The following is a 60,948-nucleotide window of genomic DNA, read 5'->3' on the forward strand; positions in this document are numbered from 1 at the left end:
TGGAATGTTCTTAACATGTGCAGCTTAATGACTTTTCTTAATTACTAGGTCAACTGTGCTACTTTGTCATTCCATGGATATGTACAGGAAAGAGCGAGCAAGAAGGCAGAATGCAAAGTACTAAACAAACGTTGCCAGAAGTTTTTCAGTTAAGAATCTTCCCCACAAAACTTGAATTTCAAGCAAGGAACAATATAGGCAGTTAAGGTAAACAAAGCTGTTTGAACAATACTACTTCTTGTCCTCTTTTTCCCTTTTCTTTCTTTTTTTTTAATAGCAGCAACATTTAATCTGGCATTTAAAAGATGATCCTTGCAAATATGGTTAAGCCCTGTATTCAATTCTGTTCAACTACTGGTGTGAAATTTTAATCAAAAAACTAGAGAGCTCATTCAAAGAAGAAATTAGTGAAAAAACTTTGGTCGTCTCTCATCAGTGAAAACTGATTTAGTTATGCAAATTACTGCTATGAATATTAAACCACTGATGAAAGGTTTTTAATGAAGGGATCTTTTGTTTTGGAAATGCAAGGGTATATGCTTTAATTTCTTGCTAATTTACTGTTCTTTGATAATGTTCACATTTTCCCCAAAGTGACTTCACTGATGGGTTTAATACTGTGAATAGAACTACAGGCCAACAATACTGGTTTTGACAAGCCTTCCCCTGTGTAACTATAGATCATGATTTGCAGCCCCTTATGCACAATTCTATTAGGGTGAATTTTGTCTACAGGGCTTTCCCTGAAATGAATTCTCATTTTAATGTTAGCCTCCTGCAGTTTTTAATTTTTAATCTGTAATATGAAATTGCAAATTTTACAAACATCATTTGAAACAGCCACTAGGACAGAACCGAATGCCAAAGTTTACATATTGCCTAATTAGACTGTTATGAGAAGCAGCTTATCAATGTCAAGCCAAAGATCATCAAAAACTCCAATTACTAATTTGAAAAACACATATATTTATAGGTTCATTTTGTTTAATTTGCATCCGATTAGCTTAATAATTGTTTAAAAATTGTATTAAGGTTAATAATTTTGTTTCAGCTAGCAACACACCTGGGCTCTGAAAGTGGTTTAGCAAATTAATCTCTGCCTACAATAAAACTCAACTGTAATCTTTTCCATCATAAAGCACAGAAAATTCATTACTCAAATGACAAGGCAATTTTAAATATGAAAAGGCATTAAATCCATTTACCAGCGCGATCAATATTTTCTGTCTACAGCTGTATAGTTCGTCAGATAATTATAAAGGAAAAAGTCTACATTCAGATACGTAGCATCTTCTTAAAATGTTTCCGGATAATGCACCCGACTTTAAAAGGTTGCAAACAGAAGCCCATCTGCCTTACTGAATGCTGAGCCAAATTCTGCTTTGTTACATCAGTTTAATACAGTAGAATTTGGCCCAAACTTTTTAAAGGTTTTACAATGATCTGAGTGATTGGCCAGGCTCAATGTTAAGTATTTTTAAAGTACAAGCCACACAAATTAAAAAGTATTGATAGCTATTGTAATGAATAGTTGTATCTGAAGACGCTGTCCTAGGTTTATCAGGTAAGCAAGCTTTACAACACTAATTACATTAACTCTTATGCAAAAATGTGACACTTCTTAAATTGTATAAAATTCACTGTATAACTGAGAACAAAATTTGCTCCCTTAGATACTGTTCTTGCAAGCATCTGTGTGGCGCCAAATTGAAGGCAATTGGCCACTGAGTGGTCTGTCGACATGGATCTGCTTGCAGAATTGGGCCTGATTTAGAAGGGCATGCTACTGACTTCATCAGTACAGTGTCATCCTGTATATTGACCACTGAACAGTATACAGAATGAAAAAGAAAATCACAAAAGTGAAAAATTAGTCACAGCAACTATTATGATTTTGCTTTCCTTGATTCTACAGGTTCTGTAACATCAGCCACACATGTATTAAGGTTACTCTGTCTAGAAGACACTGTAGTATGTAATAGTTTTTAAAGAGCTAGATATTGTTATGATTAGATATGAGTGATACAGATTACATTTAAACTCCCAAATAGTTTTGAATTTCAGTAGCTAAAAGTTAAAAAAGTGGTCCCTCTAGTAAGCTGCAGACTGCTAGAAGATCTAAATGTCTGTATTTAAAAACCTCTTCCCCAGATGTAAATCTCTTTGGTCCAAAAAATGATTCCAGAAAAGTTGCTGATATTTTGTCATTTAAGTTCAATGGGACCAGGATTTGACCAGTAGTTTGTTTCAGAGTAGCAGCCATGTTAGTCTGTATTCGCAAAAAGAAAAGGAGTACTTGTGGCACCTTAGAGACTAACCAATTTATTTGAGCATAAGCTTTCGTGAGCTACAGTGAGCTCACGAAAGCTTATGCTCAAATAAATTGGTTAGCCTCTAAGGTGCCACAAGTACTCCTTTTCTTTTTGCCAGTAGTTTGTGTTAATCCTGATTTTTAACTAAATGTCCGTGCTGTCACTCCTTATTTTATTCATTTGTGCTTATTAAAAATGGGCTCAAACAAGGCTCTGAGAAAAAGTATAAAATATTAATTTAAGAAGCATATAACAAACATTAGGGCAGTGTCCAGAATTTCTTCCCAACTGAGCTGCCCTACCCTTGGGTCCCTCTTGTTTTAATCAGGGAGCTGTTAGGGCAAGTTTACTGTAATTGCCTTACTACTACACCAAGAGAGAGGCCATCAGGTTGTTAAGATCCAAAGCATTTAGGGTTTTATAGATTAATATCAGTACCTTCATCAATTAGAAATCAATTGGTAGTTATTGAAGATCACAGATCTGAGCTCCCAAAGAGAAACACCCTTTCAAAGACAGGCAGCTGTACTCTGCACTAGCTGCAGCTTTCAAATGATTTTTAAGTATAGTCCCATTTTGGGACATTCATTTCTGGTCCCATTCTCCTCGTGTTTACCAGTCACTTTTTCACAGTCTTTGGGTGGTATGAACAGACCTTTTTGTTTAGACTAAGTTTTTCAGTCTCCTTTTTGAACTCTATCAACATACATTGTGCCATTTTATGATCCTTTACTCACTTTCTAACAATTGAACTCCCAATTGGTGTAGACCTGCTAGACTGCAATTATCCCAGCTGTTTATCCACAATCCTCTTCTCCCCCCCCCCCCCCCCCGCCCCCATGTGGCACTCAGTGATACAAATTCAAAAACTAAGTTTAACTTCTGAGGGCTGGAAAATTTTCAGCTTTGTCCCAGTGAACATGTTAAAGGCTGTTTGTTATATTACAATATGAGCTACCACAGCTCACAAATTCAGAACCCATTTTTGCAATTCTGCACGCAGACACCATCTAGAAGTAATGTAACTTGCTCCAATAGACCTAAGAAGCCCAAGAAACCCAGCAGTGATACTACTGATCTGCACTATGCACTTATTGATTGTTCCTTTGTCATCCTCCTCTGAACAAACAGTTCAAGAACTGCTGTAGAGCCAAAAAAAAAAATTTTCAAAACCCTTGTTGCAGGTGGTACCTGTTGTGCCCAGCTAACTCAGGTATAATCTCCTCCTCAGAGATACCAGTTGTAGAAAATCTGTTAGCAATTCAAAGAAAGGGAAGGAAATGAATACTGGCTCTGGACCAGCTACAGAGGAGATTTACTATAATTATTGCCAAGCCTATCAAGCAAATAATCTAATTCCAATTGTAAATTATATTTGAAGGTTGGGTAATTTCTAGGAGCCTAGACAATGTTCCGCTACTGTCTCCTTAATTGTAGTAAAACTACTTAAGTACTTACGCTCAAAGTCACCAGGCTAAATCCCATTTATATGGGAACAGATGCAACTCTGCCTAAAGACAATGAAAGTTGAGTTGAATCCCAGTGCTGAATTTGGGACATAATGGACATGCTGTAGAGTAGCATATATGCACTTCATGTGTGTGATGAAGTTAAGGGAAATTGTCCTGGCATGACAAGCGTGGACATTTTGATAGCTACAACAACTTTGATACTGTTTTGTTATTTACCATATGAAACTGTAGCTCTTTCAGATGTGCTGACCACACAGATTCCACTCTTGGTGACTAGCAAGCTGCATTCTGTTCTTGAGGAAGGGTAAAAGGCTTTCTACTGGAATCATGACTGGAGGACTCTTCTATCAAAGTAGCCATATGCTCCAAGGAGTAGTAAACATGTGATAACGGAAGGATGAAAGACAGGTTACTGGAAACACAAGACAGAAAAAGGTATGTTAGCCAACCTTCTTCTGTTAAAATTATCTAGAAAATGGAAACCCCGTTCATAATAAATAACAATAATAATAAGACAAAGGAGAATCCCTATCACATGGGTAGAATTATCTTCACAATTAGAGAGAGAGAATTCTTCAAACTGACATCCTTGGGTATAGCCTCTTATATCTCACTAATCCATGGCAAAAATATTTAATTTTAGAATCACATGCAAGTTATTTGTTAGCATCAATGATTTGATTTCATTAGTGCAGCTTCATTATTAAGTTCTCACACAGAAACATGTGGGTGCAATCATAAGCAAATACAACAAAGGGTATGTGTCTGTTTAGGCATTCCAACTTGTTTAAACTTCTCTTTCGAAGTAATGCTGACCTACTTGGTCAATGAGTCCCTTCTGAAATTTCTCCTACCACCTGGACATAAGTGCTGAATTCATTTATAGCAGTCACATATTTAAGGATATTGTTCTGAAGTCAGAAAATGTTGTATTTTATTCTTAAATTAGGACTTTCAAGAGGAAGACTTTTTTCTCGGTTATTATTTGTTATATCCCTCACAAATAGCACATCTGGAAATGGTAAAGCATTTTACGGGTTGTTTCTCCCAAGATTATTATTCAGTTTTGATTTACTCACACAAAATACAGTAAACATCTAGAATCTTAAAATTTAAATCAGGGGATTATTATTACAACCTCTATTTTAACCACCTGCCTGCCCTCTTCACAGCTTAAAATCTATAAACACAGGAATGTCCATCTCAGAATTGGTAGATTAGGTCTTTGGCTCAACATGAATGTTTCTACTGCATTTAAAGTGAATTGGACAAGGAGATCATGAATTATGACACCCTAAAAATAGATTTCAGAGTAGCAGCCGTGTTAGTCTGTATTCGCAAAAAGAAAAGGAGTACTTGTGGCACCTTAGAGACTAACCAATTTATTTGAGCATAGACTTTCCTGAGCTACAACTCATTTCATCGGATGCATTCAGTGGAAAAACTGAAAAATCTAAAAATAGGTGATCAGACAAGTCTATTTTTATTTTTTGCATTTTTAGCAAAAGAACAGAGAAAAGAGAGGGAAATCTAAGAAAACTGGACCCACCTTGAAGAGACCCAGTGCTCAAGACCAAAGATTGGTGAATTACAATCTAGATTTGCAAATTAAAAATGTTATATAGCAATGTCAGAATGGCACAATGGCTCCATTAAGCTTAAAATAAGATATCAGGTGACTGCTAGTGGTCAAAGCTTTCATTTATATATATTTTTTCCATTACCCGTGTGTATGCACATGTATTTGTGCGTGCCTGTGGGTGGGTAGAGCTACATAGATATAAAAAAGCAAGTATCTAGCCTTTTCCCATAGACAGATCTCCCAATTTTTCCAACCAAAACTAAAGTTAAGACATTAAAAGAAGTTGGCAACCACAGTTAGAAATGTCAACAGTTTTGCCTTTGGCCAGACCCTTGCTTGACAATACAATGCAGGCAATTTAAAATTAAGTTTATTTGAGTAATCCACTCTATGAGGGAATAAGCCTCCACCCAACCACTGAAGACATTGACAAGCCTCCTAAGGCGTATAGGGGTGAAGGTTAGGAGAGACCCCAGTGAGCCTCCTATGGCTTGCTGGGTGGCTGATCCTCTTACCCAGGCAGATCTTCACTCCTATTCACATCCTAAAGTCTACAGGAGTGTCTCCCCTTCTTGTGCACCTCAGGAGACTCAGGGGAAGAAAGGGGGAATTGGTCTCCTGATATGCTGCTACTCCACAATCTCTTTGCTTTCCTCATTCCCCTTCCCCACTCCCTGCACAATTCATAAGGTTCTTAGAAAGGTATATGTTTTCCTATTCACGTCCCACATTCTGTAAGAGTGAGGTTCCCCTCTTGCAGTCTTATAAACATGTGCAACTCTAAGGCTTTTTTAACAATTGACCAGGTCTGCCCCTGTTTAGCATAAGATCTGAGATCACAGTCAAAGATGGTAGAATCCCAAGCTCTAGGAGTTGAGGATTATGTTAAAGGATCTGTGTAAATAATGAGATTCACAAAGTGATCTCACAAATATGCCAATCCTTCACCGGTCTGGCAAGAATCTATAGAACCCATATGGGACTTGTAAACGGCCCAGCTTGAAAGAGAGCTATATCCTAATTTCCACAGGACAGTTTCTGTTTTGACTGGAATGTCCCACTAGTTTGTAGAATGTGTTGTGATGCAACTCTACATTGGTGAAAGGACAGGCAACACTAAGACTATTTTACCATCCAGAACATTTTTAGGACTATTTATAAAGAAGAGTCCTTTATAATAGCTTGATACTATTTTAACATACTCCCAAGCACTTTTTGTATACTATTGTAAAAAAATGGTTGGATAATGAAACTTTCATACCTCATCTATTTAAAACAGGTTGACTAAGGAGCACTTGTTTAAACTCAGAAAAATGCATATTTATAATGCTGAAGGAGGGAGAAAAAGTGGTTACTCATCTCATAACTGTTCTTAGAGATGTGGTGTTCATGTCCATTTCAATCAGGTGTATGCACGCCACGTGCATACCAGCTGGAAGATTTTTGCCTTAGCAGCATCCATAGGGTTGGCCTGGGCACCCCCTGGAGTCGTGCCTTCATGGTGCCCAATATAGGGACCTGCCAACCCCAACCCGCTCAGTTCCTTCTTGCTGGTTGCTCCAACAGAGGGGTAGGAGGGTGGGTATTTGAATGGACATGAACACATCTTGAAGAACAGTTATGAGAAGGTGAGTAACCATTTTCTTCGAGTGCTTGTTCATATCTATTCCAATCAGGTGACTCACAAGCCAAAGTTCAGGAGAGTGGGGTCAGAGCCATCCACTGATTGGAGCACAGCTAGTCCGAAGGCTGCGTCGTCTCTGGCCTGTTGAGTGATTGCATACTGCATTGTGAAAGTGTGTATAGAGGACCACGTTGCCGCCATGCAGATTTCCTGTGTGGGGACCTCTGCCAGGAATGTTGCTGAAGAGGCCTGAGCCCTGGTGGAGCGTGCAGTGAGAGGGAGTTAGGGAGAAAGGCCGGGTGAGGTCTGAGCTGAACTTTGTTCCTTATGGAAAACTGTGTAAGGGAGCTCTAATGTAAGGGCCCTGAGCTCCACTCTCCTAGCTGAGGTTATCGCAACCAGAAACTCCACCTTGTATGAGAGATAAAGCAGGGAGCACGCAGTCAGTGGCTCAAATGGTGGACCCGTAAGTCTGGAAAGGACTAGATTAAGGTCCCAAGCCGGGATAGGCTGTCACACTTGCAGGTATAGTCTGTTGAGACCTTTAAGGAAATGGCTGACTATCGGGTTTGCGAAGACTGAGTAGCCATCTGTGCCCAGATGGAAGGTGGAGATGGCGGCCAAGTGGACCCTTATTGACGACATGGACAGTGCCTGTTGCTTAAAATGGAGGAGGTAGTCCAGCATAAATGGCAACGAGGCAAGCATCGGCGACTGATGGCACTGTTCTAACCAGATGGAGAACCTGTTCCACATGGCAAGGTATGTTGCCCTTGTGGAGGGCTTTCTACTGCTGAGGAGAACTTGCCTGACTTGATCAGAGCAGGAGAGCTCCACCGCGTTCAGCCATGGAGCTTCCACACTGTGAGGTGGAGCGACTTGAGGTTTGAGTGCCAGAGGTAGCCATGATCTTGCGTGATTAGGTCCAGGACAAGTGGTAGGGTGACCAGAGTTACCACGGACATTTCCAGGAGCAATGTGAACCAGTGCTGGCGTGGCCAGACTAGAGCTAGCAATATCACTAGGGCTTGGTCCTGTGGATCTTGAGGAGCACCTTGTGAACTAAAGGAACCAACGGGAACATGTATAGGAGATGGCGTCCCCATAGAAGTAGGAACGCATCCACAATGGAACCTGGGCTGTGATTCAGGAAGGAGCAGAATAGCTGACGCTTCCTGTTGCGTCGTATGGCCAACAGGTCTATTTGGGGAAAGCCCCAGTGTTGGAAGATTGAGTTCACCACGTCTGGCCGGAGGGACCACTCGTGGCTGTGGAAAGAGTGGCTGGGACTGTCCACCAGCTTATTCTGTATCCCAGGGAGATATGATGCTTGCAGGTGTATCAAGTGCTCTACACAAGTCCCACAGCACAAGGGCTTCCTGGCATAGGGGACAGGAGCGTGGACCCCGCTGTTTGTTGATATAAAACATTGCCTTGGTGTTGCCTGTGAGGACTAATACACATCTCCCTGATATATGGACTCTGAAAGCCCGGCACGCCAGGTGCACCACTTTCAGAGGCCTTGTGTCTGAGATCTCCCAAATGTGCCCCCCATCCCAGATCTGATGCATCTGTAACTAACCAGAGGGATGGCTGGGGGCTGGTGAAGGGTACTTTGCACAGACTACCTGTGGGTCAAGCCACCACAGGAGGGAGTCTAGTATTGGGCGAGGCAGGGATACGATACTGTCCAAAGCTTCTCAAGCTGGTGACTCTAACCACGACTGGAGCGGGCGAAGCCTGAGTCTGGCATGCTGTACTAAGTAGGTACAAGCGGCCATATGCCCCAGAAGTTTCAGGCAGTTCCTTGCTGTAGTAGTGGGTAACTGCCTGAGGCCCAGTATAATGTCACCCAGTGACCGAAACCTGGCTTCTGAGAGGTATGCCCTGGCTTGAGTCGAGTCTAGCACTGCAGCTATTAACTCTATCCTCTGCACCAGGGACAGTGTCGATTTGGCCTCGTTTAGGAGACCCAGTTCGACAAATGTCCTTATGAGGCTGACCTGCTCTTCCATTTGAGATCTGGAGTGGCCTTTGATCAACCAGTCGTCAAGGTATGGGAACACATGTACCTGCTGCTTGTGCAGGAATGCCGCGACGACTGCCATGCGCTTGGGGAACACCCGAGGTGCTGCTGACAGGCCAAATGGGAGGACAGTAAACTGATAGTGGCTGTTGTTCACCACAGACCTGAGTGAGGTGGAATTATCGCTATGTGAAAGTACGTGTCTTTCAAGTCGAAGGCGGCATACCAGTCTCTTGGATCCAATGAGGGGATAATGAAGGCCAAAGAGACCATGCGGAACCTGAGTTTCTTGACGAGCATCTTGAGTTCCCGCAGGTCCAGGTTGCTCCTGAGGAATCTCTTCCACTGCAACTACCAAGAGAAGTGAGTTCACTTCCTGTATGAGAAGTTGCTCATGAGAGGAGTTCCTGAAGGGGGTTGGGGAAGTGAGAGAGGGCACAGAATTGGATGGAATATCCCCTCTCTACTGTGCGGAGCACCCAGTGGTCTGAGGTGATATGGGACCATGCACGGTAGAAAGGGGACTTTGGGTATAAAGTCAGGACAAAAAGGTAAGAGTTGTAGTACTGGTGCGCCGTCCTCGACCGCACCTTCAAAAGGGTGGTCTGGGGCCAGGCGGTGGCCCAAATCCTGGGCTGAGGAGAGGTGCTGCCTCCTTCTACCGCTCCTATTCCTCCTACGAGAAGCTTCCTGGCGGTTCTGTTGGTAGAACCTGGAGGGAGGCTGTGGCCGGAAATGCCTACGTTGAGCGGCTGGCGTATGTTGGGGTGTGTGTGTCTAAATGTTCATATCTCTTAGGTGGGACAAAGTACTGTCTGTCATTCCTCTTAGCCATAGGAGCCACAGATGCAGGGGTCTGCCACAGGGTTTTTGTTGTCTCTGTAATTGTCTTTATTATGGGCAAGGCGATATGAAAAGGGACCAGAGGGTGTGAGGATGTCTATGACTGGGTTGGATTCCTCCACCACCTCCTTCGCGTGTATACCCAGGTTCTGGGCAGCATGACATAAGAGCTGCTGGAGTACCCTGTTATCCTCCAGAGCTGGGGCTGTCGATGTCCCACCACAGCTTCATCTGGGGAGGATGAAGAGGAAAGGCCTGGCAGCGGACCCTGCTCACTCCCTTTTGCGCCCCGTGGGTCTCGTGGCATGCGGTATTCCATAGCTTGCGGTGCCGGATCCACTGGGGGAGGAAACATTGGTGCCCAGGCAGACTGTGCTGAAGTTGTTGGTTCCGGCAGTGCCGATATTGTCGATGCCAGTGGTATTGATGCTGCAGCTGCCAGCAGAGCCGCTGATGGGAGAGTTGGTGCCGGACCTGTAGAGGACAACAGCGGTGTCAGCACTTCTGCCGGCGTTGCCTGCGGAGCGGCGAAGGACGCCGAGGACACCGACGCCGACCTGGACCTTGGCCCCTGGACCTGCCCCTGTCTCCGGTGATACTCCTAGGTGTCTAAAAGGGCAACTGCATTGAAGGCTGCCACTGCAGAGGCCATGGTGCTGGGTAGGGCTGGTGGTCGCGGCGGGATTTGGACCTTCTGCTCCTGGTCCTATTGGCGCGATAGGGCTCTGGGCTGCCAGAGGTCGGGGATTGGTGCTGAGAGGTTGGGGATACGGTGCGGCTCCCCTGCATGGGTAGGCCATGCCGGGGAGAGGTGCACCGGAGATGGGGATCGGTGCACCATCAGCATTGGTTTGCCCCTTGATTGCAACTGGAGCCATGTAGTCACTGGCAACTTGTCTCTCCTTTGTGGGGAAGATGGCGTCGTGAGGCATATAAGGTCTTTGGCTCCCTCAAATGCCTCCAGCGTTGAGGGGAGCTGGAGTTGATCACCTTGGCGCTCTGGGGACCATTGACAGTTTGGACTCAACTGAACCACAGATGGTGCAGGAGTCAACAAGACCCTAGAGGGCTGGAGAGACTAGGTGGCCTGGGTCGAGATGCTCATTGATGCCGCAGGTCCCTTGGTCTTTAGAGCGGGAGACCGACCCCTCTCCGGACTTTTCTTCTTTGGTGGCACTGGGGACTAAGAATGGTGTCGCGCCAAAGAGTTTTTTATGGGTGGAGCCATGGCGGTGCTGTGAGACCTTAGGGTCCTTGTTCGGTGCCGGCTCACGCACCGTCGGTGCCGGACCACTGCGAACTGACGAGGAAGTGCTCAGCATGGGTTCTGCAGACCCTGGGTTGGAATGTGGCCAGAGTGCTGCTTTCATTAGCAGGATCTTAAGTGTTTACTCCTGGTCTTTAAGGGTCCTAGGATGAAAACCCTTGCAGATCCTGCACTTGTCCTTTTGGTGGCTGTCCCCGAGGCACCGCAGACAAGAAGTGTGGGTCACTCTTGGGCATAAACTTGCCACAGTCCTCGCAGAGTTTGAACCCGGGGGACCCAGGCATACCCCAGAACTGGGGTAGATGATGATTTGGGGCCGGGGGGGGAGGACTACTAGCTATGACTACTAATTAACTATTTTACAATCAAAAGTGAAGAGGACACTGCCAAAAGTGCTTGCAAGCAAGAGCGAATGTTGTTCCAGCTAGTCATCACCAGGGGTAAGAAGGAACTGAAGGGGTGGGGAGCCGGCAGGGCCCTACATTTGGTGCCATGAAGGTGCAACTCCAGAGGGCACCCAGGCTGTCCCTCGGAGGCTGCTAAGGGAAAAATCTTCCGGCTTGCATGCACATGGCACGCATACACCTGACTGGAATGGACATGAACAAGCATTTGAAGAAGAACTCATTGTTCTTGAGACTTCTAATATCACAACAGACTTCCAATTCAGTGATGTTAATACTTATTCCAGTTTTCTTTATTTTGTGGATGATTTAATAAGGAAAGGTAATGATCTATGGTACAAAACAGAGACTGACAGGTACTTATGACTAAGTCACGGACTTTGTGACCTCTAACTTCTGCAGCTGCTGGTGCACCTAGCCTGGGGGCAGCTCAGGCAGCCTGTGCCAGTTGCACTGGCCACTGCTGTGGCAGTTTTGGGCCACTGCGCCCACCCTCCTGCCACCAGCAGCAGTTGAGTTTGGGTGTGGGAAGAGGCAGGGGGTTGGGGCACATGAGGGGGTGAGGCGGGCTCTGGGCAGCATTAACTGGGGAGGCTCTCCAGAAGCGGCGACATCTCCCACGCTCAGCTCCTAGGTGGAGACGTGGCTAGACAGCTCTATGTGCTGCCACCGTCTGCAGGCGCTGCCCCCGTAACTCCCATTGGCCATGGTTCCTGGCCAATGGGAGCTGCAAAGCCGGCGTTCTGGGTGGAGGCAGCAGGCAAAGCTGCCTGATCATGCCTCCACCTTGGAACTGAGCAAGGGGGATGTCACCACTTCTGGGGAGGCGCAGAGCCAGGTAGGGAGCCTGCTGGCCTTTCCAACCCTCCCCTCTCCAGCAGGGGTCCCAGGCCATGCGCCACTGCCCTGCCCCCCCAGCACCCATGGCACCCCCCGGGCTATCCCCCTCAAGATTTTGTCAGGGGTATATAATAGAAGTCATGGACGGGTCACGGGCCATGAATTTTTGTTTACTGCCTGTGACCCGTCTGACTTTTACTAAAAATACCCATGACTAACACATAGCCTTACTCATGACTACCATAACAAAAGGTAAATGATAATTTGACATGCTTGGTAGTTAAAATTCCATCTGGATTTTCATTACCTGTGCTTAATGCCCTAAAATGAAAGGTTATTTAGCAAATAAGATGTTCAACTGTACTGAATCCACAGATCCACACCTTTGAGATGCATGTAACAATGACCACATGCCTGAAATCATTTACTAGTAATGACTTTTGGAGACACATGGGATCTCAAAGGTTAAAAAGGGGGTGACTTGCAACTGCATCAATTATTTACTAATTCATCTGGTACAAATTGTATATTATACTCTGAAGAAATGGGGAAGGAGACTGAAAATTTGGAAATCTGTGGAGATAATGTACTTAAAGATGACTGCTTATTGGTAAGTAAACTTTTTTTCATCCTCTTTGAAAATGGCCTCAGTCAGATCCCTACCTTTGGGAAATTACCAAACTTGATAACCTAGGCAACATGCCAGGGAGTAAACACTAACCTAACAACAGTATTACTGTCCTCCCAAAACAAGCATCAGACCTCAGTGTCAGGTCAAGGGAGGAATGCCATGAAAGGTACACATTAAAAGATAGGAAATCCAAAAGCAGTAAAAGGAGAGGTTACTTGCCTCACAATAACTTGTTTCATTCTATGTTTTGTCCCTGGGTGCTACACTATGGGATGTATGCGCGCCTATGCACTCTCAATTGTAGGCTGTAAAGTAGCATCTGTGGGCCCATGCCTGCGCATACCAGTGCATCGGCTCTGAACAAGGGCTTATAGAGAGGCGCAAGAACACCACCATTCAGTTCTTTCTCAACCGTGAAGCCAGAACTCCACAGCAGAGGGGAAGGAAGGTGGGAGGTGGAGCACCAATAGGGACAAAACATCTTGAAGAACTCAGGTTATTGTAAGGTAAATAACCTCTCCTTCTTCTAGTATATGTTCTTTTGTGTGCTTCAAATAGGAGACACCCAAGCAATAAGCTAAGTAAGGATGTGGGTTCTGAGAAGGCAAGACTGGGCAGTTTGAAGGACTGCATCATGCAAGGCAGTGTCATCTCCAAAAATCTGTAAAATGGCATAATGTTTGGCAAAAATATGGATAGAAGAACAAGTAGTAGGCCTGCAAATCTTTGATATGGGACAGCCTTCAATAGAACTATAGATGTGCAATGAACTCTAGTGGCATGTGCAGTTACTCTGTGAGGAAAGTGGATGCCAGCATTTCCATAAACGGTTATTCACTGTGGCGGGGTGACGATGCACTGGTGCAGAGCCTCCTGTCGGTCGTCCTGGGAATTAGCTCTTCTGGCCAGGAGCACCCTCTGCCAGCTGATGTCTCACCTGCCCCTGACGGAACCCCCAACCCCCTATCCCTCCCTTGTCTCAGTGGCTACTGCCAGTCATCATCTAGCCCCCGCTCCCTGGGGCAGACTGCAGTCTGTAAACCACTCATCAACTGCAAGGGGGCTTGGACCAGCTGCCTCTGCCTATCTATGGGCTGCCCCTCTGCAGCCCCAGTACCTTTTCGTAGGCCTTTAACTAGGCCTACAGCCTGTGGTTTTGCTAAGCTGGACCTCCCCAGCTCTGCTCTACCCTAACAAGGCCTGCAGCCTGGGGTTTTGCTAGGCTGGAGCTTCCCGGCTCCCACTGCCCTTCCCCAGCACTGCTCCACCCTAGGTACCCTTCTCAGCTCCCTGGCAGCCAGGTCCTTCTCTCTCAAAAAGCTAGAGAGACTCTGTCGGCTTCTGGCCCACTGCCCTCTTTTAAGGGCCAGCTGGGCCCTGATTAAGCTGAACAAAGCTGTGGCTGTTTTCCTAATCAGCCTAGCTTTCCCTCTCTGCAGCCCTCTCTAGAGCTGCTTTATCCCCTTCAGGCAGGAGCAGGGTGACCACGTCGCTACACTCACCTCTTGTAACTGTTGTTCTTGGAGATATGTTACTCATATCCATTCGAATTAGGTGTGCGCTCTGCATGCACAGTCATTGGAAAGTTTGTCCCCTAGCAGTACCCATCAGCTCTGCTGTGGAGCCCCCTGGAGTCATGCCTTCATGGCGCTCAGTATACGACCCTGTCAACCCAGCGCCTCCTCAGTTCCTTCTTACCAGTTACTCTGACAGAGGGGAAGGCGGGTTTGGAATGGATATGAGCTAACACATCTCAAAGAACAGTTACAAGAGGCAAGTAACCATTTTTTCTTCTTTGAGTGGTTGCTCATATCCATTCCAATCAGGTGACTCCCAAGCCTTGCCTAGGCAGTGGAGTTGGAGTTAAGGAAACGCTGATTGTAGCACTGCTCTGCAGAAAGCCGCGTCATTTCTAGTGTGCCAGATGATGGCGTGAGAGGTGAAGGTATGCACAAAAGACCAAGTTGCTGCCCTGCAGATTTCTTGGACTGGGACCTGGGCCAAGAACGCTGCTGATGTGGAATGTACTGTAAGCCGGGGCCGGTACTTTGACCAGCTCATAGCACATGTGGATGGCATGACATGATCCAGGAGATATTCTTTGAGATGAGACTGGGAGCCCTTTCATCTGGTCTGCCACCGCTATGAACAACTGGTTCAATTTTCTGAATGGCTTAGTGAACTCAGTGTAGAAAGCTAGTGCTCGCTGAACATCAAGGAAGTACAGCCTCTGCTTCCAGTTACTGGCATGAGGCTTAGGGTAAAAGACAGGCAGGAAAATGTCCTGGCTGCTGTGGAAGTGCAACGCCACCTTGGGGAGAAAGGCCAGGTGCGGGTTGAGCTGCACCTTATCCTTGTGGAAAAACAGGTCAACCTGGGGAAACCCCCACCTTTGGAAAATGAGGTGAATGACACCCGGCTGGATGGATCATTCATATGCGGAAGGACCTGCTGAGGTGGTCCGCCAGCATGTTCTGAACTCCTGGTAGAAAGGATGCTTCCAGGTGAATGGAGTGTGCTATGCAGAACTCCCACAGCCGGAGGGCCTCCTGGCATAGGGGAGAGGAACAGGCTCCACCCTGTTTGTTGATGTAAAACATGGTAGTGGTGGTGTCCGTTAGAACTACTACGCATTGGACTTGTAATTGGGCCTGAAAGGCCTGGCAGGCTAGGTGCACCGCCCTCAGCTCCTTGAAGTTGATATGCAGGGAGAGCTTGTCCTGCGACCACAGGCCCTGTGTCTAGAGGTCTCCCAGATGTGCACCCCATTCCAGAGCTAACACATCCATAACCAGGGACAAGGAAGGTTGAGGGTTGTGGAAGGGGACTCCTTCGCACACTGCTTGAGGGTTAAGCCACCAGTGGAGGGACATGAGGAACTGCCCTGGAACCATGACCGCTGAATTCAAGCTGTTGTGCCCCGGACAGTAGGCTGAGGCAAGCCATGTCTGTAAAGGTCTAAGCTGCAGCCTGGCGTGCCAGGTTGCGTACGTGCAAGTAGCCATATGGCCGAGGAGACTCAGGTACCCCCTTGCTGTTGGAATTGCTGGAGGCTTTGAATTATGTTCGTGATGGCTCGAAATCAGGTCCTGGCAGAAGAGCTTGCGCCTGAACTAACTCTAATACTGCCCCAGTGAATTCTATTCTTTGGGTCGGTTCCAAGGGCGACTTCCCCAAGTTGAGGAGACCCAGTTGCTCGAACGTGTACCTGACCAAACTGATTTGGGACAGCACCTGCCCCCTGGCGCAGCCTCTGAGCAGCCAGTCGTCAAGGTAGGGGTATACTTGCACCTGCCGTCAACGGAGGAAAGCAGCCATGACTGACATGCTCTTGATGAACACTCGGGGGGCTGTTGAGAGGCCAAAGGACAGTGAATTGGTAGTGCTTGTGGTTGACCATGAAGCGTAGGAAGCGTTGTTGTGCAGGACAAATCGCTATATGGAAGTATGCGTCCTTCATGTCGAGGGCAGCATACCAGTCTCCTGGATCCAGGGAGGGGATAATGGTGCCCAAGGAGACCATGCAAAACTTCAACTTTACCATGCATTTGTTGAGACTGCGCAGATCTGGAATGGGTCTGAGACCCCAGTTGGCCTTGGGGATTAGGAAGTATCAGGAGTAGAATCCCTTGCACCTTAGCTCCTGAGGAACCTCCTCCACCGCTCCCATGGCGAGGAGCGCCTGCACCTCCTGGATAAGGAGTTCCTCATGAGAGGGGTCCCTGAAGAGCAACAGGGAAAGGGGATGGGAGAGAAGGTAGGAACAGAACTGGAGAGAATCTCACTTCCACTGTGTGAACGACCCAGTAGTCCGAAGTTACTTGGGACCAAGCACGATAGAAGTGGGACAGATGATTCAAAAAAGACAGGGAAGAATCCGGAATCAAAACTGGTGCACCGTCCTCAGGAGCACCTTCAAAAGGCCTGCTTGGAACCTGATGATAATTTAGTCGGGCCCTGGCCCTGCCCAGAAGAATATGTGGAAGAGTTGCTGACACTGGAGAGATTTGTTGGGACGTGCACCAGATCTGGAACCTGGACCATTTCTGCAGGTAAGTGTGACATGTGGAAGACTTTCTATTGTGTAGTAGAACCTCTTGCACCAACTTTGAGCATGAGCTCTCTAAGTGCTAGAATCATATAGGAGCCATGCCTTGAAGTGGAGGATCCCCAAGTTGAGATGTATGGTACACCCTTTGTCCTGAGAGAGAAGATGCGGAGGGGCCAGAAGGGAGATCTGTAGGCACATCGAGAACTACATCAGGTAAGGGTACCAGGTCTGTCTCAGCTATGTTGGAGCAATCAAAATTACGCAAACTCTATTCCTCTTTATCTTTAGCAGGACCTTCAGCAGAAGAGGAAACTGAAAGAAGGTTCTTTTCCTACAGGAGGAGGAAAGCATCGCCCAGAGAGAGCTGACCGATCCCCACCCCGGAACAGTATCTCAGACACTTCTTGTTCTGGTAGGTGGTGAACCGCTCTGTGGACGGTATTCCTCACAGTGTGAATAAATCATTAAGTACTGAAGGGTGCATCTCCCACTCATGGTCATGTGGGAATTTGCGAATGAGCTTGTCCGCTATCGAGTTTTGTGTGTCTGGGAAGTAAACCTTGGACATGGTGATGTTATGAGAGATTCACTGCCTCCATGCATAGGGAAGGCGATCTGGCTCCTCCCTGACAGTTGATATAATACATGAGACTATGTTGTGGAAGGGGTAGGGCGCTAAAGTGAATGGAATAACCAGATCTGATGATCTCTTAGGACTCATCTATCAGACATTACGCGCTTCCAGGCACTGCAGAACGCTGCCAAATGGGTGCATGAGCATAGGTAGTATTAAGGAGAGGTCTCATGACACCTCGACCTGCACATCAAAAGTAGTGCTTAGGGGCAGGTGGTTGAGTCTAAGACTGGGAGCCCAAAGGCTTCCATTTTGGGAATTTCCCTTTATTCCTTTTGGGGCAGATAGTGCCATTGTGAGGGGAATTGGGACAAATAAAGTCTCTATTGGTATTGAGGGCTAAAATGTCCCTTTTGCCCTCATGTGTAGATTCCCAGTGATCTGGGAGTGGCCCTGCAATCCTTCAAGGAGTGGAGGGAGGCATCAGTCCTCTCAGCGAAGAGCTTGAAACCCTCAAAGTCCTCCTGTGTTCTAAACCTCTTTCAGGAATCCTGAGAGGTGAAGCCACGACGCCCGTCTTATCACCACAGCAGTGGAGGTGGTCCTGGCAGCCATGTCAGCTGCATCAACGGCCGATTGCAAAGGTGGTTTTTGCTACCAGCTGCCATTCCTGGATGATGACCTTGAAGGAGTCCCAAGAGCTCTCCAGCAGTTTATCAATAAAGTTGTGTAATTTATTATAATTCATGTAGTTGTACTTTGCCATGAGTGCCTAGTAGCTGGCAATTCAAAACTGTAAGGTGGCTGAGTACGCCTTCCTACCGAAGGGATCAAGGCACTTCCAGTCTCTGTCATAGGGTGTTGTCTTAGAGTGGTGCTGTCAGCCATGGGATTTCACAGCGTCCACCACGATGGAATTTATGGAGAGCTGCCTCCATAAAGATGATTTTCTGGCGAAGTTGTCTTTGTGGGATTTTGGTCAGAGCTGCTGGCAGAGGGAACACTTTTGTTGGATATGGTCCTTGCCAAGATAGAAAAGGCACTGGGAGTGCTTCTCCACAACCGGGATCGCCTCGCTGAAAGTGCAATAATTCTTGAAGGCCGGAGAGAGCTAGGCATATCCTTTTCCAGGTGGGTTCCCACCATTGGGGGCAAAACCAGGACAAAGTCTTTTCTCTCTCTCTCTTCTTTTTTTTTTTTTATTAGTCACAGCCAAATAAAGTGTCAGAAGAAAGCTAAAAAGTTTCTAAAAGCTAACTATTAACAAATAAAAATGAAAGTTAACGATATGCTAACGGACAGCTAAAGGCCCTGTTTCTATCCAGGGTGGTTAAGAAGGAACTGAGGGTAGTTATCCCATGTGCACTGGCTAGCCTCATGGCACAGCACGAGTAGAGACAGTGCATGTGCGGGCCCCATAGACACTGCTACCGAAGTTCTATGATCAGCAGCGCAGGGACACAGACACACCTACAGTGAAGCACCCATAGGGACACTACTTGATGAAGGGGATCTTTGCAACTATTGGCCTTGTGCAGTACAGCGGCAAAAAGGTATAGGAGAGGGGTCACTATATTAAAGAAGTGGATAGTTGGGCTTCATAGTACAAGTTATGCACAAAAAAGCCCCCCAAAACACAACCTTTGAAATATTAAAATATTTACCTTCAGTATTTTTTTAAACAGGATTTTTAAATTCTCACTCCCAGCTAAACACATTGCTTTTCAATTGTCTATGTTACAGAAAACCACAACTCCATATATTCCCGTAAATGAGTTTGGAATAAATTTAGGTTGTGTGTACACTAGTATTTTTCTTAATTTCTCTCTACTCCAGCTCCACCAGCAGTAGCAGCAGTGGGAGAGCTGCCAGTGTTTTAAACTGTTTGTCATCTAAGGCCATGTCTACAGTACAGACGTGTATCAGTATAACTACATTGCTCAGGGGTGTGAAAAGTCCACACCCACGACAACATAGTTATACCAACCTAACCCACCATGTAGACAGCGCTATGTTGATCGGAGAGTGGATTAACTAAGCCAATGGGAGGAGCTCTCCTGTTGGCATAGGAGTGTCTTCACTAAAGCACCAGAATGGCACAGCTGTATGTGAAGACAAGCCCTAATTCTGCTTTGAACAGATCTGGTGGCACAATGGTTGCAATGCCAGCAGCAGGCTGTCCACATTAATGGTCCCATCAATGTTAACACCAGTGGAGCTGTGCTATGTGGTCATATAATAATGGAAGATATTAAGAAAAATGATAGTGTAGAAAAGGTTCAATGTTCTAAAAATGTCAGGACTCAGCTCTTCATAGAAAAAAACATTTAAAATACTGGGTTTGGTGGTTTTTTCTTTTTTTTTTTTGAATACTGGCTTAAAAACTCACTTAACAGATGTATATATGTGGTAGAAGAAGTTGACTTATATCTTGTAGTCAACAGGACATTTCTGTCATCAACTTCAATAGAGCAGGATCAGGCTCTTAAACACAAATAAATGGCAGGGAGAATATATACTATCTTACAGTTTTTTAAAATATATCTTTAACATTTTGAATAATTCATGCAATGTGCTATTTACAAGTAACAGAAAGACTCCATAATTTAAGAATAATAGTCTTTAGTTAGCGTGTATATATCTACATGGTCCATGGATGCTGAAAACACTTGGATGATGTTATATTAAAATAACTGCATACAAAACACAGGGCAACACTCCTTTGAAAAGGAGGAGTTGGGGAAAGGGCAGCCCCATTGCTTTAAAATGCCCATTCTTAATCCATTTAGTGCTGCAGGCTGTCTGGTGTTAGCAATCATGTACAATTGGACCTGCTGCAGAGCAAAGAGCAGTCTTGCCCCACAAACTAGGAGACAGCCAATATTCTAGGAGACCCATCATAAACAAGACGTGCTTCCATAAACCTGCTGGGTCATTTAGAGGACTGGGGGAATAATGCTGACACTGTGCTTGTGAGGAAAAAATAGTAATTATATATAAATCTTGAGTTTTCCTAATATACTTGTAACAAAAAGTATGCTTAAATCACAAAATAAAATCACACATCTAATTAACATTTACAAAATTTATTAACTCTTATAAAAATCTATTTGCATTTTTTGCAGTAGTCAATTTAAGCTGTTAAATCAGAATTCCCACATAATAGTTTTGCCAATAAAAACCTGTAGATTTTTTTAAAAAGGATATTTACAGAATTTTCATGAAAATATAAAACTTTAGTATCCCAAAATTAAGCTAACTAGATAAGAACATACAATTACATATGGGCAGATTCAGCAAAGTAATACAACTTCCAGACTGCTGAAATGATCATCAGTGAAAGGAGGCATCAATGTTGGCACAGAAAGTTTTTTTGGTTGCTGTAATTTTGCACAAGCTCACCACGGTTTGGAAAGCAAATATATTTGGCTGAATTATGCCATTAAAAGAGGTATCACTTCTACTTATATAAACAGATAAACATATCTCCATTATACCTAAATTCACTGAATGCTTTACAACTCTATCAAATCTAAGTGCTCATCCATTTACATAAAAAAACTGCAAAATCAAATACTGAAAAGATTTCAAAACTGGTTCTACAACTATTAAGATTATTTTCTTGTTCTTGCACTTGCTCTTGTTTTCCTTTCTGTTCCTCCAGCACTCTGAATCATGCTTATATCACCTTTGCCAAGTTCTCCTTTAGTTTTGTTTCTTGTTTCTTTTTGCAGAGTTATACTTTGACCAGACTCTGTAAAAATAAATAAATAAATAAAAATAAAAAATTAACTGTAAATTTAGATAATAAATCAAACTTTTTAGCTGAAATTCAAATCTTCAGCTACGCTGTTTTAGAGAAAAATATCCCTAAAAAATATATTCCAGAGACAATACCCAGGAATACAACAAACCAGTTATGAAAGCTGCACTTCTGCACAACCAGCATCCTTTAAAATAGATCCCTGAAGACTCACAGCTATTTCTGAAACCAGATTAACATTAATAAGTGCACTAAAGCTAATTCTTTTTCTTATATGGCATTTTGAAACCATGGTAGTCCATTCTGTACAAATGGACTTCAGATACAGTGGTTAGCTGTGATATACACAGGGAAGCCTGTTGAATAAGCAGTCATGGACAATATGATGACTGTACTAATAGGCTGTGGTGGAGCAGCAGATGACACTGTTATAAATCACCATAAATGTCCAAAGATAGTGCTGTGACATGGTGAATACAGGCCACCATTCACTAAGCGCGCTGCCAACATTCCTGCTGCCTTGTGGGTTTAAGTCTTTTACTAAAGGCAAAGGTTTCAACCAGAATAACTGGCTGCACTTGATTCTTGGGGCCTTTGTGGAGTATTAGTCCCAAAGTTATACCATAAACCCAATTTGGTAGTTTTAGTGATTTTTTTTTTAAACTCATATGTAAACTAAAGACTCCCAATAAAAATATTAAAGCAAGGAAAACCCTGCATTAGAATATACAGCAGTGGTTCTGGGTCCACGAAGAGCTGGCAGGTCAGGCTCTTCATTGTAAAGAAAAGACTAGACACCTGCATAGGAATCTAGAAACCAGAAGAAAAAGGTGCTGATCCCAGAAAAAAGTCACTAATGGCACCAGAGATGGTAGCTACCATCAAAAGCTGCTTGGTGGAAAGATGACCTCCAGCTAAAGAGCACTGTCCAGAAGAACGGTGAGAAAAGAATCAGGTACCTAGTGCATGTATAGCAGGAGCAGGGAGCAAGAAAGGGAACCAGAAGGCAGGAGAAAAGAATGGGAAAAAGGAATAAGACAAAACGGCAAATGTAAAGGGAAAAAATGAGGAGGTTAGCATGAGCATGGGATTGGAGGATCAGACAGCAAGAAAGAGTATGATGGGGAAGAGGGGACCAGGCAGAGGAGAAGGATGAGAAGGAACATACATATGTGGGGAAGATTAAATGAAGGTGAAAAAGATAGTGATCTTTTAAAATTGACATCACATTGAAAACAGTTATCTAAATATTTTCCTAATATTTTTTCATGTTAACAATTGTTGTAATTGCAACAGAGATGTTGTACAATTGCAAATAGATTGAGCGGACCGTGATTCATAATAAGAACAATTTTGAGGACTTGAGATTTACAGTAACAAAGGAAAGTATTATTTATGCTACGTGCTATACAAACATGTACTAAGTGTCCCTGTGGCAACAAACGTTTAAGATTGAAATATTGGGATCTACAGTAATGCAAATTTTATCACTTTTATTCACAACATTAAGTTACAGGCAAGATCAAGAATAAAGCACTTCCTTATCTAAAACATGCAAGTTTGCATTCACCCACCTTCAAAAATTAAACAATTATATTAGGTAACTGAAAATAAATCATTGCCATACCTGATTTTAATTTTTTGGCTGCCTTTTCATCCTCTGGCAAGTGGCGTTTTTCCCTGAGAGAAGTGGAACGAGCTACTTGAGATGTGAGATCAACCTGTTTTCTTCTGCCCTTTTTTGATGCCTGGGAAGTAATATTTTCCAAAGGCACATTTTGGTCTTCTTTAGGAACCTTCTCTTTATCATCATTTTCTGGCAAGCTGCTTTTTCCTCGGAGAGAAGTGGAACTAGCTGCCTGTGTTGTGAGATCAACCTGTTTCCGTCTGCCCCCTCTGGGTGGATTAGCTTTTGCCTCAGTAGAATTTCCCAAAGGCACATTTTGGTCTTCTTTAGGAACCTTCTCTTTACCACCATTTTCTGGCAAGCTGCTTTTTCCTCGGAGAGAAGTGGAACTAGCTGCCTGTGTTGCGAGATCAACCTGTTTCCGTCTGCCCCTTCTGGGTGGATTAGCTTTTGCCTCAGTAGAATTTCCCAACGGCACATTTTGGTCTTCTTTAGGAACCTTCTCTTTACCACCATTTTCTGGCAAGCGGCTTTTTCCTCGGAGAGAAGTGGAACTAGCTGCCTGTGTTGTGAGATCAACCTGTTTTCTTCTGCCCTTTATTGATGCCTGGGAAGTAATAGTTTCCAACGGCACATTTTGGTCTTCTTTAGGAACCTTCTCTTTACCATCATTTTCTGGCAAGCTGCTTTTTCCTCGGAGAGAAGTGGAACTAGCTGCCTGTGTTGTGAGATCAACCTGTTTTCGTCTGCCCCTTCTGGGTGGATTAGCTTTTGCCTCAGTAGAATTTCCCAAAGGCACATTTTGGTCTTCTTTAGGAACCTTCTCTTTACCACCATTTTCTGGCAAGCTGCTTTTTCCTCGGAGAGAAGTGGAACTAGCTGCCTGTGTTGTGAGATCAACCTGTTTTCTTCTGCCCTTTTTTGATGCCTGGGAAGTAATAGTTTCCAACAGCACATTTTGGTCTTCTTTAGGAACCTTCTCTTTACCATCATTTTCTGGCAAGCTGCTTTTTCCTCGGAGAGAAGTGGAACTAGCTGCTTGTGTTGTGAGATCAACCTGTTTCCGTCTGCCCTTTCTTGGTGGATTAGCTTTTGCCTCAGTAGTATTTCCCAAAGGCACATTTTGGTCTTCTTTAGGAACCTTCTCTTTACCATCATTTTCTGGCAAGCTGCTTTTTCCTCGGAGAGAAGTGGAACTAGCTTCTTGTCTTGTGAGATCAACCTGTTTCTGTCTGCCCTTTCTGGGTGGATTAGCTTTTGCCTCAGTAGTATTTCCCAAAGGCACATTTTGGTCTTCTTTAGGAACCTTCTCTTTACCATCATTTTCTGGCAACCCGCTTTTTCTTTGGAGAGAAGTGGAACTAGCTGCCTGTCTTGTGAGATCAACCTGTCGCCTTCTGCCCTTTCTTGATGGATTCACTTTTGCCTGGGAGGTAGTACTTCCCAAAGGCACGTTTTGGTCTTTAGGAATTGCATCTTTATCATCATTTTCTGTCAAGCTACTTTTTCCTCTGAGAGAAGTGCAATTAGCTGCCTGAGATGTGAGAGGAACTTGGTTCCTTCTGCCCCTTCTTGATAGCTTCTCTTTTGTAGGCGAAACAATAGCTTCAAAAGGCACATTTTGACTCTCTGACATCTCTTCTTTACTGCTATCTCCTGGCAAGGTGCATTTTCCTCCAAAAGAAGTGGAATTAGCTGCTTTATGATCAACCTGTTTCCTTCTGCCCCTTCTGGATGTATTCTCTTTTGTAGGGGAAGCAGTAGATTCCAAAGCTGCATCTTGGTCTTTTTTGGCATCACTTTCTGGCAAGCTGTATTTTTTTCGAAGAGAAGTGGAACTAACCTTATCTGGTGTGAGATAAACTTCTTTCCTTCTGCCCCTTCTTGAGAGATTTTCATTTGCTTGGGAAGGAAAGTTTTCTGAAGTCTCATTTTGGTCTTTATCATTACCTTCAGGTAAAACGTGTTTTCCTCTGAGAGAAGCAGAACTGGCTTCCGCAAGTTCAAAATGAACTTTTTTCCCTCTGTCTCTTCTTGGTGTATTTTCATTTGCTTCTGTAGGATTATTTTCTAAAATCTCAATTTGTTTGGTTTCGGATGCTTCCTGTTTGCCATCACCTTTCCTTATCCTCTTTCCGTGTCTAAGAACAGTTCTCTCATCATATACCATTGCAGCAGTTGGATTGTTTTGGGCTTCCTTGGTTTTGGAACTTTGCACTGTCTGTAGAGATCCTAGAGAATCCTTTGTAGAAATTGTCTCTGGTTCAGTTTCTGATATATTTTGTGGTATCATTTTTTCATTTTTGGCAAATTCACCTTCCTTAATGTCCAATATACCTTTTTGACCTCTGTTATTTCCGTGTGTTTGATTAGTTTTTTTAATTGAATTCCTGTTTGCTTGCAAGCTATAAACATCAAGTGGTGCGTCATTTGTGTTTTCAAAATGTGACTCCTTTAACTTTAAGCTTTGACCTGTTTTTGCTTCCTTATTTCCCTGAGCTGCTTTTGTCTCATTTTTTGTAGATTTGTGTATTTTAACTACAGTTTCTTTTGATGTTCTCTTGGCTTCCTGGACACTTGTTATATTTTCAGGTACCATCTCTGTACTTACTTTCTTTGTTTCCTCTAATTGCTTTCTAGATTTTACTCTCAAAGATTTTCTTCCTTTCATCTCTGTTACCATAATTTCAAGGGTTGGTTTATCGATTTCAGATTCTTCTACTGCAGCAGCCTCAATGGTACTGTTGGCAAAATCCTGTTCATCTGTTTGTACACACTTTACTGTTTCTGCTCTACAAGGATTCCTTGTTGTCTGTCTTTGGGATTTTTCTTTTGCATCATGTTCCTCTGTAAATTCCTGTTTGTTATCTTCAGTTTTCCCTCTTCTGGTTCTTTTAGCTGGAACTAATGATTCTAGCATTTCTAATTTTTTCTCCCTTCTAGACCTCTTCCTAACTGACAGAGCCACCTTTTCATTATTTTCTACACTACCTTGATCAGACTTATCTTCAGGTGCTATAAGCCCTGTTTGCAGAGGGTGCCCTCTTACATTTTTACTGCTACTAGATACATTTGCTGTCTTCATACTTTGATCATTTTCCATTATTAAAATATGGTTTGTGACAGATTGATACACAGTCTGCAAATTCTGTTTCATACTTGTAGTTTCTCTTTGTGGCATTAAAGAATCTTTATCACGAGACTCAAGACTCCTTTTACCTCTTCTGGAGCTATGAAAAGTTCCATGTATTTCTACTGAGGAAACAGCTTCCTTATTTTTGTCAAGTTGTTTGTGAACATGAATTTTTGAAATAATTTCTTCTTGCATACACTGATTGGTTCTCTCTTTTCTTCCTAGATTTTTAACTACCGTAGTGAAAGCAATAGCCTCCTCCTTCTGGTCTTCAATGCTCTCTTTCATCAGAACTGGTAATTCTAATAAATTTACATTCTCCTGTAGAATTTCTTCACATTCTCTTAGTGAAGAGGGATTCTCTTTTATTTCTATTTTCTGCTGTTTTGCCCTTGTAGATTTTTTGTCTTTACCGGACAAATCGATAGATCCCTGGATAAGATTTAATTGTGGGGCCACAGGATTTTCAAAAAGCAATTCTTTATCATCACTATCTTTCAAATTTTGGTTTAATTCTCTTTGCCGTTGAATAGCTGGTTCTTGAACTGGATCCATTTTGGTAAGTAAAAGAGAGATTACTGAATTTGAGAGATTATGGCTCTCGGTCGGAGACCCATCACTTATTTTTTCTTTTTCAACATTTTCTATATTTTTCACAATTTCTGACTCCTTAGGTGAAATAAATGCATGTTCAAGATTTTCTTGCAATTCTTGTTCATTTTTAATGTTTCTATTCCTAGATCTCACAAATGGGAGTGATGTTTTTTCAAGTGAATCTTCCATTCTTTTCTCTTGCTTCAGTTCTTCTCTTTCATAATTTCCTCTAGATTCTAAAACAAGTAACATTTTTCATTAAAAACACAGAACAAAAGGAGCAAGAATAAAATTAGTAAAATAAGTGCACAACGCGCCTGATCAAAATTACCTCTAAGCTTAGGGTAGGACTATTTGATTGTACTAAAATGGTAATGACAGGTTTCAGAGTAGCAGCCGTGTTAGTCTGTATCCGCCAAAAAAAATAAAAAAAGAGTACTTGTGGCACCTTAGAGACTAACAAATTTATTTGAGCACAAGCTTTCATGAGATACAGGCATGCATCCGATGAAGTGAGTTGTAGCTCACGAAAGCTTATGCTCAAATAAATTTATTAGTCTCTAAGGTGCCACAAGTACTCCTTTTCTTTTTAAAATGATAAGTTAACGTATATTTAATATTCTAAATAAGATATTTGAGTGACTTCTACAGATTCAACAATGAATGATTTTCAATTACACTGTTAAAGGAAAAAGAAAAGGAGTACTTGTGGCACCTTAGAGACTAACCAATTTATTTGAGCATGAGCTTTCGTGAGCTACAGCTCACTTCATCGGATGCATACCGTGGAAACTGCAGAAGACATTATATACACACAGAGACCATGAAACAATACCTCCTCCCACCCCACTGTCCTGCTGGTAATAGCTTATCTAAAGTGATCATCAAGGTGGGCCATTTCCAGCACAAATCCAGGCTCTCTCACCCCCCCACCCCCATACACACACAAACTCACTCTCCTGCTGGTAACAGCTCATCCAAAATGACCACTCTCCCTACAATGTGCATGGTAATCAAGGTGGGCCATTTCCAGCACAAATCCAGGCTCTCTCACCCCCCTCCAAAAATCACACACACAAACTCACTCTCCTGCTGGTAACAGCTCATCCAAAATGACCACTCTCCCTACAATGTGCATGGTAATCAAGGTGGGCCATTTCCAGCACAAATCCAGGCTCTCTCACCCCCCCACCCCCATACACACACAAACTCACTCTCCTGCTGGTAACAGCTCATCCAAAATGACCACTCTCCCTACAATGTGCATGGTAATCAAGGTGGGCCATTTCCAGCACAAATCCAGGCTCTCTCACCCCCCTCCAAAAATCACACACACAAACTCACTCTCCTGCTGGTAACAGCTCATCCAAAATGACCACTCTCCCTACAATGTGCATGGTAATCAAGGTGGGCCATTTCCAGCACAAATCCAGGCTCTCTCACCCCCCTCCAAAAATCACACACACAAACTCACTCTCCTGCTGGTAACAGCTCATCCAAAATGACCACTCTCCCTACAATGTGCATGGTAATCAAGGTGGGCCATTTCCAGCACAAATCCAGGCTCTCTCACCCCCCTCCAAAAATCACACACACAAACTCACTCTCCTGCTGGTAACAGCTCATCCAAAATGACCACTCTCCCTACAATGTGCATGGTAATCAAGGTGGGCCATTTCCAGCACAAATCCAGGCTCTCTCACCCCCCTCCAAAAATCACACACACAAACTCACTCTCCTGCTGGTAACAGCTCATCCAAAATGACCACTCTCCCTACAATGTGCATGGTAATCAAGGTGGGCCATTTCCAGCACAAATCCAGGCTCTCTCACCCCCCCACCCCCATACACACACAAACTCACTCTCCTGCTGGTAACAGCTCATCCAAAATGACCACTCTCCCTACAATGTGCATGGTAATCAAGGTGGGCCATTTCCAGCACAAATCCAGGCTCTCTCACCCCCCCACCCCCATACACACACAAACTCACTCTCCTGCTGGTAACAGCTCATCCAAAATGACCACTCTCCCTACAATGTGCATGGTAATCAAGGTGGGCCATTTCCAGCACAAATCCAGGCTCTCTCACCCCCCCACCCCCATACACACACAAACTCACTCTCCTGCTGGTAACAGCTCATCCAAAATGACCACTCTCCCTACAATGTGCATGGTAATCAAGGTGGGCCATTTCCAGCACAAATCCAGGCTCTCTCACCCCCCCACCCCCATACACACACAAACTCACTCTCCTGCTGGTAACAGCTCATCCAAAATGACCACTCTCCCTACAATGTGCATGGTAATCAAGGTGGGCCATTTCCAGCACAAATCCAGGCTTTCTCCCCCCCCCCCCCCCTCCCCGGGAACACACACACACACACACACAAACTCACTCTCCTGCTGGCAATAGCTCATCCAAACTGACCACTCTCCAAGTTTAAATCCAAGTTTAACCAGAATGTCTGGGGGGGGCGGGGGGTAGGAAAAAACAAGGGGAAATAGGCTACCTTGCATAATGACTTAGCCACTCCCAGTCTCTATTTAAGCCTAAATTAATAGTATCCAATTTGCAAATGAATTCCAATTCAGCAGTTTCTCGCTGGAGTCTGGATTTGAAGTTTTTTTGTTGTAAGATATCGACCTTCATGTCTGTGATTGCGTGACCAGAGAGATTGAAGTGTTCTCCGACTGGTTTATGAATGTTATAATTCTTGACATCTGATTTGTGTCCATTTATTCTTTTACGTAGAGACTGTCCAGTTTGACCAATGTAAATGGCAAAGGGGCATTGCTGGCACATGATGGCATATATCACATTGGTGGATGTGCAGGTGAACGAGCCTCTGATAGTGTGGCTGATGTTATTAGGCCCTGTGATGGTGTCCCCTGAATAGATATGTGGGCACAGTTGGCAACGGGCTTTGTTGCAAGGATAGGTTCCTGGGTTAGTGGTTCTGTTGTGTGGTATGTGGTTGTTGGTGAGTATTTGCTTCAGGTTGCGGGGCTTAAAGGAAAGAAATGTTATTTTATTGGTTGGGCTACTGATATTTTAGAATGAGAGAAACTTGAATACATTTGATACTTTAGATATGATTATTTCATGACTGTTTAATAACCATTGGTAAAGGATATAATTACGGTTGCTATGATGATTTGGGGAATCTGTCTCTGTACAACTTATGAATTCTGATTGATTTTATGGATTCCTTATATAAAATTCTAACTCTCATGCATTAAATCAGCCATTGGCTGACAATTACATTGTCATACACTACACATTCAGCTGGAAGGCTTTTCCCACATAGAACAATCAAAAGAAGTCATTAACATTTAATGATTGTGCTCTGGAAGGAAAATGGGTATGCTAAAGAGGGTGCTTGGGCTGTAAGAATACAGTTATTCCAGGTGGTCTGCAGGGATGCTGGTTGCAGCAGTGGAAGTTCTCTAGCAGGACAGGAGCGGTGTTAGAATTGGCTTTTAAGAACTGTGAGGCTGGGAGGTTCATTCTAGGACATGTTTTCTGAGCTAGAGAGAATCTTTTGACTCTCTGACCAACCCAAATTGATGAGAGCTTGCTGCAAGAGTCAGAGAGGAGAATCCATAACCTGGAAGAGAAGGCTGAACTGGAAGAAAGGTGACCTGGGATCCTGAAAAGACACTGACCCAATCCCAGAGAATGCTCAAGAGTGCTGAAGACTCTGAATCTCATGCCTTTTTTTCTTTTCTTTTCAAATTTTTCTGCCAAGTGATTTTGATACACGGCACAAAATCCTGTTAATCTCATTTGTATATATTTAGCAAAATCTACATTAAGGCAATATTAAAGCTTCATACAAAAACCAAAAAGTCATGAAATGTGAAAGTTGATGCTGCATTAAGAAAAGGGTACCACTGTATTTAGTAGCAGTAAGAAAATCACAGCTAAATGCACAAGATAGTGTTGGGTGATTCAATAGACAGCATTCTTACCTTCAACTCAGTTTTGAACCAGCATAGTGTTAAAGAAATAATATGCTTTTGGAAGTCTTTCAAAAGAGATTTAATTTTAAATGAAGTTTAAGAGCAGGATTTTTATGCTGGTGGATCTACAGATGTTACTAACAGCATACTACATTCATAAATTCCAATTCCCAGCAGCAAGTATTCAAAATTATCACTGCACAAACTAAATTCAATATTTTCTGTGTATTCTGGCATTTTCAAAAACACACACATTTAAGATACATTGTAAATTACAGCTTTAAAAATGCACATTTGCACTTACCACGTTCACGTTTAGGATCAATATGAGGAGAATTATTTTCTTGCATGAGATCCGTAACTTTGACCTAACAAAATTAAAAAATAATCAATAAATCTGTGGCTGGCAGTGCTAAGGACAAGAAGAAGATTTTAAGTATACTAAGAACAAAAGAAATGCTAATAATGGTATAGACCCCCTACTAGAAGGAGATGTTAAAACTGTTAATGATGCAAAAAAGGCAGGAAGTATTAACATTTCTGTTCTATATTTGGAAAGAAGCAGGACAATATACTCTTATCACATGAGGATGATGAGCTACTTTCCAGTCCATTACTAACTAAGGAGGATGTTAAACAACATCTGCTATGACTAAATATTTTTAAATTGTCAGGCCCTGGTAACTTGCACTCAAGACTCCTAGAAGGCTTAGCTGAGAAGATCTCTGGCCTGCTCATGATCATTTTTAATATATCTTGAAATAACAGGGAAATTCCGTAACTCCAGAAGAGTGGTTATGTGCCAATATTTAAAAAGGACAGGCAGGATGACCTAGGTAACTAAAGGCTGGTTAGCCTGACATCAAACCCAGGCAAAATAATGAAAAAACTGAAAAGAGATTCAACTGATAAAGAATTAAAGGACAGAAATACAACTAATTCCAGTAAACATGATTTTATGGAAAACAGATCTTGTGAAACAAACCTGATTTCATCCACTTTTGAAATTACAAGTTTGGTTGAGAAAGGTAATTGTTTAGATGTAATATACTTAAGAATTTTGTAAGGGATTTTTGACTTAGTATCACTCAACATTTTGATTAAAAAAATGGCACTATACAATATCAATAAAGCACATTAAATAGAATAAGAACCAGCTGACAGAGCTAAAAAAAAGTAGTTGTCAGTGGAGAATCATTATCAAATGGGGGTGTTTATAGCAGGATTCTGTAAGGATTGGTTCTAGGCCTGTTCAACATTTTCATCAATGATCTAGAATTAAATATAAAATCATTGCTGATAAAACTTGCATATGACACAAAGATTGACTAAGTGATAAATAATGAGGACAGGGTTGACATCATAGAGAGTTGTCTGGATCACCTGGTAAACTGATCCCACTCAAACACAATGTGTTTTAATGCAGCTAATGGAAAGTTATACACATCTAAGAGACAAGCAATGCGGGCCATATCTACAGAATAGGGGATTGTATTATGGAAAGCAGTAACTCTGAAAAGGATTTAGGAGGTCAGAGAAGGAAGGCAAACCAACATGACTTCTCAGTACCACTCTGTGGCAAAAAGGGCATCCTTAAATATATGAACAGGGGAATAGTGAGCAAGAGTTGGGAAATGATCTTACCTCTGTACAAAGCATTGGTGAGACCAGTACTGGGAAACCACATACAATTTTGATGTCCATGTTTTAAAAATAATGTTAAAAAATTGGAAAGGGTGCAGTGAGAGACTCAAAGAGCTCAATCTGCTTAGTTTATCAAAATGGTTGAAAGCCAATTTGATTACAGTATATTCTCAGGAAGAAAAATTTCAAGTACTAAAGAACTCTAATCTAGCAAAGAAAGATATAAGAATCACCAATAGCTGGAAGCTGAAGCCAGACAAATCCAAATTAGAAATAATGCACAATTTTTTAATAATGAAAGCAATTCACAACCACGGGCACAAGCTACCAAGGGAAGTGATGGATTCTTAATGAGAAGATATCAAGAGATGGAGAATCCACCACTGCCCCTGTGTTGTGCTCAGTAACTTATTTAGTATTATTTCTGGAACACATGCATCAGCCAGATAAGTTATTGAGCTCAACACAGGGGTAACTGGATGAAATTTTATAGCCAGGAGGGTAGTATAGATAATCCTATGGTATCCTCTAGTCTTAAAATTTATGAATTTGACTACAATTGAAATTACCAAAATAATGTAACAAGATCTTTTACCTTAATTTCCTTTGGTGTATCAAAAATTTCTTTAACACCAACATAATCCAGTTCAGAATTTGAATATTTTTGTTTAGGCTCAGCCATAAGTTTTTGCAATCCCACATAGTCATCAACTGGTAGATATTTTTCCCTTGGTGTCCTCAGTAGTCTGCTGATACCAAACATGTCTTCTACTGGTTCGACTCTTTCCTTTGTCTTCAATAGCCTTTTGATTCCTACCATATCTTCTGATTGGATTCTCTGATTAGATGTTTTCATAATATGGCTGATCCCTATCTTGTCTTCTACTGGCTGACATTTCTGCTTTTGTGTTGTCTTCATAAAACAGACTCCCACCACATCCTTTACTACTTGCTTTTTTTGTGCTGGAGTCTTTAGTAATCTTTTTAAGGCAATTTCATCTGTAAGAGGTTCCATCTTCTGCTTTGGTGTCCTCAAAAGCCTTTTGACGCCCGAGAGAGCCTCGACGGGTTCGGTCTTTTGCTTTGGAGTCCTCAAGAGCCTTTTGACGCCCGAGAGAGCCTCGACAGGTTCAGTCTTTTGCTTTGGAGTCCTCAAGAGCCTTTTGACGCCCGAGAGAGCCTCGACGGGTTCGGTCTTTTGCTTTGGAGTCCTCAAGAGCCTTTTGACGCCCGAGAGAGCCTCGACGGGTTCGGTCTTTTGCTTTGGAGTCCTCAAGAGCCTTTTGACGCCCGAGAGAGCCTCGACGGGTTCGGTCTTTTGCTTTGGAGTCCTCAAGAGCCTTTTGACGCCCGAGAGAGCCTCGACGGGTTCGGTCTTTTGCTTTGGAGTCCTCAAGAGCCTTTTGATGCCCAAGAGAGCATCGACGGGTTTGATCTTTTGCTTTGGAGTCTTCACAAGCCTTTTAGCTTTCACTGTCACCTCAGTTATATGCTTTTCTGGCATTACTAACGGATTACTCATTTCCACCGTCTCTTCTAGTACAGTTCTCTCTTTTTTAGGAGTCTGCTTTAACTTAGCAGCCACAAAAGCAGAATTTGGAGACTTCTCCAGTCTCAGGAAGCGAGATACAACATCTTGACTATCTTTTCTCTGTTGTGACATGCCGGAGGTACTTAATGGTGATATTACCATCTCTCCTGTAATAAAATTAGGTTTATGTAATTCAAAAGGAAATTTAAGCAAGGAAGTCAAGTATGGAAATTGCTGCAGAAGTATCAGGCACGCAAAGCTTCTGCCCCTTGCACCAAAATCTAGTCTTATTTAAAAAGTAACTTGGTAATTAACAATGAAAAACAACATGAAGGCACTACACAAATTTTAAAAATGAGTTTTTAATTGAATTAAATATGAAAATGAATATAACTAGTGTTCCTCTGTTATTTTATCCAATGTTAAGTTAAATTTCTTGTGTACTGTCCCTAAACTTTAAACGTGCTGCAAACTTTGTTTTGAAGATGCATAACACGTAAGCATCAGGTGGAAGCTGATTTTTTGGCATAAGGGGACATTTGGCATTTTTGGCACTGGAAAAGGTGTGGCGGACAAAAAAACTTGTGCAAGATAAGCACATTAAAGTGACCAGTAATGCAGTAAATGTTGATACTGAAATTTGCTTCACCTCGAACTGCTATTTCAGTCTGTCTTGTAGACTCAGAAAACAAACTGTCAAGTTCATATATGGTATATTGTTTTAAAGGTTTTTGTTGTTAACCACAGTTGTATCTACACTAGATTTTCCCTACAATTTCTCAAGGTTGCTAACACAAGTACTTATAACATAGGCAAGGTACTGGATCAGTAGAGCCCCGTGTGGATACAAATGTATATCCGCGGATACAGATATCCGTGGATATAAATTGGTATCTGCAGAACCTCAGGGCTCTCCTGGGAACCACAGTGGCAAAAGGAGCAGAACACGGGGCTGCTGCTCCAGAAGCCAGCGCCTTTCGCTGGCAGCTCCTCCGGTGAGGCTATACTGCCCAACCTGGCCCCCATCCCTTCCATGCAGCTGTCTGCGTCTCCTGTCTGGGGACATGCACAGCACCTGAACACAAGAGCATGACCAGGGACAACTGCTGGTGGGCCCAATTCCCACCCCAATGGACAAGGTTGGGGGCGGTACAGCCACACCGGAGAAGCTGCCAGCATGGGGCACTAGCTGCTGGGAGCAGCGGCCCCATGTTCTGCTCCTGTTTCCGCTGCGGTCCCCAGGAGCCCCTGCGGTTACTGATTTATATCCGCGGATATCTGCATCTACGGATATAAATTTGTATCCGCACAGGGCTCTATGGATCAAAGCAGGCACAGATAATGTTGTAGTAAAATTGAAGTGGTCACTGTCCCCTTGTCTACCCTACATCTCCCACCATTGCTATTACTGGTAGAGACAGCTGCACAGTGGTACTGACAGTGGAGAGTTTTAGGGAAAGAAGTCAAGTGTAGACAATTTGCAAGGGAAACCTTAAAACAAACCAACCAACCTTGAATTTATTCTATAACACAGCTTTGCAGCAAATTTAGTACTTGTGGAATACACAGTGCTCTGAATATACCCATTTATTAAGCCTATTTCTGTGACTAAAAATATATATTCCAGATTCTCAAGTAAATGGAAATGCAATTCTAAAGTTTTGGTATATTATAGGATTTATTCTTGAGTTCTACCTATGAAGAACTATATTAAGGTAATTCTTGCTTAATTGAAGAAACGAGATCTCATTTGATCTCTCAGGGACAGTATTAGCTTTGATCCTTACAGCAACCCAATGACTAGTACCAAGAGTTACAACAGAAAGGAAGGAAACCCTACCAAAGAAGTTAGGAAGGTGCCTACTCAGTATCATCCTTCCACCTTTGATGGCCTTTGACTTCTCATTCTGGGCCCCACCTTTTCCATCAACACCACCCTCGCCCTACCTTAAAACACAAGCATTGGGCTTAGTTGTGTCTGCATTCAACAATTCACTTCATTTTGCTGAAGCATACCAACTCTTCAATGTTGAGTGCTTTAAACCCATTTTGTACAATCACACATGCTTCAGTATTCTGAAAGCATCATACTCCATGGGACGAAACCATTTAATGAAGAAGTGGATCATCCTAGTTCAGAAATAGTTGGGACTACAAATACATCTTTTTAAGATAGAAAGCAGCATTCAACCACCTATCTCAGAATTACCTCAAATTGCCACCTGCCCCATTCTCACTCTACACTAAGTCTGCATAGGTTAAAACAAAACCAATAATTGACTAAGCTTAGCTTCAAAGATCCAGGTTAGTAGCACTAGCCTGCTTTTCTTATATGCAATCCATAAACCCTCACTCCCTTTCCACAGAGCTATTAAAAAGAAGAAACAAACATACCAGACTCCTCTGGAGTGTGTACCTCAGAGCCTTCTGCTTTAGCACATGATGGTGTAAGATCAGTCTTGTGAGCAGCAGATAAAGATGGACTCTTTTGATTTTCATTTACTGGAGTTCTAAACATCTCAGTTATTCCTATTAATTATGTTTAAAGTAATTAGCATATGCTTTGATTTACAAAACAGTTATACAGTGGCAGAACAAAGAATAAAATAAAGCATTGTGACTTAGTCCCTTTCTTCAAATAGTACACCACACAATGTACATTTAAGGGCAGATAATCATACGTCTACGCCTTTGTTTCACAGTAGAGGCGTTATAACAGGAGGTAGGTGGTATAATATGTTAATACACCGATTGTTCGAGTCACCTCTGGAGATATGTTATGTCATAAATGAAAGTCAGGTTAGTAGTTTCATCCCAGATTGAAAAAAAGACTAATTTCCCTGATTTAAAAAACACAAATCTAGAACAATAAGGATGTAGTACAGCAGAACTGAGTAGTAGAAATTGTCTGCAAAATACCAAGTACATGTGTAAGCACTGCACAACAGGTGTGTGTGTGTGAGTCAAACTCAATTCAAGAGTTATTGATACTTCACTGTGAGAAGTTCTATATTAACCACAAAGAGAAAGTGGACACACAGCATTTTATACAGCAAGACATCCAAATATAATGTAAAGTTTAACATTTTTCTGCTGTTAGCTACACATCCTGCTTTTAAACTTTTCACCACATTCATTTTAAATAAATTGAACATAATTCTTTTTATTTGTAAAACAATGAAACGCTACTATACTAAACTACATATAAGCTTTATCTAGAGACATACTTTACTGATGCATCAATGTATGATGGCCTAATTTGTATGCACAATTGTGCTCCAGATATAGAGAAAGCACACATGCTGGGATGATTTAGTTAGTGTTGGTCCTGCTTTGAGCAGGGGATTGGACTAGATGACCTCCTGAGGTCTCTTCCAACCCTAATATTCTATGATTCTATGCACGTATGGAACATCACAAATTGAAATAATTACAACTATACATTAAAATAATATTTGATTGAGACACCACTCAAATAACATTTACACTGCAGCAGCTGTCAGATGCCAAAACCTAGTTTGGGTCCAATTGTGCGAGGCACTGCACAAAGATAGTACATGAAAGTCCATCTCCAAAGAACTTACTATCTAGACACCAAGACATAACAGGTACATATTAAAAAAAAAAAAAAAAAAAAAAGATCCCAGTTGGAGAGGAAGTAAGAGGATAGATTAACAAAATAAAATGTTTTAGTACTGATTGGCTAAAAATTATACTGATCAGTAGCAGCAATCACAGCTTACTACTAACCAGTTATTATATAGCAGTTTTCAGTACTCATTACTAAGGCTGCGAGTCTGTCATGGAAGTCACGGATTCTGTGACTTTTCGAGACCTCTGGGACTTCTGCAGCAGCCGTTGTGTCTGGCCACCGCCCTCCACAGCGGGGATCTTGGGTCACCATGCGCCTCCCCTCCCCACAGCAGCGTCAGCAGGGGTCCTGGGCCACGCACCACCACCTGCTACCCCAGAGCACCCAAGATTTAGTCAGTTATTTAGCACAAATCATGGACAGGTCACTGGCCATGAATTTTTGTTTACTGCCAGTGACCTGTTGATGACTTTTACTAAAAATACCGGTGACTAAAATGTAGCCTTACTCATTATAATATAGGTGAGATGTAAGACACTTAAGAGAAAGTGGTAGTTTTACAGATTTGACTGGCAGTATTTCCCATTTGCAAGTGCAGTATGGGAGAAAGCATAAAGGCACTAGTGTAAAGAAAGTAGAAAACCAGGCAACGGAGACTCTAGCATCATCGGTGAAGTTAAGAGAGCAGTCAACCTTGGGTTAAGAAGGAGAGATACTGCAGAGCTTAAACTGTGTTCAGCTTTGAAGGTTAGAACATGAAGTTTGTATTTGATGTAGCAGAAGAGGGGGAAAACAATGGAGGGACCTAGAAGGTAGTGACAGACAGTGATGAACTTGACAAAGTTCGCTCATTTTTAAGAAGTTGAAATTAAATACAAACCCTCCTAATACAAGGTTCAAGTTGAGATTTTAAACTCAAGGCCAAAAAAAATTTGAAGTTATGGTCCCCGCAGTACATAAAGGTATTTTCTACTATGTAAAGGAGATTAACATGTTCCAAGTTACACAATAGACTGTATTAAGTAGAAACTGCTTTTATCAACCAACATGAAGTGAAATAAGGCAAGAATTATGTGGCTTAATTTAAAAAAAGTGTGCAAATTACCTGTGAAGCTTTCATTTATATCCATGTTTTGTTTCAAAGCACAATTCTTCACCAGTCTAGGGGCCTGTCCAACCAGCTTCACTGTGGTGGTATGAGCTTTTCCTATCACTATGGTAGCTGGAGAATCTGCATGACCTGTACTAAAATGACCCTTTACTTTTCTTGCTGGAGTCTGTAGAAAGAAAAACAGAGTTGCTCAGTAAATGAGAATTTATTGTAATGACCAGAACAGTGTAAGATCCACACACAAACCTGTACCAGTGTTACTGAAAGTTTTAAGTCTGTTTAGTTGAACTGGTGCAAACCTTAGACTGGTTTACATTTAAAAATTGATTTTAGTTAAATCAGTGTACATTTGTTCACAGATCAGACCAAAGTCAGAACCAATGTGCATTTTTAAAAAAAATGGATTTTTAGTTTAAGTTGGCTTTTTTAATTAAATGAAATTCGGGTTTATTTTTCAAAATAAACCTAGAACTGAGTTTGTTGATGTACTAAACCAGCTCTTGATATCAGTTGTCTCTTCTGCAGACAGAGAGAGAATGTTTTCTTCACTTCAGTTCAATGAATAGTTCATGCAAAGCTAAGAAACCAATTGGGAGATGAAAAAAGCAGGAAAACTTGTTTTCCTCTTCCAGGCTACGAATAAAAACTTGGTGTGAGTGGGTGATATTGAAGCACACAATGACCAGAATCAATCAGTTCAATTCACTAACTATAGATAATAATTTATCAGTTAGTTTTAAATGCAAAACATGTTTTTACAAAACTCTTTTCTTATCTATTCCAGCACGTTAAAGGTAGTTATACTGAACTTCTAAAAACAATTTTAAAATATGGGTTTTGTGTATTTTTAATTGAATTTCCGTCCAAGCAGAGCTTGACATATCACAAGTATTCTTGAAATACAGTGTAAAGCAGCAGTTCTCAACTCATGGCTCGCATGTGGCCCAATTAGCATACAACTGCGGCCCCTGTGTGCTAACGGCTACGGGTATGTCCGGGGTCCTGGGTTCCCAGCTGCGAGGGGGAGGGGGTCTGGGCTGCCCCGCCACCTAGCATTGGGGTGGGTGGGGTGTAGGGCTCCCATGGGGCCCCGCAGTCCCCAAGGTCAGGACAGCTGTTGGGCCCCATGGGCCCGGGCAGACACGCAGCAGGGGACTGGGATGGGCAGCTGGCTTGCTCCACATGGCGGGGGTCCTGGGATCTGGGGCAGCCAGCTGGCCCTGTGGGAACCTGGGGACACCAGCCCACCCTGCAGGCTCTGGGCCTGCCCCGCGTGGCAGGTGTCCTGGGGTCGGGCAGCCGCATGGCAGGGGACAGGGTTCCAGGGTGGTGGCAACTGGCCGGAGCAGCAGCCTGCATGGCAGGGGTCTGGGGTTCAGGGTCTCAGCTGCCTCTGCCCTGACAGGTTACACATTCTAGGCCACATATGCATCCCACAATGTGTAATATGCTGAGAACCACTGGTGTAAAGGCTACATCTAATTGAAAATCAATGTGTTTTATTGGTTACAAAGCAATGAAAAAAAATAAACCGTTCTTTAGGAAAGTAATTAAGAAATACAAATAAAGATTAAAATAAATTATTGAAATAAATATTTCCTGCTTGCTGATTTCAATCCCCTTGATTTAAACCATTCCGCTCTAGTCAGCAGTATAAAAATGCGTATTTGCTATCAAAAGCTATCACAAAGCTTTTTAAGATTAAAACAAATTTTTGTAAGACTCTATTTTCATTTTTCTGCTATAATTGTTTCTTTTATTTCCCCTCATGTGTTAAGTTTGGGAAATGGGGAGTGTGACAGATTCAGACGAGAAGAATGTAAGAGAGTGCTAGAAGGCAGGTATATCAGCCTTCAGAATGAGCAGGCCCTTGTTCCCTGGATAGCCAAACAAAGGCTACTCCAGGCCAATTAAGACACCTGATGCTAATTAACCAGTTAAGGCCGTTAGGCTAATGGAGACAGCTGGAACCAATCAAGGTCCCACTTACACTGTTTAAAAGATCTCCTTCCAGTACCCTCTAGGAGGTGGATGAGAAGAAGCATTGCTAAAACCTGAGGTAAGGGTGATGCTAGGAAAAGGGGACCATGGGGGGAATGGCCCAGGGAATCAAAGCGGTGTCAGTGTTGAAGGGAAAGCCACCAACAACTGCTACCATTAGGGTCCCTGGGCTGGAACCTGGAGTAGAGGACAGGTTCTCCCCCGTCCCCCACCCACTCTACAGAGATACCCTGGAGAAGGGAAGCAGGACTCGGTCCAGGCAGGAGGCTGAACTGTGCCTACTGAGCTCTATGGAGCAACAGAGACTGTGGGGTATTCCCCCTTCCTATCTCCCATACTGGCTGGTGCTGAAAGTAACTCAATAGGCTGTGACTCTTGCTGCTATACTGAGAAAGGAAGGTCACGTTGGGGGCCTTATCGAGTTTCTGAGGCCACTGAAACTGCCCAGAAGCGTGGGACCCACCAATACAGGCTTGGGATTTTGTCACAGGAGGAAAAGGGAAAAATTTACTCTTTCAATGTTTTGGCACCCAGAATGGGAGAAACATTTAATGGTGACCTCAAAAGTAAAATTTGGCTAGAAATAGGTCAAAGAGCAATGCCTATGTACTAAAGGTAATCAACTTCTAGCAAACTCTGCATACAACAATTTAAGAACTCAAAGTTCTGAATAAATCAACATTTTCTACTGCTTGTTATAATCAATTTCTTACAGAACACAAGTTAAGCTGCCTCCCTCTTTTCCCCCTCCTGGCCCTGCAGTTGTGACAACCTTCCTTTCTGATGACAGCCCAATAACCCAGATTTAGACAAAGGCTCCCCGTTTCTGTGGGCATAAAAAACCAAATTCTGGAAATCAAACTGTGTTTACAACATGCTACTGCAGAACACTAACACAGAACTACTCTAATTAACTGAAGGAAAATTTTCTAAATATTATAACAATTAAAATTTATTAGAAATTCACACAGTTTTAATTTTACTAATAAAAGTAAAATTGATTATCCATTCAACACACTGCAGTGGATTAATTAGCCCTTCCACATATACCCCCCTCAATGATAGCTGATGTCTACTGGATGAATACAAACTAAAGTATTATATTAATACCAACTAAGGAAGAAGGACAAGAACAGAAATACCGCTGTTGTCCTGTACCACTGTAAGCAGCAAATAAAGGGAAGTTTTATCTTGAAAGGTGGGTAAACCAAACACTTTGTTTAACCTGAGGAAAGATCAGGTCCTTAAAATATGGCAGAAAACAACATATTCTAGTCTTTGTACAACTGAATAGGCAGAAAAACAGAAGCAACAGTACTTTCTTTACTAAGGCACGCAATTTTAACAGAAATTGCTTTGTAATATGAACTAATTGTGACGAGCTGTATATCAGTCCAGAAACACTTGCGTTCCCAATGGACTTTTAATAAACAAAGCATCTCACCCTTCACTACATGTGGTTACTTCACATCAGCAAATTTGATTAGAGATGAATTCATATCAAATAAACAGTTACACCAGAGAAGTAGCAAACACAGGACTAAATTTCAAAGAACCTTAGACAAGTTAGAGCAATGAACACCTAAGGTTTTATGGTACTAATAACTTTAAAGTCCTACATTTCCAGTTTGTTGATATAGGAAAATATAAAACTGGGTGTGTGAAGATGATCCACAAGACCTTTATCTTCAGAAATGGCTCACATTATAATTTTGAGTTTGAGATCACTGATAACCTTGTCTCTTACACTAGTTCTGCTGAACGATACTATATCTCACTGTGGATATCAAAATATTTTAAAGGTACACATTCTTTAGTTTCAATTAAATCCTGTATTTAATATATCAATACAATGAAAAATGGTGCAAATTTGGCCCTGTCCTTTCACTAATCAAGAAAGAATGTTTGGAATCTAGCACATTTAGAGTCATCCAGGAGATGTATATCAGCGCTCAAAGGCTATTTGGCTGTCAAGGAAGATTTTGAAACACACCTAGCTACTAACAATGTACTAAAAGCCGATGAGGCTATGCATTCAGAAAATAGTATGGTTTATTTTAAATAAAAATACCTTGGGTGATTTTGTTAACTTCTTGGCTGATTTTCCTTTGAGAACACATTTTTTAACAGCTTTTACTTGCGGTCTTGCAACACCCAACTTCACCACTTCTGCCCAAGATTTTGCAACTGGAAAGCAAAAAAAAAAAAAAATAGATTGAGAACAGCTCTCAAGGGTGCAAACAGCAGTCCAGAGTTATTTCCTCATAATTCCCATATTTAAATTACATTTGCTATGGAACTTGGCTCAGGAGATTGGTAATTACAGGTGGAGGTGACAATAACACTGAGACTTGAGGTTGTATAACACTTTCCATTGTAAGGCCCTATTTTCAGTTGCTTATATCTTTGCAAAACTTTAATCATTTGAATGTTTTTTTTTATGACACGTATGCCTCACGCTGAGATATACGTTTCAGTAAAAGTGGTTTAGTCATTTCCAAGAACAAGGACAGGGAAAAATAGACCTTTTACATTTTTATGCTTATTCCACAGACAAACTCTAGTCTCTATGGTTTGGAGCAAGGACTTGAAATTTGGCAGATCCGAGGTGCCAGCTGCTGGTTCTTGTGAAAATCCACCCGATTTTGGCAGAATTATAGGCTTCTGATAATTGCTACTGGCATGCACATGCTCAGAGGGTTATTAGAGGTAGGCAACAAAATTAACCAAAGACTTCATCTACATTGGGTATGGCTGTCTCCATCAAGCCCTGTGCCAGCCACACTGAGCATGCTCCTGACCAGGACTGAGCAAAATATTCTACAATTGCTCCTCTAGAGATAATAGCCAGAAAGGGAACAGGAAAGGTAAGGACAGACAGGAGCAAAGTGGGAACAGAACAAGATACAAGGATAGGAGCAGAGGGAGAAGACCGGTAAGGATAAGAGCAGAAAGATCTACAGCAGGGTTTATCGACCTATGGATCTGGACCCAAAATTGGGTCACCACAATGGCAGCTCCTGTCCCACAGGGTTGTTTGGGCTAGGTGAGCTGCTCCAGGCACTGCAACCTCTGGGGTCCCAGCATCATGATGACAAGACTCTGGATAGGCCAAATCTGAGTGAGTGGCACTGCCACCTCATGAGCCTGGTTGCAACTCCATTCACACAAATTTGATCCAGTTATGGGAGTGGGGTGAACCTAAGCAGCACTGCAACACTAGAGAATGCCATGCCCAGAGTCATGAGCCAAGCCCAGCCAGCCCACAGCTCAGGAGCTGCCATTGTGAGTGCTGGGCAGGTCCCAACCGAAACCACCCCAGGTCTCCACCCTAGACTATTTATTGGGTTGCAACAGACCATACACATCTATAAATGGGTCCTGTGCTCAAAAAGATTGAGAACTACTGGTTTATACTACCACTACAGCACACACTTCTCCATAACCTGAGGGCAGTGGGAGGAGGGTGAAGAGAGGAAAGGAAGAGACAGGATATCCAAACGGCCAAGTTCCTCTGTCAGCAAATAGCTGCAAAATCCACTGGCAAGGTGTATATCCTCTGCATCTAGTGTCTGGCTCACAAAAGATAACTGCCTACTCCTACTACCAGTTACTATTAGCTCTGCTGGTTAAGGTCTGTACTGGGTATCTAAAAGTTCCGATTATGATGCTGATCCAGGGGGCTGGAAGGGGAATATGATTCCAAAAGATGGAATTTATCTTTTCAGTTTGCATTTTTAAAAAGCTGATTAAATTACATTTAAAACTATTTCTAAAGAATTATTAGATTACAAAATCAAGCAATAAAAAGTTGGGGACTACCAGACATAAGATTTTCCATGCACTCTTAATTCAGTCCATTTGGTATATGTATTATGATAGTTATTAATTACATGTTCATAACTATTTAACTCTCTTCCCCCCCACCCCACAAAGGACTCCTGTAGACAACTGATTAACTCCTTGAGCACCATTCATCCTATGCACAGAATGATGCAGGACACCTGCCTCATTTGTTGCAGAAGTTGTAAGTATGTAGTGACCCAAGCAGGGGGACTGCAGGAACAGAAAGGATGTTCTTGTGGTTACAAGATAACTGAATGTCACCTTGGTGAAATGGATTCTATTCTAAGGCTAACACAATGCAGGGGAGTAATGAAGTGATTTTACCTCTGATGATACAGATACTAGAATACTGCTACAGTTCCAATGTCCACATTTTACAAAGGATCTTAAAAAATTTGAGAGTAGACACACAAAGCCACAAAAATGAAAAAAACTTACAATGAGAGACTCAAAGAGCTCAATACATTTAGTTAATTTAAAAAAAAAGAAAAGAAAAGAAAAGTTGAGAGATTACTTGATTATACTGCATAAGTACCTTTCATTAGGAGAATACCAGATACCAAAGGGCTCTCATCCAGCAGAGAAATGCATAAGAGCCACTAGTGGCTAGAAGCTGAAGTCAGACAAATTCAAGGCACAAATTTTACTAGTGAGGGTTATGAACCATTGGAATGAACTACCAAAGAAAATGGTGGTTTCTCCAACTCCAATCTGGATGCCTTTCTGGATGTTATGCTTTAGTCAAACAAGTTATTCGGCTTAATACAGAGATAACTGGGTGAAATGTAATGGCCTGTTATATACAGGAGGGCAAACTAGATAATCTAATGATCCTTTCCAGCCTTAAACTCTTCAAAGCTATATTCAGTGCAAGGTTTGGATGTACAGAAAATAACACATAGCATCACATACTGAATGATGAGGATAAAATTCATCCTGTGCACTGAAAAAGGTAGGGGTTAGGAATGTAAATATTGGTTAAAGTTAACTGGTTAAACGATTAAAATTATTTTGGTTAACTGAAGTAGCTGGAGGGGGCTGGCATAGCCGGGGCTGGGCTCCCGCTGGCTGGTGCGGCGTAGCTGGGGTCCAACATGGGGCTGCCAGTATTAACAATAAACTTTGGTTAACCGGTAAGCTTAATGCTTACCGGTTAACTGTTTACATCCCTAGTAGGGGTCATGTAGAAAATATAGTATGTGTGATATGTAATTAAAGAATATCATAATGCATATGCATGAATTTATGGCTTCTGTTCAGTTTTTAAAAAAGCACTAATAGTCTCCAAAATCAACTACTTAAACAAACCTAGCAAATTGGCTTTAGAAGCACCACTTCTTCTTTTAGAATGAATTGTTTCCACAGCATCACTCCTCCTCTTCATGGGAGTTCTCTTCGCAGAAAATCTTATACTACGCCTTATTAATTGTTTAGGTGTAGTTGGCACAGATATCTGATGTTCCTGGTTAATATGAAAAGATTCAGGTGTCTTGACTCCAATAAAATCTCTCTCGCTTTCCTTAACTTCTGTTGCAGCAGTACCCTGCTTCTTTGAAGTAGGAGATGGTGTGCTAATGTGAGAAATAGAGAAACGTCCTTTTGTGTATGGTGTATTTGATGGGGAGTTTGCAGTGAGCTTAGGTGACCCTTTTTTAAGGGCGGGCGGCGAGGCAGCCGGGGACCTCCTGGCGGGCGGCGAGGCAGCCGGGGACCTCCTGGCGGGCAAGTTTCTTTGTGATGATTTTTGTCTCTGCAAATGCTCTGAAAGATCCTGATAGGATTAAAAAAAATTTCTCACAAAGTAGAAATACAAATTCTCACCTAATTCTGAAAAGCACACGCTCCATGTATCAAATTAACTGAAACAAGCTTTTACTCATTTAAAATAAAACTTGGAAATTAAAAAGATGTTCAACATTTTCATTTCAAACCAGCTGTAAAAAGGGTAAGAAATGAGAACTGAAGTAAATCATTTATTTCCTAAATGTAAGTTAAAATTTCAGTTTTAAAAAGCTGTTACATTAAGTTTGATACATATCTTTTACTAAACTTAATTCACAGATTGGTGGAAGCAATGAATAAACATTTTCAGGCTACAATTAATTTGTTGTTTTGTAGCTTCAAGCATTTTATTCCTTTAGTCAATTTTCAGTCCAAATTATGATAGTTTCCCAATAAATGTCAATTCCAGTTAATATGTAATTTATAGTAAAAATACAATCTCAAATAAGATACTGATGAGCTGGCCTTCAAACATGGGAGTTCAAAAATACTGAAGAGCTAGCTACACTGGAAATAGCTGTATTTAAATACTATCTAAAGCTGAAGTTACAGTATCTACATTTCCTCATGTATGCCTTTTTGTAATTTTCAAACTCGAAATTTCTATTTTGTTTCCTTGGTAATGTTTAAATTTTCATCTTTAAAGTTTACCTTGATTACAAGACGTTTGAATCCCTGGCCCTTCTTCAGAACTGCACGAGGTGAATTTCCAAATGGTAAGCTTAACCTTGCTGGAATGGCACCTCTTCTAAGTGGTGAATTGGGTGGCAGACTTTTATCAAAAAGTTCAGGACTGAGATGACCACCAAAGGACACTCTCTTTCTTTTCCCAAAAGGCTGATGTAATAACTCAAGTTCTCCACTTTTCCGCTTTTGAGGTAACCTCTTTGTCTCCCCTTTTAAAAATTACAATTGAAAAATTTCTTTATATATGAAGAGTCAAACATTACAGCATATAAATTAGAAATTAATTTTTACTCATTTTAAAGTCTGAAGCACATTTCAAGCCACAATGAGCACAAATCCTTATAACTTAGTTTTTGCACAATTAATTCAGCAGATGTAGTTACATTCACATTTTCTCAAACAATTTCAATGTATTAATTATGGTTAGCCATAATTACATATACAATAGTTAAGGATAGATGTGCAGCAAAAAACCCATTTCTTCACTTACATAAAACATGATAGTCTCTCCCAAATAAATTTAAAATATAGCTCCTAACCATACAAAGTATTTACCTGAATTTTTGTCTTCAGTAGGTAGGCTAGAAATATTGATTTTTGATGCAACTTCATCATCTCTCAGAAGTGCATCACTTTCAGAGCACCTTCTTTTTGATGACAACCTGTGAGGACCCAGTACAATATTAGCATCTTCCACCTCTAATTTCTGTTGGTAGTTCTCTGTGGTCAGCTTTTCTTTAACATCACTACCTTTAATATCTACATTCTTGTCAGGTTCTTGAGATGAATCTCCCTCCAGTGTTTCTTCAGCCATCTTTCCAGAGCTCATTCGTCTTCCCCTTCGCGCTCCAGAGTGATATTTACCACTAGCAGAAGATGCATCTTTCGATATTAACCTTTCCGGAGTTAATAATTCTGATGATGGACTTTTATTTGAAATTTTTTTACCCTGTCTAACACTCCCTTTGGGGCTTTTGGAATTACTATACCCAGGAGAAAATTCAACAGTTTCAGAATCTCTCTCCTTAGTTATGCTAACAGAGTAAGTCTCATCATGAATTTCTTTTAGCACTTCTTCTGCATTTAAGGATTTTCTTGGTGTAAGCTGTTTACTATTTCTCTTTTGCTTTGAATATTTATTACTTTTCCCCAAAATACATGATTCATTCCCACCAACTCTACTGCACACTACATCTTTCTTTTGAATTTCATTTGAAATTTCTGTTGCTTTAACTCCTAATGATGGATCTTGTCCAGTCCGTGGTTCATCTGAATTTGCAGAACTTATTTCATTGGTCTTCTTAGAACTATTTCCTTCAGTAGAAATCTGATTAAGTTCCACACTGTGTATTTCTTGTTCTTTAACTTCAGACTGTTCAATATCTTCACCAATGATTGCCTCTTTTTCCTTAGTTTGGGTCTCTTGACCAGATGGAAATATCAATAATGAAATTTGCTGGGCATTAGTCTCTGTAGAATAAATAACAGAAGTTATTTTACATCTGGTTAAAGAAATATATTGTAAAGAAAGGCCCTAAATAGCAAGTAAAAGAGAGGCTTTGAAAGTAATGAGTTATATAATGCCAGAAGGAATGAAGTAGGGAGGATATCTGGTTAAAAGAATAAATAATGAAAAAAGGGTATGTTTCTAAAAAGAAGGCCTCTGCAGATCATTTTAAACAAAAGAGCCAATGTGGACCTTCTATCCCACATACCAGTGTTATCTCAAAAATTAGGGCCCATGATGCAAAGGAAAAACCGTTGGTCAGCAAGAAGGAGGGGAAGAGATAGGGAGGAAAGACCTGGGGGGCAGAGGGGAAGGAAGTTTTAAATCTCATCAAGATTAAGATTGGAAATAAAGGCGAACTGTCTCAAATTGGTGTTTAGCTGAAATCTGTAATTGGGAATGACATGACTTGTTTGTTAAAGAGTATTAAAAAAAGTAAAACTCTGCTAATACCTGCCTGATAATGTTGGAGCTGACAAATGAGTCTCAGCACCCCTGGATTTAGCCCGTTTGATCAAATGCTTATGAATGTTTTGTTACTCTTTGGATATAGTAAATTGCTTATTTAGGCTTTGTAGGCCCATTTAGAGCAATTGTATAAATTCCATTTGGCCTTTGGATTTAATAAAGGAATCTATGGTTAAATTAGTGTTGTTCTAATATCCTGCATAAATAATAACTCCAACAGTGGCCATCAACATTATATCACCATCCTCTCTTTAAAAAAAAAAAAAATCACCTGCTTGTCGTGGCATAGGTATCTCGTCGTTGCCATCTTTCTGTGTTTTCACATCGATCTCATTTTTCAACAATTCATAAAGTTTGCTAAAAGGAGACATCTCATTTTCTCTTCTGTTAGATTTAGCTGTTCTGTATGTTGATTTAGGTGTTGCATGTTGTTTGGCTGGTACAACTCTGGAAATATCTTCCTCAGTGCTTTGCTTGTCATTTTCACCAAAATTTTGGCCTTCACATTCTATGATTTTATCTAGATAGTAATAAAGGGTAAAAAGAACCTTACACATATATATATTTTAAAACTGGAGGACTGTTATTAAATGGGTAGAAAAACAGGTTTTCTCCTTCAACAAGATTTGCACTTTTGAATAAAGAGGCAGCAACACCAATCAGGGTTAGCGGCTGAGATAAAATATCAGCACTAAAGTTTTGCCCACTAGTCAAGCTCTGTTCACAATCCTATTTGAATTTTTGTAATACATTCATAAGTAGTTAAATTGTTTATGTTGATATTTAAATTGTATTTAGACCTTGAATTAGCCCCACATTGAGAAACAGTAGGTCATATCTCAGAAATATTGTCTATCTGCAGAATCAATAACTGCATCACTATGGTTCACACAGGCCTCTTAGGGTTTTGTATACATTAGATAGGTGAATGGATGCTAATTTCAAATCAGTTGGATGAATCTGATTGTTAAAACTCCAAATAAGTTTGTTTAAACTGATACAGAACTACCACAGTAAATTAACCAGTTTTGCCTGGCATCTACATTGATTCTGTGATGCATGATTGTGGCAACTGCCACTGGGGTCCTTCCCCTTGTCTCAGCATTGCTTGAGGCCAGCTTGGATCGCTGCTGACAAATGCTGGACTTCCCTGCTGTGATTGGACAAGTTCCTCACCCCACAGAAAAATGATGGTCCAGGATCTCTCAAAGAACCATGCTGAAGTATAACAGCTTCTCTATAAAATCTTTTTTTGTGGGGAGAAAAAAGCACATTTTGCAATGAAAATAGCTCAAACTGAGCTCCGTGCAGAATGTACTATAGAATTATTGTGGGCAAGGTGATCCCTAGACTGTGGACTATGAAAACAGGTGGTGGTATGAAGAGACAGGACGCTTCAGGAGAGATTATTGCATTATGGGTCAGAAGTGGGAAGACCTTTTGTGGTGACAGTGTTACCATGATAGCGTGATGTGTCCACAATAGGTACTTAATCTATTGTGCTAACACCAGTTGAGACTGGATACTGGGATAACTTGCAATGATTGACCCTCACTGAAAAACCCATTGTAGGAAATCTGTGTGGATGAATGGAGACTTTCCACTGACCAAGTACATCAGTCAACTGGTCCTAGTATAGACAAAGCCTCAATTTCTCCATCTACTGCTGGTAAGAAAAGGTAGCAATGCTAGCACAGATTTTGAATCACTGTATTCTCTAGACTTGCTCAGGGTTAAATACTAGTGTAGAAAGCCCACAGTACCTCTGCATTCGCACTATCCTAGTGGAGCTGCACTTGTGGCAGAGAATTTAAGAAAAAGCCTAGAGTACACATAGACTTGTAGGCTAAAATGTGCAGTTCTACTCCAAAAAGCAACTATAAATGGCATCTTTGGAATCGATGGATCCGTTTCCTGGGTGCATCCAAAAGTTGGAACTTTATAATCCATTTTCTTTTTTAAATGTTCTCTTCCTATTAGCACTCAAGAGCAGATATAACATTTGCTGTGGAGAGTAATGATTCTTTTGTACCTCAGACATCAACTGAATTAGTGAAATTTTAATTGCAGTGGTTAATTTTTGTCCTCAATTATACTTATTTAATGCCTCTAAAAAGCAGAATTTGGTCTGCAAAATCTAATTATCTATTCAGTAACATTAAAATAAAAAGGAAAGGAGTACTTGTGGCACCACAGAGACTAACAAATTTATTTGAGCATAAGCTTTCGTGAGCTACAGCTCACTTCATCGGATGCACTTATGCTCAAATAAATTTATTAGTCTCTAAGGTGCCACAAGTACTCCTTTTCTTTTTGCGAATACAGACTAACACAGCTGCTACTCTGAAACCTATTAAAATAAAGTTCAACTGAAGTAACAGGTTGACTTGTAAAATGAATCTTTTGACATTTTCCCATCTTCTTTTTGCAAGCATGCTAAGAATAAAATGTGACTATATAATATTGAAAAAAGCAAACTACATGAAACAGCTACCAACCAGAGGTCTGAGGACTTTTAGATCTTGAGCTCTGTAATTCCACTTCTGCCACCTGCTGAACATGAAGAACCTGTAAATTTGTACAGTGTTACGATAAAGCAACATATTTTATCACAAATACAGTTTTCTACTCCACATTTTCAGAAGATTACAGAATTTGGCCCCTCTTCATAACCAAGACAAATTTTAATTGAGCACCAGGCTTACAAAAATTTAAATCCATGCATTATATGAAATTGCACAGTATTTGAAGTTGGTCACACAGGTTACTACTTGAGTAAGACATCTGAGGCTCCTGAAGACAGTTTTATAGTTTCTTATTTTTTGGAATAGTCATTAATTCCAAAAGAATCTGTAGCCTGAGCATGCATTACAGCTAAATTCTGATTATTAAACCAAACTGAGATGATATGCTTATTAGACTTCAGGACAGCCTGCTCATCAATATAATAAGAGGCCAGGATTGTCACCGTAAAGCCTGGAATGTCTGTTGAGCCAGCGTGAAGCACCGGAAACAACTACAAGCATGATTGAGAGTTCTTTGTTTAGAATATCAGGTTCAATCATCACTGGCATTTGTGGTGTGTTACAATCCAGTTTAAGTTCTCAGTAATTTTGACTTCTTGAATTACATCTGTGCAACAGCACAAGCTTTCAGCTACAGTGGGCATCTACTTATCCCATGCTAAAGTCCTAGATCATTGTGATATCAGAGGTAACAATCACCACCCTTATTCCGCAGCTAAGTTGCATGCAACTATTTCATTAGTTATATGCAGGACACTGCACAGACAATGGATTACTTGGCTCAAGTACCTCACCTATAAGACAATATGGGCTTTCAGCTACTAGTTTAAATATAAGAATTGCAGCCTACATAAGTGTTTCAATGTTCATGACAATCTGCTGATTAACAATACTCCTACAAGATACTCATTTCAACAAGTATATTGATAATATGGGCAAAAGACTGTAAAAGAAAAGGTTAACAAAACCTGCTAGTCATGAAGATAAAATTTAAAATTTTATGCTTTGATCAATCTTTAGAGAGACTTAAACATTACTTTAATGTAATGGGCACATGGAATAACAATCACAGATTATTTTCTAAAAAGAGGCTGCTCACAGTCTTGAGGACAAGCTTCCCAGTTTGTGCTAACTTAACTCCTTTAGATTGTCATTGGCCAGGAAGATGGAGACACGTCATTAACAACACTGCATTACTCATTACTGCTATTCAGAATAAGATTATATTGGAAGCAGGACACTAGAAATACTTTGACGCAGGGACGTACAGCTATGATTTACTCCTGTAATTCTTTAAAATGTAAAAATTAAGGTACAAGGATCTCAAATGTCTCAATACCCCTGTACCCATCCTCTCTTAAAACAGCCAAACTGTTTTTAAAAAATAATCCTTAGTTCTGCTGATAACAGTTTAGAATATTATAATTAAATATTTACATTGCTGAAAACTGACATAAGCCAATATGAATTAGTAAATAGTAAGAAAACAATATTTCTCAAGAGTTTCTTCACAGCTTCAATCACTGGATTAGTGTGTGATGCCAAGCTAATAGGAAGGGGAAGATAAATCACTGAACCAATACTAATATGACATGACAGATGACACCATGCATATGTTCAGCAAATGTAGTCAGTGGCCTTAAAATTACCTGTAGGGTTTCATTTTTTGGAGTTCTAGAAAGTCTCTTTCTTGGCGTTGATTGAGGCAGATATTCAAACCTGAAAAAAATTTAATAGAAGAAAACAACCTCTTTGCTTATGTTACATTTATGATGGCTAACTGTAAAACTTACATAAACCCTTACTTAAACTCTGTAGTAATTGTCCCCTTCCAGCAATAATACCATTATTTAACTGGTTATAAATTGCACCGAGGCATAGTTGTGAATTTTTCTCCAAAAGTCTGTTGTAATAATTGAGCCTACAAATCTACCCTAATTGTGAGCTCAACTGTAAAAAGTATGTGAAAGTTCATAAGATATCACAATAACCTATAAGAACAATTGTTCATGGGAAAAGGCATAAAAAGGAGACAGACCGAATTAATGCAAACAAAAAGGCCTACTGATATAACTCAAGGACCGTGTTAAGATCAAGCTTGGTAAACATGAGAAATCTGAACCAAAATTGGTACATCAGAAACTAGGCCTAATTGTTGGACAAAATAATGCAGGAAGAGCTATTCGACCCACCGCTACTTTTTTGGGGTCCTTAAAGAAAGAAATTTTGGAGAAAAAATTGGCTAATGGAGCAAGCTTCGTATCATGGTTGTCACCCCGCCATCTCCTGCGACCCTAAGCCTTCATCATTCTGATCCTGAGAGATGTCCTGATCAGACCAGGCCAGAGAAAGGGAACCAGATGATATCACCACTTCTGCCAGCTCGTCAAATCCCAACCACCCCCTGAGATGAAACACAATTAAACTTTAACAACAGCAGCAACAGCTCTCAACTAACTTCTTTTTTCCCCTCAAAGGACAATTATTACAATTTAAGCCTGAGAGATGTCAAACAAGGGGGATTTTCCTGCTAAAATTTCTCTCCAGCTAAAGGGAAAAAGGGATGTTTTTAAAATGAAAGCCTTACTTAGTAGTCTACATTTCAAAGTGTTTCAACTTTTTTTCCCTTCATTTCTTTATCTTAATAAAAGGTTAAAACGATTTTTAATGGTGTGTTTGCCATGGTACTAAGCAGGCTGTGGTCTCTATATACCAAACTCCAAACCTTGTTGAACACGGTTTAATGTTGGACAGTGACGGCATTACAATAACACCTTTTACCCTTTAGCCCAGATATTCCATCTGAATTAATACAACACATCTAACCTTAGGAGAAAGTCACACCAAGATATCAAGACAATACTGTCATGAATAGCTTATTGGTAAATAGTTTAAAGGTGACATAATGCTTTAACAGCTCAGCTTTCTGATCATACTATGCAGAAACTCTTTAAGGAAATATGAAGCATGAAATTAAATTAAAATTTATTTTAGGGAGTAAGAAGAAAATGTGTCAACCTCAGATTAAACCTCTGTCTCTGATCCCACAATGAGATGTGGGTAGGTGGACCCCTATGTCCTTAGGGAGCACCACTGAAATCAATGGAGCTCCTTGGAGATGTAAGAGTGTGCTTTTTCAGATTTCAATGCAGAATCAGTGTCATAGTTGCTTGCCTCCTTCATTGCTACTGACCTGAAAGAACGATCAACAATAGTGAACACATCTCCATGCTTCAGATGTGCAGGTTGCTGAAAACTGTTACCATTCAATTGCGTTGGATTTACAGTACTTAAATTAATCAAGATTGCCTACAAATGAAACAAAAATAGCTAGTTCAGTAACCTGAAGAAATGCAGTGATGGAATATAATACAATTAAAAACAAAACTTACCTCCTTGTTCTCATTGACTTCAATTTTACAATGTTCTTTTGAGACTTGAGGCAGCTGTATGCGGATATCGCACTCCGTTTTCCTTTGGTTGAAAAGCACAACTTTAGTTTTAAGCAAGTAATTAAGAGAACAGAAGAACTTTATTTTAGAGAATTTGCTTCTGAATACATGATCATTTAATATCTGCAAAAATGTTATGATGCTGTTTGAAAATGCAATATAAAAATATTTAAAGTCAGCACAAGCACTGAGAAAACCTAAAGCAAATTTTAAACTAAATATACACTATTAAAATGTACAGCTTCTTAAACTAAGAACTAGCTGGATATGTCCACCAGCTGCACGTACAAAGACAATTTTGAAAAATCTTTCACTACTGCACAAGCACTGTTGCAGTACCGCTATTGCTAGCAACAGTGGAAAGTTTCCCAAAAATCAAAGACAAAATAACTAAGTCACAGAAGATTTCTCTCTCCCACAAATGTTGCTTTTCAATCAGATATTTACTCTAGCTTAACAGCTTTAGTGAATGATATTCTGTTAGGTATTTATCCACGCATATCCCTACATTCTCAGAGTATTCCTTTCAGATTACAGGATTCACATCATTAGTACTTAATTCCTGGCTGCAATACAAGAGAAAAGAAAGCACTGGCAAAACTGCTTAGGTACTTTCAGGGTATTGTGTTTGGTTTTGGTGCTAACATCTAAAGCAGTCAAAGAACCAGTCCTGAAATTTAAAAGGACAGAAAAAAATAGAGGAAGCAGAGAAAGAAACATGAAATCTAAGGATTGCAAGTAAGAAATGCATTTATCTATTCTGGCTCATATCATCAGAATTATTTACTAAATTCCAGTTGCATGGCCAAATTTGAAGTCAGAGGCAAACTTAGGCCTACAAAATCTTTCTTGCTACTAATATGTGCAACACAAAGAACACAACTTAACTTTCAGATCCCAGATTGAGTTTGGAGTCATGACAGATTTACCTATGTATATTTGGTAGAAACTAAATATTAGGGAACTTTAAAATTGCAGGCCCTCATCTTAGAATTGGATCAGTGCAGACACATGAACAGCCCCACTGAAACCAATGGGGTCTACGTGAACAGAGGAGTCCTATAGTGGATTTGACTGCAGGATTGGGGTCTTATATAAGGCTCCCAGCCATGGCATTTAGTGTATGTTTACATTGCAATAAAAGATCCCACTGCTCAGCAGCAGCTGGCCTGAGTCAGCTGACACAGGCTTTTGGGGCTATAAAATTGCAGTGTAGACGATCAGGGCCATGAAGGGGGGAGGGTTTCAGAGAACAGGATCCAGCTAGCTGTACCCTGTCTACTATATCAATTTCCCCTTCCAGTATAAAATAAAAAGTGTTATATTCAAAACTCAAATTTTAATATTTGTTTGGTGCTCTAATATTCAAATACACAAACCTATGTTTGTTTCACTTTTTCTTTGAGTAACATTCAAAAAATTCATATACTGTATAAAACAATTTATCAACTTTTAAGAAAATTTGTGTTAGTTCTAAGGTCAGCTCAACTTCTGTTCACGCTTAGTAACAAACATCACACATCAGCATGCTGACTTCTCAACCTGCCCCTTCCTGCCTGAGCAGCTTGCCAGCTATTCAGAATACCATTTCCACATAAGAGAGTAGTCCAAATAAGATGCCACTCAAAGTATATTTTACAGATGTTCAAAATATGATCATCTATGTTCTCAGAGCTCCTTGAGCTTGGCTCCTTTTTGGCAAGGCTTGCATCTGCCCATGGGTTCTGGTTAGACTCCTTGGGCTTGATTCTTTTTTTTGATTGGCAGTAAAAGAAATATCCCTAAAGTCACTTGGAGCACCAAAAATCAGGCTGTCGATCTCAGCAAATTGCATAAATCTACAATTTTTCCTCCCCTTTCTTACATGAGGAATGAAATAGTTAATGCTGACATTTAATTGTTATCACTGAGTATGTAACACACTTAACAGAAATGATGCAGTACACACCTCTCAGAGCTATTTCATGCTCTCTGCAGACTCATACAGATATCTCTTCATTAGTTTCACTCTGACACTTTTTACGTTTTCTTTTGAAACCATAACAACTATAGAGTTACTCTTCATTTCTGTTTATTTTTTTAAATGAAAGCATAGATTCAAAAGAGCAAAACAGGAGTTCAAGAGATGGGCTGGTACACTGTACCACAATGTACTGACTGTCTGTAACCCCAATGGCAGCAAAAGACCTCTTTTGACTTTTACCTCTAGTCCCAGCTAAGCCTTGGTTCTTTCCTTTAGTGACCTCCTCCCTCTTATTAGGCCTCTGTCCCCAGCTGGCCAAGCATGAATCCAGTTGGGACTTTTCTTCCCCACAAGCTCCCTGCATCCTCTAGATTCCCCCTTACTACAGAGTGAAGCTGAGACAAGCAGCTATGTCGTGCAGTCAGAGGGTGGAAATTCAACGGTTTATCCTGGGAACTAGCTTGAGCTTTTTTTCCTTCATTAAACATTCACCACTACTTGCAAATATTCAAACATTTATTTGTATTAAACAGCAAAGCTTGTAAAATAGAGAAAAATATAACACTAAGAAAATGTTAATAACATGTTCTCTTGATGTATATAAATAATTTCTAACATTACCAATTCTTACCTTCCAAATAAACAAGAACTTGCAGTGAGTGGAAAATGGATTCCATCGGTCCCATTCCGTTTAATAACAACAATTTTCCCAAAGAGTGGCATCTTTGAAACTGGAAGTCTTACCTGTAACGGAATGTCAAATTTACTACCGCAAATTAAGCTCTACATATTTATGAACATAGGTACCTTGGTTATATAAATTATGTTCAAAAGACAAATTCTCTACAATTTACATGAAGAAGGATCCCAACGTTTTTTCACTCACAAGGGTTCGTGGGAACTGTTAAATGATACCTAATAACAGGAGGTGAAAGTCGGCAGATGTTCATAGAAAGGCACACGCGCAGAATTCATGGGCCATGCAGAATTGTTTCCCCCAACAGAAAACACATTCTGATGGAAAGGTGCTGCAGATACTCCTTTCACTCACAAGGGGCCGCTGTGGTGCCAGAACAGAAAGCAGCCACTCCCAGCAGGGAGCAGCCCTAGTTGCGGATAGGGAAAAGAAAGAGGGTGCCTGCCTCACAGCGTCCTGCCCGTGGGGCCAGGCTGGGAGGCAGGTGTTATTGGGTTGCTTGGGGAGTGGGGGGGGTCACAGACTGGGGTTCAGAAGAGCTAGAGAGGGGGACAGACTGGGGCAGGAGCTGAATGGGAGTGGGAGTGCAGGGCCACATAGGGACCGGGAGAGGAGGGATACATGGAGATGGGGGGGTGAGGAGGTGGCTAAGTGGGGGTTCAAGGATACATGGAGATAGAGCAGTACAGGGACACATGTGCTTGACTAAATGAGACAAGCTGGGTGTCAGACAGGGTCTGCATGGGGGAAGCTCCCTAACAATCCCTCCCCACACCCACAAAAAACCCTGTTCCATACTTTTCCCACTCAAACCCAACAACCCTCCAAGTTCACACCCAGGCTCTTTCCCAGCAATTACTTCCCTCTCCCTCAGCTCCTCTTTTACACCTGACTCTCCCAGGCCTTTGCACTGCTTCTGAGGGGTGTGGGAAATATATTTCTGCATGATAGTTTACATGAATTATTACTCAGAGTTGTGTATTAATATGCCTAATAAGAAATCTATTTGTCAAAACACATTTCCTGAATCTTTTTTGTTGTCTATATTGTTACAGACATAGTTGCTTACAGTTATTTTGAAATAAATTACCAAAATAATTGAGACTGGTATTGTTACACTGTTATTTTTGACAAAACGTGCAGAATTTTAAAATATTGTGCGCATATTTTTTTTGGCGCATATTTTTAATTTTTTTTGGTGCAGAATTCCCCCATGAGTAACTGTATCAGGTTGATGTAAAAAATTACTTTTCTATCTTTACATATTTTTGGTGTCTAAGTATCACAACGTTTCCATAACTGAATGCTTTAAAAGGGGGCAATATAAACTATATTGATATAAATGAATGTGACTTGAAAGTTCTTTCAGATATAAAATCTGCTCCCAACTATTCTTAATGTTTTTATGATTATTAGCTTTCCTATGTGCCGAAATGTTTCCCCCTCTCTAATGCTGTGTGAGTCTCATTCAAACAGGGGAAAATGACTATACAAAAAAGGAAATAATTTGAATGCACATGTATGACAAAATGCTGTCATATGCACTGAAAAGAAAAAAACAAATGCAAACTTTTCTTCCATTTCTCTCAGTTATATAAATGTAAGATGTTACAATAGTGAACAAATTTTCAAATAAATGCATGACTTTTTAAATCGACTGTGCCTGTGTAAAGTTGTGTATATTACAAAAACAGCCCTTCCAAATCTCAATCATTTGGAAAAGAATGACCGCCTAATTTGAGATTAGTTGTAATACAATTTTGAGCATTAAAATTTGCAGGACATTCAGGTTAAAATTTGCAGGTAAACATATAATTAAGGGATAACTTGAAAACCACATTTTCTATTTACTGAGTTTACTTTAACTGTTCCCCTATATAGGGCCAGTTTCTCTGATGCTGAAAAGATGGGAGCAGAAAGCCCTTTTCAAAGCAGTTTTTTTTTTAAATTTCACATTATTGTGGCATACTACTTAAAGGATAAATTAATAATTAATAAATAATAATTAAAAAAAAAATCAAGCATCCCTAACATCCCTATGTTACAAAAACCACCTTACATTATTTAAACTGAAAGAAATGTATAAGACCATTTACTTTTCACACTTTTTCATATATCCCTCCTCATAAGGACAACAGAACAGGTAGTTTCAGTTGGTTTTGATCCACTTCAATTTTAGATTCATGCACCAGCACAAAACTGCAGTATTAGAACTGAAAACAAGGAATGGACTCCGTTAAAAGTACTCATCTTTCCTATTTTTTTGTAAACATGAATTCCCATCTTTCTCATTTTATTTAAGATTGCTTTTAAAATTTCCAAATATTGTGCCAAATTTGATAGTGTCTCTTTAACAGAATCTTCATTTTTGTGCTGTATGAATTTAAATGAGATTTCTTAAACACTTATCCTAATTGTCCCCCAGCTTGAGGATTCAGGCCAATGCAAGCATAAAATAAAATGCCACACCATCTGTACAGGTTTCTAAACTAATTCATCATTTGCAAAGAAATACTCTCGGAGGATTTTAGGGGACAGCCTGATGCGCCTATGTACAGTAGTTAAAAACAAAAACAAGACACAGAGAGGAGGGATTATATGTCAACCACACCGAGACATTGATAGAACCAGTTGGAGGAGAACCTCTAGAGAAAATGACAAATCAGCATAGGCTCTGCTTGAAATGAGACTGTCAATGTCAAGGTGAGGAGACTCTGACAGTTACAATAATAATATGACCTGAGCCACCTACCAAAAAGCTACAATACACACATGCCCCGAGCTATTTAAGCAGTTGGACCCTCTCCCCTGAAAACTCCACAACTCATCCATGCTGCTCGCCACTGGGAACCTACCCCCCCAGCATCTAGTCCCCCCCTCCCCAAAACCAACACAGACCAACCTCCCCACCCCCAATTCCCCTCCCCAAAATCAACACAGTTCAACCTCGGCCCCCCGCCCCCACGTTTCCCCTAGGGCTCCCTCTACCATTCCCAGCCACAACCAAGGAACAACTCTTTCGTTCCGCTTCCTCACACCCCAGTCCTCCTCCGAAACACCCCGGCTCCCGACACTACACAGAGACGGGGTGGGATACCCCCCCCCAACGACCTACCACGGCGAGCACCACACTCACAGCACCCCTTCAAACGCGGGGTGCGAAAGAGAACGGCCCCTACCTGTCCGATTGCCCCTCACGGTCCGTTCATCCAGATCTCGCCAGCCGGGCCACATTCAGCCCCCCGAGCCCGCTCCCTTCACCGCGCTGCCTGAGCGTCTCCGCGCGCGCGCGCTCGCGCGTAGACTCTTAGCTCCAGTCAGCGAGTCACTCGTCTGGCCGCCGCACTCCTGCCGGCCGGAGCCGGTACCGAGACCGCCTCACTCCGCCCTTCGTAACCCTTCACCAATCACCACATAAAACAAACCCCAGTAGC

At 41.4% G+C, this 60,948-nt stretch overlaps 1 protein-coding gene across 1 annotated transcript; it reads right to left on the reverse strand.

Annotated features, from left to right (window-relative positions):
• Positions 1–20,696: 20,696 nt before the first annotated feature.
• MKI67 (marker of proliferation Ki-67) lies at positions 20,697–60,743 on the reverse strand. Its single transcript, XM_077822899.1, has 17 exons — positions 60,694–60,743; positions 57,449–57,561; positions 54,795–54,876; positions 54,596–54,711; positions 53,052–53,121; positions 51,376–51,445; positions 49,149–49,397; positions 47,458–48,372; positions 46,867–47,111; positions 45,742–46,204; positions 42,659–42,774; positions 38,581–38,752; positions 36,278–36,412; positions 32,948–34,050; positions 31,013–31,076; positions 23,017–26,979; positions 20,697–21,380 (listed from the first exon to the last, which is right to left on the reverse strand). Exons 2-17 carry the CDS (start codon positions 57,538–57,540, stop codon positions 21,241–21,243), a joined length of 7,995 nt encoding a protein of 2,664 aa, XP_077679025.1. The 5' UTR covers positions 57,541–57,561; positions 60,694–60,743; the 3' UTR covers positions 20,697–21,240.
• Positions 60,744–60,948: the final 205 nt, after the last annotated feature.

This window comes from Eretmochelys imbricata, chromosome 7 (assembly GCF_965152235.1).
Source record: "Eretmochelys imbricata isolate rEreImb1 chromosome 7, rEreImb1.hap1, whole genome shotgun sequence".
In the NCBI taxonomy this organism is placed as follows: domain Eukaryota; kingdom Metazoa; phylum Chordata; order Testudines; family Cheloniidae; genus Eretmochelys; species Eretmochelys imbricata.

Excerpts from the sequence above, each read along its gene's own strand:
- MKI67 (XM_077822899.1), bottom strand. The coding sequence starts at position 57,540 with ATGCCACTCTTTGGGAAAATTGTTGTTATTAAACGGAATGGGACCGAT. Across the intron at positions 54,712-54,794 it reads AAGTCAATGAGAACAAGGAG|GCAATCTTGATTAATTTAAG; the intron begins GTAAGTTTTGTT and ends TTTCATTTGTAG. Across the intron at positions 46,205-46,866 it reads TCAAACGTCTTGTAATCAAG|GATCTTTCAGAGCATTTGCA; the intron begins GTAAACTTTAAA and ends TAATCCTATCAG.